General features: G+C 34.9%; 9 protein-coding genes and 1 non-coding gene across 15 annotated transcripts in view; 1 reads left to right on the forward strand and 9 right to left on the reverse strand.

The window, feature by feature from the left end:
* LOC147274064 (uncharacterized) overlaps positions 1–557 on the reverse strand; it is a 3,233-nt gene extending 2,676 nt beyond the window's left edge. The window contains exon 1 of the mRNA XM_086228113.1: positions 191–557. Within this exon, the coding sequence (XP_086084239.1) occupies positions 191–322 (132 nt within the window). The 5' untranslated portion in view covers positions 323–557. The remainder of the gene's footprint in view (positions 1–190) is intronic.
* A 2,769-nt stretch (positions 558–3,326) lies between these two features.
* On the reverse strand, positions 3,327–12,465 carry LOC147274065 (Peptidase M1 family protein). Its single transcript, XM_086256449.1, has 32 exons — positions 12,086–12,465; positions 11,419–11,499; positions 11,221–11,265; positions 10,882–11,022; positions 10,706–10,781; positions 10,385–10,461; positions 9,965–10,078; positions 9,808–9,882; positions 9,607–9,714; positions 9,312–9,524; positions 9,137–9,198; positions 8,938–8,965; positions 8,765–8,851; positions 8,621–8,646; positions 8,273–8,336; positions 8,068–8,148; positions 7,802–7,849; positions 7,673–7,691; positions 7,513–7,517; positions 7,402–7,413; positions 7,135–7,191; positions 6,921–7,030; positions 6,765–6,845; positions 6,491–6,674; positions 5,894–6,042; positions 5,668–5,806; positions 5,429–5,575; positions 5,234–5,315; positions 4,965–5,140; positions 4,352–4,579; positions 4,174–4,245; positions 3,327–4,036 (listed from the first exon to the last, which is right to left on the reverse strand). The coding sequence occupies exons 1-32, from the start codon at positions 12,161–12,163 to the stop codon at positions 3,956–3,958; spliced, it is 2,946 nt and encodes a 981-aa protein (XP_086112575.1). The 5' UTR covers positions 12,164–12,465; the 3' UTR covers positions 3,327–3,955.
* A 9,085-nt stretch (positions 12,466–21,550) lies between these two features.
* LOC147274066 (Disease resistance protein (TIR-NBS class)) lies at positions 21,551–25,672 on the forward strand. Its single transcript, XM_086257615.1, has 2 exons — positions 21,551–21,895; positions 22,514–25,672. The coding sequence occupies exon 2, from the start codon at positions 22,574–22,576 to the stop codon at positions 25,580–25,582; it is 3,009 nt and encodes a 1,002-aa protein (XP_086113741.1). The 5' UTR covers positions 21,551–21,895; positions 22,514–22,573; the 3' UTR covers positions 25,583–25,672.
* Positions 25,673–26,550: 878 nt separating this feature from the next.
* TRNAT-UGU (transfer RNA threonine (anticodon UGU)) lies at positions 26,551–26,622 on the reverse strand. The gene has a single exon. It is a non-coding gene; the product is annotated as a tRNA-Thr (tRNA).
* A 589-nt stretch (positions 26,623–27,211) lies between these two features.
* UBC5 (ubiquitin-conjugating enzyme 5) lies at positions 27,212–30,510 on the reverse strand. 2 transcript variants are annotated; one of them, XM_086256137.1, is made up of 6 exons: positions 30,354–30,510; positions 30,159–30,238; positions 29,465–29,579; positions 29,262–29,314; positions 28,972–29,100; positions 27,212–27,652 (listed from the first exon to the last, which is right to left on the reverse strand). In XM_086256137.1, exons 1-6 carry the CDS (start codon positions 30,395–30,397, stop codon positions 27,522–27,524), a joined length of 552 nt encoding a protein of 183 aa, XP_086112263.1. In that variant the 5' UTR covers positions 30,398–30,510; the 3' UTR covers positions 27,212–27,521. The 2 variants fall into 2 exon arrangements, with proteins under 2 accessions (XP_086112263.1, XP_086112264.1); XM_086256138.1 differs by lacking the exon at positions 30,354–30,510 and having other exon boundaries at positions 29,465–29,689.
* Positions 30,511–34,757: 4,247 nt separating this feature from the next.
* On the reverse strand, positions 34,758–38,536 carry LOC147274069 (ARID/BRIGHT DNA-binding, ELM2 domain and myb-like DNA-binding domain-containing protein). The gene is made up of 2 exons (XM_086257481.1): positions 37,141–38,536; positions 34,758–36,146 (listed from the first exon to the last, which is right to left on the reverse strand). Exons 1-2 carry the CDS (start codon positions 38,107–38,109, stop codon positions 35,268–35,270), a joined length of 1,848 nt encoding a protein of 615 aa, XP_086113607.1. The 5' UTR covers positions 38,110–38,536; the 3' UTR covers positions 34,758–35,267.
* A 6,817-nt stretch (positions 38,537–45,353) lies between these two features.
* Positions 45,354–48,457, reverse strand: LOC147274070 (RING/U-box superfamily protein). Of its 2 annotated transcripts, none has more exons than XM_086257320.1 (5): positions 48,308–48,457; positions 47,193–47,318; positions 46,491–46,926; positions 46,174–46,283; positions 45,354–46,073 (listed from the first exon to the last, which is right to left on the reverse strand). In XM_086257320.1, the coding sequence occupies exons 2-5, from the start codon at positions 47,256–47,258 to the stop codon at positions 46,044–46,046; spliced, it is 642 nt and encodes a 213-aa protein (XP_086113446.1). In that variant the 5' UTR covers positions 47,259–47,318; positions 48,308–48,457; the 3' UTR covers positions 45,354–46,043. The 2 variants fall into 2 exon arrangements, with proteins under 2 accessions (XP_086113446.1, XP_086113445.1); XM_086257319.1 differs by having other exon boundaries at positions 47,193–47,321.
* Positions 48,458–52,339: 3,882 nt separating this feature from the next.
* On the reverse strand, positions 52,340–56,823 carry LOC147274071 (uncharacterized). 3 transcript variants are annotated; one of them, XR_015124242.1, is made up of 8 exons: positions 56,625–56,823; positions 55,825–55,994; positions 55,203–55,726; positions 53,844–53,982; positions 53,422–53,555; positions 52,870–52,936; positions 52,705–52,776; positions 52,340–52,608 (listed from the first exon to the last, which is right to left on the reverse strand). XR_015124242.1 is itself a non-coding variant. In XM_086257246.1 (8 exons), exons 3-8 carry the CDS (start codon positions 55,392–55,394, stop codon positions 52,525–52,527), a joined length of 684 nt encoding a protein of 227 aa, XP_086113372.1. In that variant the 5' UTR covers positions 55,395–55,726; positions 55,825–55,994; positions 56,625–56,823; the 3' UTR covers positions 52,340–52,524. The 3 variants fall into 3 exon arrangements, 1 of the variants encoding a protein (XP_086113372.1); XM_086257246.1 differs by having other exon boundaries at positions 52,874–52,936; XR_015124243.1 differs by having other exon boundaries at positions 52,546–52,608; positions 52,896–52,936.
* Positions 56,824–59,963: 3,140 nt separating this feature from the next.
* Positions 59,964–63,684, reverse strand: LOC147274072 (serine/arginine-rich splicing factor SR45a-like). 2 transcript variants are annotated; one of them, XM_086256856.1, is made up of 7 exons: positions 63,559–63,684; positions 62,804–62,826; positions 62,611–62,694; positions 62,291–62,402; positions 61,781–61,930; positions 60,952–61,015; positions 59,964–60,380 (listed from the first exon to the last, which is right to left on the reverse strand). In XM_086256856.1, the coding sequence occupies exons 2-7, from the start codon at positions 62,824–62,826 to the stop codon at positions 60,184–60,186; spliced, it is 630 nt and encodes a 209-aa protein (XP_086112982.1). In that variant the 5' UTR covers positions 63,559–63,684; the 3' UTR covers positions 59,964–60,183. The 2 variants fall into 2 exon arrangements, with proteins under 2 accessions (XP_086112982.1, XP_086112983.1); XM_086256857.1 differs by having other exon boundaries at positions 59,964–60,386; positions 63,559–63,639.
* Positions 63,685–65,249: 1,565 nt separating this feature from the next.
* Positions 65,250–69,687, reverse strand: part of LOC147274073 (Adaptin family protein) — a 6,965-nt gene continuing 2,527 nt past the window's right edge. The window contains exons 6-15 of the mRNA XM_086257297.1: positions 69,527–69,687; positions 69,294–69,386; positions 68,983–69,194; positions 68,813–68,876; positions 68,465–68,644; positions 68,063–68,155; positions 67,067–67,470; positions 66,600–66,789; positions 66,316–66,519; positions 65,250–65,803 (exon numbers count right to left, since the gene is read on the reverse strand). The exon at positions 69,527–69,687 is cut by the window's right edge and continues 19 nt beyond it. Coding sequence (XP_086113423.1) covers positions 65,504–65,803; positions 66,316–66,519; positions 66,600–66,789; positions 67,067–67,470; positions 68,063–68,155; positions 68,465–68,644; positions 68,813–68,876; positions 68,983–69,194; positions 69,294–69,386; positions 69,527–69,687 — 1,901 coding nt within the window. The 3' untranslated portion in view covers positions 65,250–65,503. The remainder of the gene's footprint in view (positions 65,804–66,315; positions 66,520–66,599; positions 66,790–67,066; positions 67,471–68,062; positions 68,156–68,464; positions 68,645–68,812; positions 68,877–68,982; positions 69,195–69,293; positions 69,387–69,526) is intronic.

Raw genomic sequence — 69,687 nt, forward strand, 5'->3', positions numbered from 1 at the left:
ACAAAGACTTTCAGGAATCAGAACACAAATAAATCTTAAAAATCTCTCAGACTCTCACAAAAACAGAGAAAAAAAAATCAACCTTGCAATAAGACTTAAAGTTCAATACTTGAACTATTAACAAACACAGTCAAATGAACATAATTCGAATCAATAACAACAAAAAAGATCACATTTTTTAAAAGTTTACCTGGATGGTGGCTTGGGGTACACGGCTCTCAGCCGCTGCGATCGCAGTAGCAGCTGCGTTTATAGTCTCCAAAGCGTTGTTCCCAGTTCTCGAGTCTCCTCCATTCACTCGCCTCATCTCCGTTCTTCTCATTCACGGAAAATCGTCGCTTTCATCGGACTTCCGAATCTGACCGAGAAAATGTCCAATTTTCTCGAGAAAATCGAACAGGACAAACCGAAAAACTCGAACAGAAAAACGAAAGAAGAAGAAAATAAAAATTTGAAGATTTTGGGGATTTGGAGATGAAATCGAAATGGAATATGAATCGAAATCCGAGTCTTTTGAGCTGCTGAGATTTAATTTCTCCAACTCTGTCTGCGTGTATTATGTACAAAAATAAAAGATTTACCTTTTATATATTTGGCAACTGCTTTTGAGGTCAAACACGGCAATGACTTTGTTTTTGTATGTCATTTTTGAATACCCAAACTTTAGCTTAAAGGTTATAAAATTCAATTATATGATACTTGGGACTAGTCAATTTACTAGAATACCCCTGTGCTCTAGTGTTCTTTGATAATATTAGGAATTTTGTCTTTTTTTTTTTTTTTTTTTTATATAAATACTTGTTAGACTTTGGTTGTTACGTAATCGACAACAGAGAATCTAAATTCGTTACACAACGACAATAGAGAATTTAAATCTGTTACACAATAATACTAGAAAATCTAAATCTGTTACACAACGACATTAAAGAATCTAAATTCGTTACACAATGATAATAGACAATCTAAATCCATTACACAACAACATTAGAAAATCTAAATTCATTACACAACAACACTAGAAAATCTAATATGTTATACAACGATACTAAAAAACATAAATATATTACACAAAATAACATAGTACAAAGAGGCCAACGAAATCTCTTTTTCATCATTATAATCATTGCAAGAATGTTTGTATGGGCCACACGTACATAACTTCTTCTTACGTCATTGAAGTAAGATCACTACATAACAATACGGAGTTCATCAACGGTATAAGTATATCTATGTCATATAAATATACATACACATTAGGTGAAAAATTAATACTCTAGCATTAGAAAAATGAACTTGACAACATCTATTACCTCATAAACCAATATTGTATGGTAGAAGTTTTCAATAATGAGTTCAAACATTTTTCGGTGTTACAGTCACACAAAAAACAAATTATCCATAAAATGTTCTAATTCGAACATATTCTTGATATCATTGATGGGGGCATGGGGTAGTTTGGTCAATTGCCGTACTAGAAGGACAATTAGTGATAGCGTTAGTTGGAGATTAATTATTGTTTTTAGGGACAGAAAAGGAGAATAGGAGGATTTTTTTTTTTTTGTGTGTGTGAAAGGTGAGTAGTGTGCACGTGTGGCCATCCAGTTCTCGATGGCTTTCGTGCGCAACATCAAAAATACCAACGGCCCCCACTGAGCAGAAACCACTGCCTAAAGAAAGAGGTCGGGGGTGGGACCCACATCCGAAAATTCTCCCCCTTTACCCGCCACTTTAAACTAACTTGCACGGTTGGTGCATCTCTCTCTCTTTCTCTCTCACTGACCCAATTTTTTAAGAATCTTTTTATGAATTTGATGCCACAAAAGCCCAAAAGCCACCCCCATTTCCTCCCTTGGGAAAAGGTTAAACGCCCTTTGCTTTTTCTAATGTAACTCCCTTCTCCTTTTTCTTTTTTTGACCTTTTGACCCTTTTGGGTGTAATCATTATCCACCTCACATGATAAACGAATTTAATGACTCACTTTCTTATGGATACAAAATTTTACCATAAATTCTAACTATGTGCAATCATCCACAAAATATAAATATGAACTTAGATATTTTGTTGTGTGTATGGATTTGAGAAGAGTATATGACCCAACAAATGATTTGAGATGAGTATCTTTATTATTGGACTATGAGACTATCCATACTCGCCCATTTACCACTAAACCATCCTAAGAATCTTTGTAATGCCCTCCCTAAGAATCTTTTTATGAATTTGATGCCCCAAATGCCCAAAAGCCACCCCCATTTCCTCACTTGGGAAAAGGTTAAACACCCTTTGTCTTTTCTATGTAACTCCCTTTTTGGCCAAAAAAATTGTAACTCCCTTCTCCTCTTTTGATCTTTTGACCCTTTTTGTGTGTAATTGCCCGTTATTCACCACACATGATAAACAAATTTGATGACTCACTTTCTTATTGGTACAAAGTTTTAAGATAACCCTAAATATATGTAATTTTTCGCAAAACATAAGTATGAGCTTAAATATTTTATTGTTTGTCTGAATTTGAGATGAGTACATAACTAAAAAAAAAAAAAATTTCAGATGAGTATCTTTATTATTGGACTATCCATACTTGCCCATTTACCACTAAACCATCCTTCCACATTTTTTTACGGTAAATGAAATTACACTGAATTACAATCTAGAGTTCTACAAATTCAAGTTTTGTTGTTCAATTCATCCCCATGTGTGGTTGTGTAAAAAGCAAAAGAACCTCGGAGGCTTGGACCCAAGTATGCATAATAAGATGCCTTGCACTATTTTTAGTAGCCATATCGTCCACAACCACATGTTTTAGAGGGCAAGAAAAATGTTTCAAGTAATCAAGTGTGTATCTAAAAAGTTAACATAATGGGTATCCATTATGCTTTTGGGATATGTCATTAATCATTAGTATGTTTTAAAGTGGAGATGGAGCTAGACATGTAAAAGAAGCATGATTTAATATACACGAGTTACCAAAGTTTAGTACAAGAGGAAAAGGTTTTGGGATACCTCAAAGGCAAAAATTTACTTTCAAAAAGTTGAAGCAATAGGCTACATTTGTCTCTTAAGATTTAAGAACACTAATTATGGTGATTTGATTGGCATTTCACAATAATTGCATCATGAGTTAAACCCTTGAACAAACCAAAGAAGAAACCTCGTTGGACGTTTGGAACCTGTAAACCCTTATGATATCAAAGCTTGATAACTCTTCTCCTTATTTATATATTACTATGGTAAGTTTTTATTTTTCTTGTTTGGCAGCATCTCACGTGCTGTGCGCATGACCCTTTTAAGTTTTTTTACTCAAATATTAAGTAAAGAAACAAGTGGGTCAACAATAATTTATACCTATTTTTTTCTTTATTCAAAGAGATAAGAGACTGGAGAATCAAACTCATATTCTGAGCTTATAGTAGAATAATAAGGGCCAAAGTAAAGGCTCAAGTCAGCCTATACATTTGCTGATTAAGAAAAGGACTCCTGCCTAACTTCGGTAAGGGGCTGACTCTTTTTTCTATTACGACAATGAAAACTAATACTGAAATTACATTGGGATTAGGCATAAGCTAACAACAGTCGTCATGCTGCGGATGCATGTAGACTCCACTGTAGAACCCATATGCATCTCCAGCTCAGTCACAATCGCCTACATGTGAGCCTGTCCTAAGCAAACCTCACAAGACGAATGTGTTAGCCTACACATTTTCGGAGTCGAGCCACGTAATTACCGTTAGAAAGAACACATGTTTTTGGCAGAGTAAAAGGAACACGCACTTCATTACCTGTAACATGTTTTTGAACCCACAAGCATTTTCTATAGTAGACTTGCAGAGAGCAAAACTTTATTATTATGAGGATCCTTTTCATCCTGGATAACAAGTCAGGAGGTGATTATTTCTCTATATTACAACTAGAGAATGATACACATGTATGCAGTTTCTCATTCAAATTAAACCAAATTTAAGCAGCCAAGCTCTTGGAGGCGATCTCAAACACATTTTCTGACAGTCCATTGGCCGACAAAATCTTCTCCAGCTGTGCCTGCAAATTCACCACACCATGTTTCTATTACCATGCTGCTCCAACATGTAAATATTGCATACTCAAGATCAATGTTTATATTTGGACTTTACAGAACATTGTGACTTGCAATAAATTAGCAAAGACAACTTTGTTACCTTGGCAAGGCTTTGCCTAGCTTCATCATAGCGCCTCCACCTTGAGAAGGCTGACACCATGCGGGAGGCCACCTGCAATCCATGGCCAAGGCCGTTAATTAGGAAAGAAATGACATAAATTAATGAACAAGCAATTAATGATAAGCAAGTGTGACTCAAGAGATTAATCTGAAAGGACCTGAGGATTTAATTTATCTAATTGCATCACGATTTCTCCCAAAAATTTGTAGCCCGAACCATCCTTCGCATGGAAATTCACAGGAGAACCACAGAAACCTCCAATGAGTGAGTACACCTTGTTTGGATTACGCAAGTCGAATGCTGGGTGGTTCAAGAGGTTCCGCACATTCTCAACGTTACCGGGAATGTCAGACATGGCTTGAAGTGCAAACCATTTATTCACAACCTGACAAAAGGAATACAAAATTAAAATAAAGAAATGGGGAAGCTTTCCTTGCATAAGAGAGAAGTAGGAAATTATGAGAAGGGTCAAAAGTACAGACATACTAAACGATAAAACATTTAAGTAGAAGTATAGACATACTGAACAATAAAACTGAAGTATCAGAGAAGTTACAGGTTAGCCTCTATTTTCTTACTTCAATATTCCTTAAATTTAGTGAGCTAACCCAAAACGTGGCCATAGGATACATTAGTTACAAAGGCTTATCACAGAGACAGATATATATATATATATATATATATCGAGAGAGAGAGAGAGAGACCAACGAACTACAGATAGAGCTCATTCTAGCAATTTAGGGACTATTGAGTTGGAAATGGAATTTTACCAAAAAGTCATGCTGCCACTTGCTATAGAAGTCGGCCAGAACATCATCGCAATTTTTACCAGGGTTTTGGGCTATAGCTGCCAATGCAGCAAACTGCTCAGTCATATTTGTGGCAGTCCTATACTCATGCAGCACAAGCTCGGTACACTTTGAATCTTCAAGTGATGCCAGATATGCTATAGATGAAACAAAACATAAACAAAATCAGTTCATAAAAAGTTAACTTCATCAATATTGAAAACATTATGTTTCCAAAGAACAAAACAGACCAAGAGAAACATTCTTCAAAGCACGCCTGGCCATATTGTGGTGGTCAAACACATACTCGTCTGAGCTCCTGTTGTTTTCAACCTGTGAAACATATAAAGTTCAAGTTCACTTCTCTGTAGATTAAAAAAGTAAATGAAGCAGATGATTGTCACTGCTCTATAAAATTCTAGGTAAATCCACAAAATATGACATACTGTGCTAAGAAGTTCTGCTTTCAGTTCAAGGGCAAGCTGCTTCCTGATTAAACTACGAACAGCATGCACAGCATCAGGATCTGCAACTTCCATCATGTCCATTATTTCTCCTTCACCAGGCAGAGTTATTGCCTTCGCAACAAATTCCTAGTCAACCAAAAGAAAATATTGTTCACTATGCATTAATTCTCACCCACAACCCAAAAATAATCTGAAAGGAAATAAAGGCCCCATCATACTTTATCCAAGCTTAAATCAGAAAGTATGCTTTTGAGCCCCTGCACAAACTTAGGATTCAAAACCAAAGGTTTGTTTTGTTGAAAGTCAGCAACCAAATCGAGCATCAGCTTACGTGCCAGTACTTGTCCAGCCTCCCAACTACAACACAAATGTAAACAAGTGAAAAATCTCAATCAGGGGTTCAACAAGTGATACGAGAACTTTGATGCTTTGCAAAAGACAAACCGGTTAAATCCATCTGAATCATGAGCAAGGAGTAAAAAGAGATCATCATCCGTGAGATCAGTTTCCAGACGAATAGGAGCACTATAGCCCCGGAGCAGAGAAGGAATTGGCCGCTCAGATACATCAGAGAAGATGAACTCTTCTTCTTTCTGCATAAGACAGTAAAAGTATAAATATTAATATGGGGAAAACTGATCAACAACTCACATTGACTATTCCTCAAAGAGGTACCCAAGCCATTTCTCAATATAACCACTTAGCTAGTTAAAAACCCAGTTGTACCCTCCAACGCCTCACCTCCATGTTTCCTCACATATGCCATAAGGAAAAGTGGTGTTTTGATAGACAACAAATTTTGTAGTCTTGTATTTAACATGTTTGAAAGAGATTTTCTTTTTACTTCCAGTTAAGGTTACAGATAACATGGTCATGCTAAATTTAAGTAACGGTCCAGCTACTAATAATCATTAATTGCATATCAAAAAAACAAGCCACCCCTCATCCCTGCCTGGCATAGGTAATGAGCACTATTGGTATCAGCCCATTTTAAGTTGTAGATGAAGCAAGCATAGCTTCACAGGAAAATTTGGAACTGACCTTCGTTACTCTAAGAACCATTGTGTAGACTGGCTGACCATTGCTAGATATAGACTGCAATGCCCCATCATGATACACAGAGGAGAGAGGCATCTCCTTGCCAGTCGAATTGAGCAAACCCACTGCCACAGGAATGAACATGGGTTCTTTAATTGGCTGCCCTGGAGTTGGTGGTACCTCTTGACTGAAAATGTCCCCATCAAACAGAGCTAGTTAGCAAAGCCACTAAACAAAGAAGAAGATCAACAAAGAATATTATACCGCATTTACATACCTAAACTTCAAAGAAAAAGTATGGGCTTCAGCATTGTAAGACGATGTAACTTTGACACGAGGGGTCCCAGCTTGGGAGTACCTGTAGTTATACTCTAAAATGTAAGCATTAAAACTATCAGAAGGAAACTCAAAGAAGTACCAGACAGAGGCACACCATAGTAAGAAATTAGCAAAATCTGCATTGTTCGCATCTCGCATGGCCGCAAAAAAGTCTTCACAGGTTACAGCTTGTCCATCATGTCTCTTGAAATAAAGATCCATGCCCTGAAATGGGGAAACTCATATCAACTGACTTTGCAAAATGAGTAACTTCACAATATGAATCATTCAAGCATCAGTTTACGAAATAGGCATATTCTCAATCTTACACTTCGGAACCCTTGACTCCCCAGTAAGGTTTTGTACATCCTGACAACTTCAGCTCCCTAATAAAGTTCAATTATAAGAATAAACCAATGACACATTAACAATAGCTTTTTCTCTTACCAAAAAAAAAAAAACAATAGCTTTGTGTATGCACACACGCATGCACATGCACTAGAGAGAGAGAGAGAGAGGGAGAGGGAGGGAGGGGGAGAGAGAGAGAGAGAGAGAGAGAGAGAGAGAGAGAGAGAGAGAGAGAGAGAGATTCAAACCTTTTCATACACCTGAAAGAAGAACATTGAAAAAAGGGATAATTAGATATCATTTCCCAGGATTACAGAAAAAGGAAAGAAAGGCTAAAAAGAGCAGTTTCTAATCCTTACCGTCACTGCAAGTAGAAGTTGGTGAAGGCCCAAAATTAGAATCATATCCAGCGTGATTGCACAAGAAAGCCAAATATCTCAAATTGAGAGCACAAACTCCTATGACAGCCAAAAAATGTAGAGACGTTTACTGTAAACAAATTGGAGGATGTAAACTTGCCTGTATAGAAGTTATCCATCTGCAATGTAGGAAAACAACATGAATAAGATTTGAAGTCAATAGTTAAAAAAGTATTAGAACATGCTAACAACTTTAGAATGAGCTACCAAATAGAAGATGATATCTGACCTTGATGTATGAATGTGGACGCACAGGATGAGCCATGGGACCAGCATCCTAAAAGACCAGAAAGCATATATTAGCACTCAAATGTGGCACATTATACCAGATCCTTAGAACATCAAATGCACAACCATACCAAATGGGTCCACAACTAAACTCATAAACTCCCTAAAATAGTGTGCATTAAAAGATAATTACTGTGGCATAAGATAGGAAGTGTCAATTAGAAATTGTACTTACATAACCAAAAAATAATAAAAAGTAAAAAAAACCTGTGGAAACTGATAATTTCTAAGTCTGGAAACATCAGCAATCCGCTTTACAGTGCGACTCCCCATATCAGATGAAAATTCCTACATATGGTAAAATATCATAAATGAGCAATATTCCCCATGTCATACGATCAATTTATAAATATGCTGCTATAAGGGTATAAATGCTACCAAGTGCCTTGGGGGAAAAGAAAAAAAGTTATACCTGATCACGGAAAACAGTCAGACCTTCCTTTAGGCTGAGCTGAAACCAGTCACGACATGTCACTCTGCACATATATTAGCCAAATTCAATATTTCAAGGTTAAGCGTGTGCTTTCTTGTATTCGCAAAGATTGAAGACACCTATTGTGTAAACACTGAACCCACTTTCAACAAATGGCAGTGAATTCCAGATTACAGAATTCAATATAAATGTTAAATCTGATATTGAGAAATATAACTAGAGAAGATGGACAGGTGTAAGGATGTAAATAGAAAAAGGGAAAGAGGCACATAGGACAGGATGCATATTCTCCAAAACAATAATTTGTACTTCTGTATAGAAACCAACCTGTTGCCAGTCCAGTTGTGGAAATACTGCAAAACAGAAAAGGATAAAAACAAAAATCAACATCAATTTATTCTATGCCAACCAAATTAAAACTGGCATAGGATGTGGCTTTGAAGGCTTATTTGAAAGAAGTGAAAAACAAACCTCATGGCCAATAACTCCCAAAATGGCAGCATAATCTGCATCAGAAGCAGTTTCTGGAGATGCCAAGACAAGTTTGGAGTTGAAGATCTGTAGAAATTCAATTCAATCATAATAATTTAAAAAGATAATATGAACTGATTCATCACAAAATTGATTATAAAAAGAAAACATACATTCAAACTCTTGTTTTCCATAGCTCCCCTGATAATCAAATAAGAACCGAAAGTATAAGTGATTAAACTATAGTAACAACTAAACTGATAAAAAATGAAACATTCATCCTTTTCTGCCATAAAGAATCCAAAACAAAAATGCATGCCTAAATCATAATTAGAGAATTAAAATTTATCCGGAAAGAAAACTAAAACATACATGTTAAAGTCTGGAACAGCCACAATGTTGAAGAGATCCAGGTCATACTCAAGACCAAAAACCTATTAGAATAGTCAATGTGAGCAGAGCAGTTGACAATAAGCTTTACCATCAATATCAATAAGAAAACTTTGAAATCAAAACCAATAATCTTCTTAAATATGAAGAAACCCACATCCTCATCCCATTTCATAGCTGCCTTAAGCGAATACATGGCATGTGCAGTCTTCGGTACGTCTTGAGATGGGGTCCAAATCCTCAAAGCCACCTTTCGACCCGAACGAGTAATAAATGTGTCATCTCTGCTCTCAAGCTGTCCAGCAACCAAAGCAAACAAGTAGCAGGGTTTCTTGAAGGGATCCTCCCAAAGAACATAATGTTTGCCACCCTGAACCAAAAGCACAACATTACAATAAATAACAGTACAGTGAAGATTTATGTAATTGCTTTGTTTAGTAGGTAATGTTCACCTCCAGGTCACCCTGCTCTATGAGATTTCCATTAGACAACAAAACTGGGTATAACGATTTATCAGCTTCTATGCGGCATGTATATTTTGCCATTATATCAGGACGGTCCTGTTCCAAATGAAATGCATTCAATACAGCAGAAACTGAATAAAATTTCACAAGTGAAGTGACTGGAATATATAATCAATTGAATTTAGCAACCTGATAGAATGTAATTTTACGAAAACCCTCAGCTTCACACTGTGTACAGAAATTCCCAGATGACTTGTACAGCCCCTACAGTAAAATTAATCTACGGTCAGGACAGAAAAAGGACCACATATCAGGTAAAAGAAATTGTAGATATGAAGACATGCACCTCTAACGATGTGTTCTTCTGAGGACACATCTCTGTTACAATTTCCAAAGTAAATGTACCACTAGGTAGTGATGTGAGTGTCAGATGGCGTGAATCCAAGCGGTAATCCTCCTCCTATCAGGGGGGAGAAAACAATAAGCATGCAATAAATCATACCCATTCTAGGAAAGAAAAAAGGGCCCTAGAAAATAGAAATCAGCATATGGCATGTCTATAAAATAGAAAAGTATACTCATGTCTCTCAAACTTCAGGTAAAATATCAACTAAACGATGGCAACTTAAACTACAACTATTAAGAAGTAGGAAACAACCTTTCTATGAACCGCCTTAAGGAATAAGCTTGATCTAAAGAAAATATTTCCATAAAACAATCATGAAACTAAGCCGGAAATAAGAATGGCACAATAGAAATTACATGCCTTTAGTTCCTTGCTGTTGATATGAATCGAGAGTAACTTAAGATCTTGCCCATCCAAGACCAATGGGGAAGAAGACCCTGTCATACACAATAATAAAATATTAATGATTATGAAAAGACTAGAAATTCTTCTTCAAGTTATATGTGACATCAGTCCCAAAAATATGTATATGTAACATCATGGAAAAGGCTAAGATTTAGAACATTGCTCCAGACAAATCCTAGATTTTCTGACGAGCACAATAAATTTGATCAAATGATCAGGAGAAAGAGATACTTCTACCAATGAAATACTAAATGAGAAGAGTGGTCACGAGACTACCTTCAACTCTGGGGAACACAATAATTTTGGAACTAACAATTGTTTTCTCCTCACCAAGTGAAAAATTCAAATCCACCTGAAGAAGTAGCTCCATAAGTACACAGAAACTGCTCATACCAAAAGATCAGAAACCTAACCAGTATATAGTAATTTGATTTGGTAAAAGTGTATTATACCGATTCAAAGTAGTAATCAGGCATTTTGTAATCCTTCAAGAAGATTTCTTTTGGTGTACCCATTTTGGATTCTTCGACTTGGTCTGGCACAGTCTCTGTTGCAACTGAACAGATTAGTCTCCTACTCCCTTGTTTATCCCTCTGAAATGGGTCCACAAGTAACACATGATTAACAAAATCATACAAAAGAAACAACTACATGATCTATGTGGAGCATGAAAAAATTTATACAGGTACAACACAAGATACAAGGAGACAAAATTCATACAAATATGCGTAAGTATGTGCAAAGAATATCAGAACACGCAAACAGTTTCCAGTAAAAGCATTGCAACTCACAGGTAATGAAGTATATGGAAAGCGATAACTCCTTCGACACGTGGCCTGAAAACATAAATGGATTAAGAGAGTTCAGAAACCTTCTGTTCAGATTTTAAAGTTGATGTAATAAAATCAGCACTGAAAAACAATACTTCAGAAAAAGAAATTACAACTTAGAACTAAGCAAACTAAAATAGGGGGAAAAAATGCACAAACCTCCGAAGTAAGAAAGCGCCTATATCTGGAAAGTTTTTTTGCTGAATTCCCCAAAAGACTAACACGGCTAGTGCACTGAAACTGGGGAAGAAAGAAAAAACATTTACACAAGTGGACCAAAGAAAAACAAGAACAATGATACTCAAGCAATTTCTTTTCACATACACAAATCATACACAAGATTGCATCCACACCATTACAACATGCCGTCACATATGTAATTCTTTAATACAAAATTCAAACAACACATGACATTCTATATCCTTAAAGAATAACTAGCTGGCAAGACATCACCAGAACAAAGAACAAAAGCTAGCAAGCATAAAATAGTGACACGACTTACAAACTTTAACAGATTCCTTAGTTGCAAATATGTTACCATGTTTATTTGAAAATTCAATGGAGCATCTCACACATGAACACACATCAGCCACAGTGCTTACAACACCAGAACAAGGAATAAAAGTTAGCAAGCATAAAATAGTGACACGACTTACAAACTTTAATTCCTTAGTTGCAAATATGTTACCATGTTTATTTGAAAATTCAATGGAGCATCTCACACATGAACACACACATCAGCCACAGTGCTTACAACCTTCTAATAGATTCCAAAACAAACACACACACTCTATCAATGAAAGAAATGGGATATGGGTAATCTCACAGGAGCAGATGAGATCAAACCCAGCAGACTCATCCTCACATAAGCCGAACTCTTGCATGGCAGAACCAACCGAGCCATTCAATCCAAAATCCTAAACAAGCTTACTATAACACTATTCTCGTAAATCCCAACAAGGGGTCGAAGTTCAAAATGAATAACCAGATGCCCAAAACCCAATATAATCCTCTACAAGTGGGCTAAAGAGAAGCCCTTAAAACCCTAGACCAAAAAGACCCAGATAAACAAAAAGACCCCATTGCTTCTTATAAGGATATATGGATAACGCAAATTATGGACGCCAAAATTCAATAAAAAAATAAACAGAACTTAAATAGGCCTGAGTTCAATGAAATCTTCACAAGATTTTACAAAGCGAGAAACAAAATTTGAGAGAGAAACTGGATCATCTCTTCTGCATTACCTTCTTGGATTTGATGATCAAAATGCAGAGATAACACGGGTTTTAAAACAACCTGGGATAGAACCAATAATAGGTGCCCGGCCCCCACACAAGTGATTTATTATATGAGAAAAATATATAATATTATATTATTATTATACGATAAATAATTTTGATCTTTGTAAGCAAAATTTAATGATACTCCGCTTTTTTAGCAAAATAGATACGATGTTCTCATTGGCCAATGCTGGGATGGGCCTGGGATGGGCCGGGCTAGTAATTAATTTTATACATTTTCTGCCACTAAATGGGTTTTTGTATTGGAAAATTTTAAACAATTAGTCAAAATGTGTGTCAATTAAAGACTTTCTAATCTCCCCTCAACCGAGTTCGAATATTACTCGAAGACTGTCAGCCATTACTCGAAGACTGTTTGAAGTTTGAACACTTATCTAGAGGAGCTCAAGCATTAGCTTTAAATTTTTAAAACTTCAAAAAAACATTGTCAAACCAAGAATGGATAGGTTTAAAAAAAAGATGGTCAAATGATATTTTTGATACATATACTTTTATAAAATTTTCACTTTGATTATGTTATTTTAATTTTGGTAATTTCAATCCAATACTTTTAATATGATAGCAATAAAGTCTAACTCATTAATCTCGTTTAAATTAAATACTACATGCTTCATATGTGAGTGGTATTTCGAACATTTTGTTCACCTGAACATTTTGAGCCTGAATGCTGTTTGTTATTCAGCTGTGTTTGACTTCTTGTTGTTGACTGCATAAGTTCCTTTTTTCTTTTCTGTAATAATAATTGGGTTTCAAATTGATAGAAATTGAGAGATTTGGGTCTTGTTGCAAGATTAGACCATGTTTTTCATCTCAACCTATGAAAAGCATACATTTCGTTGCCAAGGTTCTCCATACATTTCGTTGCATTGCTCAGGTGATCCATCTTCATATATCCCTACTTCAAATCCCAATTTTAATGTGTAGACACGTCGATTTCGAATCCGATTTTGTTTTCTCAAGAGAAAGCTTTTCTTTTTGTCTAGTGCTGTAACCTTTTGCCACTCCATGTTATATTACTTTGGCCTTTATATTCTATGTTTGAAGTATATATGCATTTGGTTGAAAAAATTTTGGCAATTGCAATATAAGGTGGGAGTGTCATATTTTGTGGAGATCAAAGTCCTCCATAAGCATAACTTATTAGTTGCCTTCAAGGCCTCTGTCATTGCCCCTCAACCCCATTCTGTTTACCAATTTTCTTGTCAAATTATGAATGATTGATATAATGTAGTTTATGAATGTTTTTTTCTTGTTCCTTCTGATTTACTGTATGATTATCGGATATTTAGGGAAAACAAACATTTTTGGTAGGTGATTAGGTTATACTATTAATTTTTTTTATATTGTCGGATACTATTTTTGTATTGGTATTAAGGCACTTCTTGTTGCTGCCCGTGACTGTGAACGACTATATTTGATCCATTTTCTTGAGGTTGCAATTTGGTCATACGCTAGTACATTTCATTTTAGTGTTTAGATCATTTTACCCTATTGTAAGTTTCAACTTGTTTTGTGTTGTAGGCACATTTGCAAATTGGACTCTTTTATCGGCACTGGTACGAGCTCAAGTGTATATAACCGAAAACATTCTACACCACCTCCTCATAGTCTCTTTATAAGTATGAACTACAACTGTCCACAATACTATTTTGATAGCCATTCTTCAGCTCTGAAATGCTAATGGATTAGCATTTTTGTTTCTGGAAAGCAGTTGGGCCCAAGTCCAAAATTGATTATTGCAAATGAGCTTCTGTGAAAAGCCCAAACGTAGTGTTAGAATCAAATTCCACAATTATTTCTCTCTTATTTACATTTCTACTTGGAGGGTGATATGGGCAAAAGTCCTAGGCAATATTATTGCATCAAAACGTGTGCTGCGAAAACTCCTTTTGACAGTCTGAAGTATCTCCCTCCCTGCCTTCCAATGCTAGCCAAATCTATGCATAGATATTCTTGTTTGCATTATGTATTATATGCTGTGAACCCTTTATGAGAAAATATAGATTGTCAATTTATTATTAGCAGAAAACACACTCATTTCTGAGTGCTGGTCCGTACCTCTCTGGTTCCTGTCTAAATTTGAACTCAACTCACACTCAAACAATCTTTGGTGACAATCAAACTTCATATCCATAGGGTCCAATCCAATAGGATTGAAATAACAAGGAATTTATAGGGACATGGATAGACAAGTTTAAATGAGAGAAATCGTGCATATATAAAATAGTCTAAATCTTGAAAAATTAAACAATCCAGTTTTATTTTAAGTAATACAGGAATTTCATTAAGCATTCGAACGCCCTTTTTTTTTAAGTATTTGAATACTTTATGTCACTATTGATCAATGATATTTGATGATTACATCATAATAATTGTAGCTCCAAGTCACTGATTAATACTTACATAGCATTCGAATGGAAAAAAATGTTCAGCTTAAAACTATACTATAATAAAAGAAAGAAATTAAAACATGAGTGTTTTTATCAATGTAAAATCTGAGAGGGGATTTATTTTACATATACTAAAACATATATATTTTATGTCTCCCTCTTTATATGTCAAAGACTCAAAGTGCATGATGCTTAAATTTAGAACATTATTAAATACTTGTTTGGCTGCTTGCCATATAATATATACACATTGCAGCGCCACTTTTGTGCAGATGATGTACTCCAAGTTGAATAATTTTGACCCAAAAGCAAGCTCCTAGGTGTTCCTTTTGAGGGATCCTTTTGTTCCTACTTCTTGTACAAAGCTTGAGCCTATACAGGTTTTTTTTTTCATCTTCATTACTGTCCCAGTTCCTCATATTTAATGTCTATTACAGGGTTTGTTGAATTAATTAATGTTGAAAGAGATAAGATCATGAGACCATTGCTTTAGCCAATTTAATACAGAATTCAAAGTGAACTGTCCAGTTCATTTTTTAATTTGAATTGAAGTCCCACCTGTCAATTTCTTTCAAACAATAGAAACCAAAAAGATTGAAAGAGAAGTCTTTGGAAACGTACAGTCATCTTGTATAAGAGTTGGCCTCTTGCAATTGGGTTTTCATCAAATATGCTTAATACAACTCTCAGGCCATTGTTCCTCAGAAGCACACACACCAAAAATTATAGAGTTATTTGCCTTCACAACAAAATTATGCAAATCAGTGTAGCAGTTTTTCATTAATTTCTTTAGCAAACAAAACACTGTTATGTAATCTGTCACATTAATTAATGTTGAAGTATTATACAATAAAATACGAGTGCAAGTAAACCAAAGCCACTATCTTTTTTTTTTCTTTTTTTTTGGGTTATAGAAAACCACTAGTCCTTATAATTAATAAATGCTCATGTCTCAATGAATTTGTTTAGTAAGCTATGAAAAAGGGCTATATAGCCACATAGACCAAAGGTCCAATGCTATGTTTATTTTAACAAATAAAGGAGCTAGCTTAGGCAGGCAGCTTCCTGATTATGGGATTCATTATTAGTGAAAGCTGTGCATTAGTGCCACCCTTTTTTTTTTGGGACTTAATAGGCTAATATTAGTGTGATACATACACTTTCCACCTATGATCCAGTGCACGCTTGCCTTACAAATAACATTTTGCAATAATAACTTATTCTTGTTGAACATTTTTTTTTGTTGTTGATGTGGACGTGATAAATTCTCTTCCTAATAGTGTGGCATATATATATATATACAGACTTCTTCTATTGAGGTATACTTCAACTTAATTATGTTGAGGTATACCCTTGTTGGAGCCCACACGAGTCGTTTTGTGTCGATCCGAACTGTTTGCAAGGATTATCTTTATTAATAAATCATCCTTGCAAAAAATTAGCCAAATCGAAAATCATTTGCCTATCTAATTTTGATCAAACAAATGAACGGTTTTATCGAAAATATTTTGTTCGTCCATTTATTTGATCAAAGTTAGATATACAAATGATTTCTGATTTGGCTAATTTTTTGCAAAGATGATCTTTCTATGGAAATGTAAAAATTGAACGGTTCGGATCGACACAAAACGACTCGTGTGGGCCCCAATAGGGTATACCTCAACATAAATAAGTTGAAGTATACCTCAATAGAAAGAGCTTGTATATATATATATATATTAGATTGCTAAACTGCTCATTTAAGCTATTAACATAATTTAATGCATATATGGTAAAAGAATATTATATTTTTGAACTATCTATTTTATTTGAATGCATGATTTAGATGAATAATATAACAAGATATATGACAAATGAACATTACTTGTGTAGATATATATTTAACAAAAAATTAATTGACTTGATCAATAATTTTATATTGATAATTCATCAACATTAAAAAAAGTCAAATCATTTAGCAAATAAACATATCCCTATATAAAGTTATTAAGTTTAATTGAAAAAAAAAAAAGTTAGAATTAAGATAAGTAGGAAGTTTGATTTTTTTAAATGTAATTAGGAAAAATTTGTCAATGTCACATCCAATATAAGAATATATCATTACTTTTACACTCATAATTTTATCATACAAAATTAACTATTCACATTAGTGGTTTTGGTCAGTTTGCACAAAGATTAATTATCCACCAGGCTGTATTCTAGCTACACCTACTTCGGTTACTTTGAACCCGACATGAGCATGGATATAATTTGAATAGATTTTGACATTGATTTTTTCTAGTTGCCGTCCAATTAGTTGGCTATATATATATATATATATGTTGCTCAAAAGTGGACAAGTGTTTATTGCCTGGATTTGATTGGACATAACTTAGGATGGTGATGGGTGGCCATTGATTACAGTTGTACCATGACCCCACTTTACATGCAATTTGCAAATAGACATGAATGAGCATTTCAAGATTTTTCTTTTGCCCATTATAAATTGAAAATGGTTAAAATGAAAATTAAAAAAAATATTGTTCTTATCAAATATTTAACATGTTCTATTATCAAATTGTCAATTTAAACAAAAGTTTGTTGATTTTAAGTACCAAATTACAATATTTTTTCATTTGAACTACCAAAATATTTATGTTATTTTATTTTAGATACTAAATTTCAGTTTATATACCAACTTTAAAACACATGGTTATACCGAACTATGTGACTTTCTAACAATCATAGTTTTTTTATTGATTTGTTATTTTTTTAATATTTGCAAGGCTTAAACTTTAATATTTAGTTTCTAAGTTATAAGACTTCATCTCCCAAACCTAAATAAAAAACATTAAACCCTTATAAACCAAAAACAAATTGTGTTCAATTTGTGACTTAATTCAAAATGTCTTGCTCTAGGTTAGTACATAAATTAAAAAAAATTAGTGTCTTGCTGGTTTGTTAAAAAACTATTGATATTTAGTTTTTAATCATAATTTTCTATTTGAACAATACATTGAACAAAATTATTTAATTGATTATTCAGTGATAACATAATATATTAATAGTTTAACATATTATGATATTATAATAAGCTTTTGTCCGTTGAGTAGCTACCAAACATTAGAATTGTTTATATATATCCATTTCATATACTTTGAATACTTGTGTTGTGTTCACAAGCTGTCTACAATATTTATGTGGGGACAATGTGATGGGGTAGTTGTGGATTTGTGTTCAACCCCATTTCAAACATAAAAGCTCTCTCTCTCTCTCTCTCTCTCTCTCTCTCTCTCTCTCATTTTTGCAGGTGTTGCAATCTAAGCCTTTGATAGCATTAAGAATAATGAGGTGAGCAGATCACAGCTCTACATTCGTGTGTGGTATCACATGGAAGCATGTGCTCACAAGAAGTACCAAAAGAGTGTTTTGGACTGATGTTGAAAGAGCCAAATCCACTATGATTTTAAGTCAACTAGAAGAGTCTTTGGTGCTGGATAGTGGATAGACATATATGTTACCTTATGTACTACATTAAATGATTCATGGAGCAGAGATAATATAACGTGTGAGCTACATACATAAAAATATTGGTGTGCTTCGTTTGGAGTAAATTAATAAAAATTCTCCATTACTTGCCAAAAAACAAACCCTATATTTTTGCTTGAAAACGATTTGTAAAAAGTAGTTAATGTATAGTTCGAATGGAATGGAAAGGACATCAATGTGTCATCAAACAAGTACCATAGAGTTTAACTCTAGTTCTGGTCCCTGGAGGCTCATAACTCGAAACCAAAAGAAAAGTGAAGAAAAAATAGTTGATATTTTTAAGGTGAAATGGCATTTTTTGTCCACTCGGAGTAATATGTCCAAAATGCCACTCGATCACGTGGGAAACAAATCATATTTTCCAACAATAATTTAAACAAAGTTAATAATTTGGACTAGATTGATATCATATTGGAAGTACAAAATTAAAATTGTCAAAATTAAAATAACATGATCAAAGTGAAAATTTCATGAAAGTATATAGACCAAAAATATCATTTGGACTATTTTGAATTCAACCTAATACCAACTCACTATTAATTTAGTAATATTTATGTTATCAATGTTAGAGAAGAGGTACTAAGTTCAAATATTCCCTCCTCGCCTAAAATAGAAAACATACTTGACACGGTGCAAAAAACACTTGAGCTTTCACCTGTGATTCTAATGAGAATTAATTGTTTTCAAACTATATATAACAAAATGAAAAATGTATCATGTCATGTTTTGTATTTGTGTGGTTTAGATTAAGTGTCTAATAATATAACATATCAAATAGTTTTGAAAGTAAAAAATCCATTATTATTTATAATTAATATTTCAAAGTGTTTTCTATTGTAGGAACAATTAGCATAATTATGATCCAATTAAAGAAAACACTTAGCCAAAAGAAATCACTCTAATAAGCTAGAAGGGATGATGTGCACCATTAATTGCTTGCAGAGTTTTCCCAGAAAGTAGCTAGATAGCCTGCAAGTTTATGTTTATGCAAATGCATTGGGGTAAAAGGAAATGTAGTATATATATAATATATATATATATATAGTACAAAACAAATTAACCAAGCCATAATTGCCCTTTGTTTGTTTTTTTCTTTTGAACAGAAACAATAATTACCATATTGAATCAAGAAGATAGATTTGGTATATCATGAATATCCACAAGAATGCTGGTCATATCATATGACACACTTCTTCCCAATCAGGCATGCATACCAATTGCCAAACCTGGCAATATTTTCTACCACACCACACACCACATCAAAATTAAAGGACATGTTTTCAAAATTAAAGGACATGTTTTTGGAGCCATGTGTTTTGTGGTTGTACCATGTTCTGCCCCACATTGATGATGATGACGACGGTGGTGGTGGTATAGATTTTTATAAAATTAATGAATCTAACCCTTTTCACATCCCAGGGTCTTCTACATTGTTGCATTTACTGATTGTCAAAATCAAAACCTTGCTATTGTCAAAACAAAACAAAACAAAACTTTGCGCCCTTTGGCTTTACTTTCTAATTATGCTCCATGAGCTTTCCACCAAATTAACATCATTTGCACCTATATCCTATTACCACAATACTCTCATCCAATTTTCTCAAATACACCACAATTTCCCACATTGTATCTATATGACTATATTGGGTTCATTCTTCCTTCATTCATCTTTAGCAACAAATTAGAAGAACAAACAATAATTATTATATACATGTTAAACAATGATTTGGTGATAAGGAGAAATGACTCATTACATGTGAAGTGTCAAAAGTAGTTGCGTTAATTGGCAAAAGTAGTGGCTTAGAGCATGTGCAAGAAACTCTTCAAATTTTAGTCTTTAAAGTTCACTTTGTTGACCTATGTGTCAATTTGAAAAGTTAAAATTGAAAAGTTAAAATTATTCACTTTAAAAGGCGTTTCAAATTTAAACAATATTTGACTTTATCTCTTTTTAAAATTAATATTTTAATAATAAATTTGATTTAAAGAGCCTAATTCACTCTTCAAATTTGATTAGTTGATATTGGGTCCCTATTTTCAAGAGTTTGTTGGAGTAAATTACACAGCAAATGGATCTGTTTGAGATGTTCTTAGGTGCGAACAACTACTGATAATATGGTAATTAATATAACATATCAACTATTAAATAGATTATAGATATCCATAAAATTAACAAGAATGAATATAACTCATTTAATTTAACTCTTAAGACCCACTTTTATTACATATGTAGTACACAAAGTGACATTTCACAAGATCTCACAAGACCGTATGTTTAGTTTCACAACTAAAATTTCTTTTCAATCAAATTGGCTTTCAATCATGTCCATATGAGTCAAACAGAAAAGAAGTAACACTAGAGTCCCTATCTATTATTCTAAATTTTAATTATTAACTAATGCAAAATGACAATTTCTTACTGAGTTACTTCTAACAAAAAAAAAAATCTAGATTAAACTCATAAGCACAACTGCACAAGTTGAAGTTCTTAACTTCTAAGCAAGACTTTGTAGTTTGTAACTTTGTACTTTGTACAATACAATGTTGTCTAAATAAAAAGTTTAAAAACCTCCCCTTTTCACACACCCACTCACTGTCCCACAGGCCACAGCTAGCAACGGTGTGAGTGACCAAAACCGAATCCAAAAAGTTGAAAAATGTGAATCCAAAACCCCAAAACTGAGTGTATTTTTCTGAAAAAAATTTCACAGCAGCAATAAAAGGGGAAGGAACATGGAGCCTACCAGGCATTACCTCGTCAGATCTCTTCTTTGGGCCCCATCTCTTTTGCTCACTCCAACGGTGTTCCTTTCCCTTCAGACCACTTCCTCAGTCTCTCAGACACACCCACACTGACTGACTTTTAGAGAGAGAGAGAGAGAGGTATACAGAGAGAGAAACAAGGTAACCCAGTTTCGTTTCGTTTAGTTAGGCATTGAAAAGAGTGTGTGTATTGAACTGTCTCAGAGTCAGAGACCCTCTCCGATTTTTTATTTTTCTTTTTCTTTTTCTTTTTGCTCTTTAAAAGCTAACCCAGTTCGAGCATTCACTTACTTTCACCCAAAATCATCTGTCTGAAAATGGTATAAACCCAAATGTCAAATTTCAATTGCACACTGAGTGCATTGTCAAAACTTTCTCTTTTCTGAATGCAAAATCTTGGGGAGGACTTTGGCTTAAAGATACTTTCCTTTTCATGTTTTTACCTTTATGGTAATTACATATTTCTATGCTTCAGCTTGTTTCTCTCTCTCTCTACAGGTTTGGTTTTAACTTCATTATAATCGTTCCAGTGATTTGAGTTGCCCAAATTTGAACTTTCTGGGGCCTTATCATTCATTGCAAGGAACTGGGTTGTTTGATTTGGACCCAAAAGATGGATTCTTTGACACTATTCTTTAGATTTGAATCCTGGTAAGTATTCAGATCTGAATTATCAAAAAAATCTTTTTCTATCCCATTCTGTATTATTCTAATTTGATTATTCGAGCAGTGGTCCTTCGTTTCCGAGCTTATATATATATATATATATATATATGTATTAAAGAGTTGCATTTGGATCTATAATGCCTCAAAAACCATCCTTTATCAATGTTCTTATACTTTGTTTCTTCGATTTTAGGAAGTGGGTCTCTGTTCTAGTCTGTATAGAGATAAATAATACGTTTCAATTAGGTTACATAGACCCCAGAAGCTTAAGTTTGGGGAAGTTTTGGCTTCCAGTATTTTTTTCTGCCTATTTTAGGTATTGACTTTTTAGTTTTGATATATCGTTTGCTTCTATAGTAGATATCTTTTAGTTTTACATTGTGTGTAGTGTGAACTTTTGGGGTTCCATTGTCTTTTCCTGTAGAATATATAAACCGTTCTTCCACTGTTATAGTGCAATTTGTCACTGGAATGCTTTTCTTCGTTTCTTGACTACTAAAAACGATTAATATGGAAAGGGCATTCAATTTTACGGGTATTTAAAAGTTCTTTATATGATATATGCAATTTTGCAACTGATTAAAGCCATGTCTTCTATTTCAGAGTGGCTCCATGTGGATGCACTGGATTTGATTTATTTGGGAAGTGGGAAATTTTGTAGATATGGATATTGGAGAAGATAGCTCCAGGTTCAGTTCCTTACGGGCTACGACATCAAGGAATATGTCGTCAGCATCTTCAACATTCCTTTCAGCAAATCAGTCGCCCTTCTTCTCCCCAAGATCACCATCTTGTCAACTGTCTGAATCAACAAGGTCTGAGGCTCCATGTGACAGCATTCGTTTAAGTACAGATCCCCTTAGTTCCAGCTCTGGAATTCCAGACCTTGAATCTCTAGTAAATGTCAGATATGCCTTGTCAAACATGTCACCAGCCCCAGCTGCTTCTGTTTCAAGCGATTTTCAAAAGTTTGACCATGTATCTTCCTCAATGGGCATTTCTAGCATCCCATCCAGTCACAGCCATGCTCGTGGCCATGATTATTTTGGGCAAAGAGAGAGACAGAAAAAGCACGGGAGAAGCAATGGAATCTCATATACACCAGGTGCAGTTTCACTGACCTCTAACAGACTGAGGAGCTGTGATGTCTTCATAGGTTTGCATGGCCGTAAACCTTCTTTGATGAGATTTGCTAATTGGCTTCGAGTTGAGTTAGAAGTTCAAGGGATGAGTTGTTTTGTATCTGACAGAGCTCGGTGTAGGAACTCTCGCAAACATGGAATTGTTGAGAGGGCCATGGATGTTTCTTCTTTTGGGATTGTCATCCTAACAAGGAAGTCATTCAGAAATCCATATACCATTGAGGAACTACGATTTTTCTCAAGCAAGAAGAACTTAGTTCCAATATTCTTTGATTTGAGTCCAGGTGATTGCCTTGTGAGGGATATAGTTGAGAGGAGAGGAGAGCTGTGGGAAAAACATGGGGGAGAGTTATGGGTTTTGTATGGAGGGCTGGAGAAGGAGTGGAAAGAAGCTGTTCATAGCCTCTCTCGGGTCGATGAATGGAAATTGGAAGCTCAGGATGGTAACTGGAGAGATTGTATATTAAGGGCTGTGACATTATTAGCAATTAGACTAGGGAGGAGAAGTGTTGTAGAGCGGTTGACCAAATGGAGAGAGAAGGTGGAGAAAGAGGAGTTCCCTTTCCCTCGAAATGAAAATTTCGTTGGTAGGAAGAAAGAACTGACTGAGCTAGAGTTCATACTTTTCGGCGATGTCACTGGAGATGCAGAAAGAGATTATTTTGAGCTTAAGGCTAGGCCTAGGCGAAAGAATTTGACGATTGGGTGGGGTAAGAGCAATTCATTTGACGAAAGGCGGAGGGAACGGAAATTGGAGATGAGTAGCAGAAAAGGAAAAGAACCAGTTGTGTGGAAGGAGTCAGAAAAAGAGATTGAGATGCAAAGCACTGAGCTTGCTGAAAGACAGCGCCAATCAAAAGATTCAAAACCAAAAAGTGGTGGAAGATATGGAAGGAGGAAAAGATCAACGAAGATTTTGTATGGGAAGGGGATTGCTTGTGTTTCTGGGGACTCTGGAATTGGCAAGACAGAGCTTCTTCTTGAATTTGCTTACAGATATCACCAGAGGTACAAGATGGTTTTATGGGTAGGAGGGGAAAGCAGGTATATTAGGCAGAACTATCTGAATCTCTGGTCATTTCTAGAAGTTGATGTAGGGGTTGAAAATTGCTCAGAGAAAAATAGGATTAAAAGCTTTGAAGAGCAGGAAGAGGCAGCCATATCTAGAGTACGCAGAGAGCTCATGAGAAACATACCATTTTTGGTGGTGATTGATAACTTAGAATGTGAAAAGGATTGGTGGGATCACAAACTTGTGATGGATCTTCTTCCCCGTTTTGGTGGAGAAACACACATAATAATATCCACACACCTTCCTTGTGTGATGAATTTGGAGCCCTTGAAACTCTCATACTTATCTGGGGCAGAGGCAATGTCACTAATGCAGGGTAGTGTAAAAGAATACACAGAAAATGAAGAATTAGATGCTTTACGGGCCATTGAGGAGAAACTGGGTCGGTCAACTTTGGGACTTGCAATTGTTGGTGCAATATTGTCTGAACTGCCCATACTTCCAAGTAAGCTGTTGGAGACCACTAATAGAATGCCCTTAAAAGATTTTTCATGGAGTGGCAGGGAGGCTCATTCATTGAGGCAAAACACTTACCTTCTGCAACTCTTCGAGGTGTGTTTCTCAATTTTTGATCATGCAGGTGGGCCAAGGAGCTTGGCAACCAGAATGATCCAGGCAAGTAGTTGGTTTGCACCAGCTGCAATTCCAGTTTCTTTACTGGCTCTAGCTGCTCACAAGATACCACAAAAGCATCAAGGGACCTGGTTATGGAGAAAGTTATTGCATTCTTTCACTTGTGGTTTTACTTCATCATACACCAAAAGATCAGAAGCCGAAGCAACTTCCATGTTGTTAAGGTTTAATCTTGCTAGAAGCAGTACCAAGCAAGACCATATCCATTTTCACGAACTCATCAAGCTTTATGCTGGCAAGAGAGGAGTGACTGGAGTTGCACAAGCTGTGGTTCAAGCTGTCATCAGTCGTGGATCAATATCTCAACACTCACAACATATCTGGGCAGCATGTTTCTTGATATTTGGATTTAGTCATGACCCTGTAGTTGTTGAGCTTAAGGTGTCAGATCTATTATACCTTGTAAAGGAAGTGGTTTTGCCTCTTGCAATACGGGCATTCATTACGTTCTCTCGTTGCAATGCTGCTCTAGAACTCCTGCGCCTATGCACCAATGCCCTGGAAGCAGCAGACCAAGCATTTGTTACCCCAGTTGAGAAGTGGTTGGATAAATCACTCTGTTGGAGGCCCATCCAGACTAATGCTCAGTTAAATCCTTGCCTTTGGCAGGAACTTGCACTGTCAAGAGCCACAGTGCTAGAAACTCGGGCAAAGCTAATGCTAAGAGGAGCGCAATTCGACATAGGTGATGATCTAATTAGGAAAGCTGTTTTTATTAGAACTTCAATTTGTGGTGAAGATCACCCGGACACCATATCTGCTCGTGAAACGCTTAGTAAAATCACCAGGCTTCTTGCAAATGTTCAAATTCATACTTCACCATAGGTTCTATATTTTTTTTGTAAGCAAATTTACTCTAGAATTTATACAGAGTCTGAAATAAAACAGTTGTATACCATCCAGAGAGATTTTCTATACCAATTTTAAGTCTGAAAGAGATCCATTGTTCTTGTTATTCTTGTGTGAATAACATATGTCTGCCTCATCTTGACTTGGTTTAATTGGTGATTATAACTTTGCAACTGGGACTCAACAGTTGACAAAGTCTATCTTAATTTGAACTGCATGCAGCAATCTTGAGGCTTTGAGATACTCTCAAGTCTCAAGTGGTGGTTTCAAGATTCATCCAGTTTAAGATTACCTTGCAACTATCTTATATCTAAATCTACGTTTGAGTTCTCAAGACCATGTTATACAACTTATACTGATGCAAGGATCTTGTCAACTTCAGTACATATTTATGATTACCTTAAACTACGTCAATGCATGTGCAGGGTGATCTTGCCATTTAAGTTAATTGGTTATATTAACTGGTAATATAGAACCAACTTATGGATTAGTGATAACTGTGATATAAGCTGGTGTACCATGAATCATAGTTTTTGTTTAAAAAAAATGATAAGTTAACAATTTATTTATTTTCTTTATATTAGCTTAGTATTTAGTAGCCAAAGTATTTTTTATTCTTATTTCTTTAATCTAATGAGCTAATGGGGGATTCTGGACCTCGTGGTCAGTATTGAACGATGCACTAAATAGAAATTTGGGAAATGAACAATTGGTCCATCACTGATATTATTCCAGTAGTGTCTCAGGTGTCAGTTTTTCACCAATTGTCACCAATCCATCCCCTTTTGTATGATTGATTGCTTGTAAAAGTGTACTTCTCAGTTTAACTGTGTGATGTGATGTTATTTTGGTCTGTCAAGGACGCAAGGCTGTCATCAAAGTTGAAACTTTTAAAATTAATAGAGAAAGAAAAAAAAACTAAAGAAAAGACGCAGAAAACATATTGCCCTCACGCAGGATCGAACTACGGACCTTCAGTTTACAAGACTGACGCTCTACCACTGAGCTATAAGGGCTTGCTTATTTAAGGTGAAACCAATTATGGTTTTAACGTAATTTTATCCTTATCCATCTCACACTGTTTAAGCCATCCATTAAATTCTGGAATACCCTTAAATCTCAAATATAATTTTTTTTTGGCTTTCTTTGTTAGCTAAGGATGGTGATGATTAAATTGTAACTAAAATTTTTATTAAAGAGAAATGGTATAAAACAAAATGGAAGTTATTATAGAAGCATTTTATTTTGGAGTTTTCTTTTTATCCGTATATTATAGAAAATGGATTGGTTTTCGCGTTAAATCAAAATTTTCAATTCTAATATGGCTGTGCACCTTTTCACATTTAATTGATGCAAATTGGAGAATATGTAGATTTTATAAAAATGCACTTTAAAGGTGCGTTGTTGATTAATTAGGATTACCTCCCGCTCAGCCTTAAATCTGCAGGCATATTAGTAACAAACTTTTTAAGGTTCCCATTGTAGAAAAGGTTGGATTGTTCTGTAACTTCTGTTCCCTTATGTAATCCAAGTTCAAAGTAACTTGCCAAAAAATGGTCAAAGTGGTGTAACCATATGTACTCTCCAATAGTTTGCTAAATATGCTGACATCACAAAGGTATTTTCATATCATTCAACCATTAGGGACCAGAATGTTCAACTTCTTGCATGTGTGTGATGCATATGCAAAGCATAACATGACCAGTTTCAGACCCAACAACAGTAAATGAATATTTAAAACAATAAATCATAGTTGATTAATTTACACAACCACCATGCACAATAATGACTTAAAGGGCAGGAATTTTTCCATAAGCCCTCATTTTTGTTTGGCTTAGTTTTCCATGCATGAGCAGAATAGAAGAACATCATGTACAAGTACAACAGACAATCAATGGGGCCAGCGTTTATGCACTTAAGGATCAGCTTGCCCTGCAATTCCCTCGTCGCTGGAGTCATAATCATCTTCACTCAGCTCCTCATCACTAGAATTCTCCTCTGGGGCAGCCCCTATATCTTCTGGCTTTGCATATTTCTCACAGAACTCTGTAAATAATAAGAACAATCAGCAAAATATCCACAAGAAAAAAGGACATAAAGCAGAATGATATACAGTGAAATACGGCATCAGGCTAATGAGAAAATTTAAGTATGGATGTCTAGAGCAGTGATATTATGACCTATTATTTGCTGCTGCAAACTCATTAACCTATAAATGGCTACTTATTTATTACAGACGAATTTGTATGCATGACACAGGGCTACTTAAGACTCATGTTTTTAGTACTCATATTTGATCAAATGCTGATTCTATAGATCTCTAATTTGCTGCAACTTCAACATTGAAGACCCAAAAAACATGAAATTTTAAGCTCTCTAATTCCAAAAACCACATTTGTGACATCCAAGACATCAACCACTTGGGCTTCAGGCAATACATTCTCTTCGGGGCCCACCAACTTCAATTTCTTGAATGGCAATTTCCATCAAGTGGGAAAGCAATATTCTCATCACCTGTTCAGCATCATCATCCCATGGCTAGATTCAAACAAAATAAAATTACATTGCCACCTCTCTGTTATTTTAGGCATTAACAAATTTCTCCAAAGAATACGTTAAATTGTGCTGAAAACAGCCACCAACTTTGATCCTCAGTGAACTAATTATTTCAGGACAGACAAAATTGGATTACATCTCCCAAAACCTTTGCAACTGCAACCATTTTCCCATTAGATACAGTAACTGATTGTATCTTTTGAGCAAATCCCTCTAATCCAATTAACTGTAACATTAGAATGGACAGTAATATCTGACCCTCAAAGTAGAAGATATCTTCAATATTATTATTTTACATTTTCAAATTTTAAAATGTATGCAAGGTATAGAAATTTCAAAAGCATACACATAACAACTAATATTTACAATATATTTGCACATGACTTAATTTGCTAAGGAGTTCAAAGCTTCAAAGAGAATACATGGTGTTATTTTACAACTGGAGTCCTTTTAAAGTCATATTAAAAACGCCTGAAACACAGCTATTGATTAAAACTCAACTAAACCTTGACATCTCAAATATTTTCAATAGTAAAGACTTCCACTTAATTTGACTAGCATACAGTATTTCTTAACAGTTTAAACCAAAATTAATGTTTAAACATCACAGATTCATGACCTTCAAGTGCTTTCTTAAACAGATTTCCAGTTAAGAATTCAACATCTTATGATTCCTGCAACTAAGGCTGTATATGTGGACAACAAGGAAAAGAAAAAGGAACTAAAAGAAACTGTCAAGCATGTCAGATGGACCATGTAAGAGAGAAACAATATATACTTGAATTACAAGAGTAGTAAATGATTACTACCTTTTACTCTTTGATCATAAGCAGTACGATCACGCATCATTAAAGCAGCAGCCTCTCCATTCAATGGATCTGATGGGTTGGGATATAAAAGAAGTTGGGGAAGAAACACTTCAAACACATTAACCAGGTCTGATACAGAGTTAAAACAGAAAAGAAGTGAATCATTGTCTCCTCAAGGTAATAGCACTAGTCATAAAGTAAGAAAACTACAAAGTACAAATGGAAGTATCTTAGGTCTACACATAAACCATATCAATTATACATGTACAAGAAAATGTGCATAGACCTACCAAACATGGGGCTCCAAGTCTGGTTGATAACATCTAAACAAACTGATCCAGACCTGGAACTCAAAAAAGCACCACCATTAGCCAGACTTAAGTACAAGTACAAACTTTGCACTATGCTCGCATTTTACAAACTATTCCTTAAGAAAGCAAAATACAACTAGAACAAAACCAAAGTAGCGAATTTTCAGCATCTGTCAACTCACATTTCATCAACATTTGGGTGGTAGATTTTGTTGACAAAGCCAATAGATGGAGATTTGTAAGGATAAGCATCTGGTAGCTCCACCCTTATCCTCCACACACCTCCTTGATAAGGACCTGCCACATTCCATCCAGAAAAAAAGGAAAAAAAAAAAAAGAAAAGAAAAAACCCACCTTTCATTCAATATCCAAATTACCCAGAAGCAAAAGTACCTATAAACTTCGCCCTGTTGAAGAAAACAGTAAACAAAACACTTGCAGCCCATTTATGCACAAGTAGGAGAGAAAAATCTACGCTAAATTCTAAAAAATCACATCCTAATCTAAATTGATAGAATTCACAAATTTGAACAAACATCAGTAGCCCAATTACTTAATTCAGAAAACTTGAGTAAACTCCCAGAACAACAATTACATACTTAGGGTTCAATCCAAAACCATAGTTACATGAAATAATTCAGAGAATAGATATGTGGTCACTGGTCAGCAGTAGCTTAAGTATATTCTATCCAAAACAAAGGCAAATCAAAAACACAAAACAGCTTTCACATGGTCAACATAAAAGAACAGAGCTTCAAGGCAGAAAAATGATAGAACCCACCAAAGAGAACACCAAAATTAGCTCAAAATTAAACAAGGAACACACACAGATCACAACAAAATGGGAAAAATCAAACATGGGTACAGATGATTTACTCTCTTTGGGTCCATGAAAATCCACATAAAACTCTTGCATGCCGTCATTGATCATCTCCACCTTGTAATCACTCATCATCCTAGTCCATCCATACCAACCAAAACCAGACAGAACAAAAACAAAAGTAAATAATTGAAATTAAAAGAAAACCAAAAACTAATTTATAAAATGTTTATATATTTGAGAAAATATACAGTTTCATCAAATCCATCTCGCGGCGTTTGCTTGGCGAAGACATTTTTTTCTTTTTCAGCTTTTGGGTAATGGAAATGGTGAGAGGCTGAGAAATGTACAGAGCTTTGTTCACAAAAAGAATTCGGACGTATATATTATGAGAGAAATACGATGATGGAGTATTATGGACTATATATACGTGCAAACAAAAGTCGGCTACTCTGCAGTAAATAATAGTCCAGTAAATTTCTCAACTTACTGTTAGTGAATTTCTCGACTCGTCGCGTGGTGTATGACCAAAAATTCAAATGGACTCCATACGAACACGAATAGGTACGAAAAATTTGAGTATTTGGATCGAGTAGGGCTCGTACCAAATTGAAACAATAATAATATGATATTTAACAAGTTGGGTTACGTTCGACATGTTTTTGTTGTTAATAATATGATATCTTACAAGTAGGTCACCAGTTATTCGACAAATAGGGCTCATATCAAATTTTGTCGGCGTAGACTAGTACATAGTTTTTTTAGATTTCGAGTCATTCTCTTGATCGTTGGTTAGTTTTAGTTTTGTTTTGTCAAGTCCACTTTCTTATCATCTGAGAAGGTTTGTCTAGGGGTTTTTTTTTTTTTTTTACTTTTTGTTAATAGAGATAAACTTTAGCCAGTTTTTTGTTGGTGTTTTTTTAGTTATTTTTTAGGTTCGATGATATTTTCGATCCCTTTTTAAGGGTGGGTGGTATGGGTACGATTGTTTATGATTGCACAAAAAGGTGGTGGTGGTTATGGCCCTCCCTCTTGGTCGTATTGCTTCCTCCCAACCAGTAGAGATTGATGTTTTTGCATAGGATCCAGTTGTCTTGGGTATGAGTTTTTCTGCTATTCTCTTGGAGTTAGTTCGATTTCAGAAGATGAAAGAGGATTTAGTCCATGACATGGCACCTTTTGGAGGAGGCTACGAGAGTTTTGAATTCAATTGTTCGAGATTTGTTGTAGTTATATGTCTTGAATTATAATTAGATGACACATTGACACATGATCTTATCTGCTTTGTTTTACATTTTGTAGATCTTACTAATTGGGTGAGAGAAGCTTTGTATGGCTTCAACAATAGTTTCAATTGAATTGTAACTTTTGTTTAGTTTTCTTCAATAAAATATATCTTTCAAATAAATAAAAAAAAGATAGGTGGATATTTTCAACATTAAACACAATTAAGAATTATTTTATCAAGTCAAACTTCAAAGTGAATTAATCAATCATTTACTAAATTTTTTTTGATATATACTACTTTGTATTTATGTTCCATGCTTTATGATTTTTGTAATCTATAATGTTGTAGAATTGGTGAATTGCAATTATTGAAAGAGTGGATGAAAGAATGAGAAGATCCAAATTATATAGTAATTGTGCACAAATTTATATTCAATTCTTAATTTGATCTATAAACTAAATATTATATTAAAATGATCTACAAAATATAAGTTATTTTTCACTTAAGTCTAAACTGTCAACTCATGTTTGGTTTTACATGGTCAAATAAACGAAAAATCAAACAAAATTAATGGTTTGAACCAAATTGAGATACAATTAATATTTCATAGGTGAATTTAGTAAAAATTTAATTCGTAGATCAATTGAGAATAACGTGAAAATTTGTAGACCATTACTCCACCTAAAGTTTTTAATTTACTTTTGCTCAATCATCTTCCATTCCATCTTGTCGTATATCTGCAGCTGATTTTGCACCACACGTCAAGCATTAGACAGAAGAGAGGACTGTACACGGCATTGTGCTTTTACTGTTTACATAATCTATCCAATCAAATTCTACAATCATCCTTACCTACTTATATAATATATATATATATATATATATATTATGCATAACTCATGCACGCATCATTGTAAAATTACATCAACTGCATTATTTTATGTCGTAAGTGCATTACTTAATCAAGTGTTGTCATTAATCATTTATCATAAAAAATAATAAAAGTGTTAGTCATTTTTTAATTTATTTTACTGTATATAATATTATGGAGTATTTTTTCTTTTATCCGGATGTTAATTTCAAATTTTTGCTACAAATACAAACCCTAATCACTCCACAGCGACTACACGAACATTAAATAATAACATAAATAGTGTTTATTTAATTTCTGAGTTATTAAAAATTGTTATTTAAGAGTTTACTTTTTCACATTTTCAGTTGTAAAATATGTTAGTGGCTGTTAATGAGATTGACCAAATGGTAAGGGTGGTTTGCATTTATAGATACTAGTCTTTTGGCATGTGCTCTACGTATGTTAATTGACATGTTTATTATAATTTTTCCCCACTCTCTCTGCGTTTTGGCGAGGTGTACTTTTTTATTTTTTAAATTTTATTTTAATAATTGTATTTTACAACTATACCCTCATTTATTAGGATGTTTTATGTAATTATTTTATTGAATGAATGATATTTTAGGCAATTTCATTTTTTGTGAAGGACCAAACTCTTTTTCTAGCTTTATAATAGAATATATATTGTATACACATATAGTTAATAATGTTTAAATATAATTGCCTAAGTTATCACGTCATTTTAATCACAAATCACAAAAAAATTGTGTGCTACACATTGGCTTCCAAGTTCCAACTAAAATATTACAGCCAGCTCTTGAGGCTTTTCATTATGAAAAATTGCCCATTTGAGACACCATGTGTGATAGTAAAGATTGTTCTTTTTAGAGCACGTTTACTTATCCGTAATTGGAATGAACATAAATTGAAATCAGAGTGAGGATGAATCGGAGCGAGGAGTAATTAGAATGAGCATGAATTAGAGTCAAACATTCTCATTAGTGTGTTTACTAACTGTCAGAAATCGGAATAAGAAACAACATGATTTTTATACACGTGTTTACTTATTTGCATGGATCATAATCAAAACCAGTTTGATTACTAAAATGCCCTTATACAAAAATTAAATATGTTTTATAATACTCACAATTTTAAAATGCCTAAAAATAAAGTTTACCTTAACTATTTTGCCATAATTTAGAATACTTTGGAAATATTGATGTAGTGTTAAATGGACAACAATCATTTTCTTACACAATTTTTTTAAAATAATTAATAAATCATTTGATACACAATATATCTCATGTGAGAGAGGATGCATTCACCAAGACCAAGATATCAGGAATAGTAGACACAAGATCAAAATTGGAAGATAGATCAAGGGTAGACAACTTGGATAGCTTTGAAATCTCTTATGGAATTTGGCCTAAAGAGGTGAGCATGTGATGTTGGGCAGATAGGGTTTTGGGGTTTTATTTGGTTGAAGACAATTTCGGATTTTTAAAAAAAGGGTGAGGGTAGTTTTGGCATGAAAAAATCTATTCATATAATCGGGACCTCCCTCTGGAATTCAATTGCTTCAAGATAAGGAATTCAATTCCTTATTTTATGTGGGCCCCACACTCTTTCTCATTCCAATATATGTGTAAGTAAACAAGAGAATTATAATGAGAATGACTCCCAATATAAATAAACACATGAATGAGAATCACTCTCATTCTTCCAATTTTAATTACGGATAAATAAACATATCCTTATCTTAGTCATTTAGCAACCCAAGCATGCATTTCACTTTGTTTTAGAAATTCGTTTATAATAGAAATTTGTATGTAATTGGAACATATTCAACAGTGATTTACAAATCCAAACGGACCAAACCCTTACCATTAAAAAGTATACCTAACGAATCTAAAAGTCTAAAAAAGTGTGTATAGTATATGAATTCATACTATAAAATTTTCTCAGTTTTAGGAGATATTCTTTGGTGCGGCTACAACATATTATGCACTTGCCATCTAACGGTGGTAAACTACACCAACGTCTCAATGGCGTACCTTTAAAGTTTAAACTCGTCCAAGAGTCACAACTGTGTAGTGTGTGAGTATAATATGGGGGTAAGCACCACAGGACCATCCAAGTTTTTGTCTGGTTTGTTGAAACTGCCTCATATATAATCACCTTACTGACGCAAAACCAGAAGCCCAAGCTGACCACAGCCAGTGGCCCAAGCCAGCTTGGGCACTTCCATGGACATGGTACACTTTGCTGACTACTAAATTTGGTGACAAAGAAGCAAAAGTACAATTAGGTTTGTATTCTTGCAGCAGAAGGCTGACTCAATGTACTTGCAGTTAATGGTGAATTTCCATTCTTGGGTCCTCTTGGAAAATAGCCAAACAAGTCTTCCATTTCTATTTCCAGTCTAGTTTCAAGACTGGGATATTTGTCAAAACAAGTAAAATTTAACAGGCGCATGCAGATCACACGCACACTGGAACAAAGTGAGAACCAAAATGAGAATGGGAAAGACAACAATCACATGGTTGACATATGAAAAGCAAAGGAGTCGCGATATTTGAAAGAAAAATAAACCAACCGCAACTTGAACCACTGTGTCCCCTAACTACTTAAATTGTTGTATGTGAAGTTACAAAACCTGGTATTGAATAAGGCAAAAATTCTCTGATGCGCGATGAAAAATGCAGAGGCGTTTGAATGCTAGACATGGGTATCAGCATTCGAACGCAATATGGTCAGCATTTGAATGCTCTCTTACATCCCACATTAATTCTGCATCTTCCATCCCGCATTAGAGAAACCCTTTAGATACAGTATTCACGATGCAGCCATCCAAAACAGTAGCATGGTTTCCTAAAATGAGAACTGAAGACACTTGACAAGCACCAACAGCATTTTTCGGCGCATTCCACAAATTCTACCTTCTGGCCTCATCATGAACCCCCCAGGTCTGCTTCCACCACCATGGGCACTCCTCAAAATTGCACCACCCTTGCAAAGTTGTATAAATCTTGCAGTGGTTCAAACCCCTGGCCCGATTGTCAACTCCTATACAGCATTTTGTATCTAATCCCAATCGGTGCACTGCTTATTCCGGGAACATGCCAGAACAGTGGAGCCTGAAACGTTGACTGCCTCAAGCCTAAAACCATCACTTAACGATCCTAACTCTGTTTCGTCATCATCACTATCTATATTTTTTGGAGTTACACGATTTTGATAACTTCTGCGCTGGACAAGAAACACATTAAAGTAATAACTTACCAGGTTTTCCCTTGTTTTTTTAGGAAACCACTTGGACGCTTTATCCCAAAAGGAAGGCAAATTTGACCTTACCAAACCCTTGAATCTTTTTTCCTCTCCAACTGTCCACTGAAGAGAAACTTCCTCACCCATACGATCAAATCGCCAATGATAGAACAAGGAACCAAGTTCTATCCTCAATTTCATCCTAGCCTCAGCAATGTGAAATCTGACGCATGCAACAGAACCTGGAAGTCGACAGCCACACAAATCTGGTCTTCCTCGGCCAATGAGATCTGTTTCAATAAGGGAACTGTCTTCTTCATAGTGCAAGGACCATGCCCGTGTGCCTAGAAATTTAGCATCACTTTCAGAAGCCACACCAGTCCATTCGGGGACATCAGCTTGAAAGAGAGCACCTACTGAAACATGCTTTTCGTGGGGAACATCCTCAGATGGGCTAACCATTGTATCTGTGGCCGGTAAATCAACTTCCACAGGTGTTTCCTCCTTAAAATCGTTATCCAGCTCTATTTTACGAGGAATCAAATTACTCTGAGTGGCTGAACATGAATTGCAACAAGGGCAAAAGCGAGATTTCACTGAATTAGGAAGCCTTTCACTGCATCTTAACCTCTCCGTGGACCGGTGACCAGCAGCAATATTATCTTCATACATCGATGGATGCGTCTTTAGCTTCTTCTGCAAGTTTAGACCATGATCTGTTTATAAAATTGGAAACTAATTTAATGTCATATATGAACATTTACAGTTCCAGAAAAATCTACACCATAGAGATCTCTCTTGATAACTGAAAAATGTTCATAGAATTAATACTCCAACTCACACTCTTTGTATCATCTATCACCAGCATCTGTTGTTGTCCAGAGGCCATGCAACAACCATATAGTAATGTTCTTGTAAAACTAATAACCAAGGTAAGGCGAGAAAGAAAATCACTTGCATCTCCATTAAATTTAAAAGTTAAGAGAGAACAAGCCAAACCAAATGTCTCATACCTAACATTCAAATATATCTACACATGCAATAGTCTAAAAAGACAAAAGGAAAAATTGTAATAATGTACCAGGTACAAGATGAACCATAATAAGCAGCAGAAAGGAAAAGGGAGAGTTACAAACTCATAATAATTTAAAAAAAAAAAAAAACATAAATAACAGATTATTGACCTTGAAGAACAAGGGAAATAAAATTGTATAGCTAGACATATTTGATGAACCTGAAGCACTGGACCGAAGAGCTGGGATATGGCTGAATCAAGTTGGGTTGACCTCTGACTAAAATCTGGAAACCTGTTTAGCTTTGTATCTATGCTAACATCATGCAGTTCAGGATAAATTATCTTAGCAGACACCAAATCACAAGCAAATAAATGCCCACTTAATAATTCAACCAAGTGATCTAGCTGCATTGAGGTGGACGATGATACCATACAGTGGAGGTTAACTTCACCAAGGTATATAACATGGCAGGAACAATGGCATCTTATCAAAGGGATTGATTTTCATCATCACATCAATAACTTAAAGAAAAAAAGAAAATCAACAATTCTTCAACTTTATATGATAAAAGTTACAGAGAAAAGAGAGTACATGCTTAAAAGCGTAGCTATGCTATGCATAAGCCATTTGACAATTGACTGAGGTCCAGAAGCACAAAACATATACAAATGTACCTGCAGGAGAGATTCTTCAGTCTTTGGATTAATATTCCTCTTTATCAGCAATGCCTCCCTTACTCTAATTGCCTGGACCCAGAACTCATTGCCCCTATGCTCCTTCCACTTAGTTGACCCTGGTATCACTCCAATTGAAGGATCATCTGGTTGCTTTGCAATCTGGATTACCCACTTCAGCATTCCTGATAAGGATTCTCGCTTTCTCTTACGATCATTTTCCTTTTTATTTACACTAGGGCGTAATATTGAATGATCATTGTGATCGTCATTACAAGCTTTTTCAACATCATCACCATTGCATTTTTCAGTATCTGCATGCATTCTATATACATCTTTGGTATCAGCCAAATTAAATTCAGTCTTCCCATTTGTGTCAGATTCCAACTGAACCAGTCCATCACCTTTGCCTTTCTGCTCTGGTCCATCCAACAACAAACCTTTAAATTCTCCCTCCAACTCCAAAGAAAGCAAATGAAAATCCCCATACAATCCAGACTGCCCATTTCCCAAGCTCCTGCTTTTACAACTCTCCCTAAACCATTTCTCCAACTCATTCAAATACTTGAAGTAAATCAATTTCACAGAGGCCGTTGCTCCACGATCCAAACCCAATTCTTTGGCCACGAAAGGCCACAACCTTTTCTTCGAAACCGAATCATATCCACCCATATCTCTCACCAAGCAGAACAATTTGAACAAATCCACAGGCTGGCTATCACCAAGCACTGCAGGGACAGGCCTAACCACACCTCTACCACCAATTTCCTTAAGAAAAACAGACAGAACCTGATCAAATGTACATCTTAGCCTAACCTCATAATCATCGTCATCACAATCTACACCATCTTTTATAGAATCAATATCAATATCATCAGTACTAAGGCAACCACCATTATTCTGATAAGCATCAACAGTTTCCACGCAATCTAAGACAGACCCAGTTGTCAAAGACGACCATCCTGCCATTAACTTCGATTTGACTCTTGAAAAACCAACACGCGGGTCTCTTATTCAAAGATCAAAGACAAAGCAAACAGAGGAAGGCCAAAAGAAAAGTATTTAGGGCATATGGGATGAGACCCTTTGCCCTGGTTTCTCTGTAGAGTGCTGAGGAATGTTGTTGTTACCTGAACATTTCTGGGTCTTCGAATTTCTTTCATGTATTGGTTTTTGCAAAGCCACCGATTGATGATTTACAGAGCTGCATAGGCGACAAAGGAGACAAGGGTGTGAGCAAGAACAGCCAAGACTAAGGTTGGAGCTGAGGAATCCATGAAAATGATTAGTTGGTGCCAGGCCAGTTCAAGGTGGACTCAATTTTTGTTTAGACAGCGATCAGAGATTGAGCAGAGAGAGAGGAAGCCAGTGTTTTTTTTTTTGGTCAAGAAGCCAGTGTTTGTGAAATAGTGGAGAAAATGAAGACCTGCTTGGGAGAAAACAAACAATTCAATGAATCTGATTATGATTTTATTTAATTAATTTTACTGGAGGGTTAATTTTTTTTTCCTTTTCTGAATTGTTTTAGATTTCATATTTGAGAAATATATTTTTTGATTGGTGGATTTATTCCATAAAAAGGAAAATTATCTTCATCCTTATATTTGTTTCAGATTAACCAAAAATTGGTTAAAGTTTGTTCCAGATTAACTAACAATTGATCTAAAATTTATTTTTAAAAGTCATTTTACGGTTCGCGGGAGATTATAACTTTATGGGTTTGTAAGAGATCATAACTCTAAGGCTTCGTGGCAAATTATAACTCAGAGAGTTCATGAGAGATACTTCATATGTTCACGGGAGATTATAACTTCACGGGTTCGCAAGAGATTATAAATTTATAACTCCACAGGTTCGTGGGAGATTATAACTACATAGGTTCGCGAGAGATTATAACTCTATGGGTTCGCGGGAGATTATAACTTCACGGATTTGCAGGAGATTATAACTTTACGGGTTCGCGGTATCATAATTCTAAGAGTTCGCAAAAAAATATAATTCCGAGGGTTCATAAAAGATTATAACTCCACGAATTTGCGGGAGATTATAACTTCACATGTTCGTGAGAGATTATAACTCCATATGTTCGCAATAGATTATAACTCTACGGTTTAAGAGCATTTACCTCATATTCCAAGTCCAAATATCATTTCCTAATATCGTCACACTAGAGTGCATGAAGACTTTGAATAACACTCTCTAATTTTATTTAATTTTAGTGAAAAACGTTGATGTTTTTTCCTTTTTCTAAATAATTTGAGGACAACATTCAAATTTGATAAATATTTCATTTATTAAAAATTCTAGATTTATGACCTGCAAGGGTGTCATCTAGAGGAGGCTATTCGTGTTAGTGTGTAGGGTTTGTGTTGTATTATTTCGTGTTCGTGTTAAATACTAGTCAATCATAATTCAATTTGTTTAATTAATCGTATCGAATGACTCAACCATAATCTAACCATAATTGTAAATATTCGCAGGAGATTATAAATGTATGGGTTCGATAAAGATTATAAGTGTACAAGTTTGCAGGAGATTATAGTTGTACAAGTTTGCGGTGTTGAAATGAGTGTTTGCCATTAATGGCGTAAAGTCAACGTTTGTCATTAATTGAGGTTAATTGCCTAATGTGCTGCATAATTGGATGCTTAAAATCATGCATTTGCAATTAAGTTAGATTTGTAATTAAGACAGATTAGTTGACTTTTTGTAAGAGCTTTTAGTTTCTCCTATATAAACCTCCCATGAGGAGAAGAATAATAACAAGAAATTACCCCAAAACATTAGTTTTGACATGGTATCAGAGCCAACTTCAATTTCCTTCTGAAATTTCTTAAGAAATTGGGGCTTGGTTGTTTTGGGGTTTATGGGTTCAAAAAATAAAGGAAAAAAAATGTCAGATTTAGTTCCTGCCAATTCCTCTGGTTCTAGTACATCACCAGTTCAAGCCCAGAGCTCAACTTCATTCGCCAATACAACCTGTTATGGGAATGAAGATTGGTCTTGGTAGAAGAAAAAAAATGATGGTGATTATGTTATGTCGGCAAAGAAGGAGGAGGAGAAAAAACAAAAAAATAAAAGGAAAGAAAAAAGAGAGATGAAAAGAGTTATTGGGTTTGGAGTTTTTCCATAAAATTTCCATACTTGGGTTTCAGAATTTTTTCATAAAATTTCAATATTTGGGTTTAGGAATTTTCTCCATAAAATTTCCATACTTGGGTTTCGGAATTTTTCCATAAAATTTCAATATTTGGGTTTAAGAATTTTTTTCCATAATTTCCATACTTGGGTTTCGAAATTTTCTACAAAATTTCCATTATTTTGACAGTTTGTATGTGAGACACAGGTTGTCATGAAAAAAAAGTAAGAAGGAAAAGTCTTTTCTGAAACAAGGAGAAGCAAGAGGAAGGAGAAGTCTTTTCCAAGACAATGAGAAGCAAGAGAGTAGATCGTGACTGATTGATCGAGACAAGATCAATGTTGCTGGGTCTAGATGAAAAGATACTCTTCAAGCTAGACATTTGAGATATCTATGTCCAGCTTGAGGGGGGGTGTTGAAATGAGTGTTTGCCATTAATGGCGTAGAGTCAACGTTTGTCATTAATTGAGGTTAATTGCCTAATGTGCTGCATAATTGGATGCTTAAAATCATGCATTTGCAATTAAGTTAGATTTGTAATTAAGACAGATTAGTTGACTTTTTGTAAGAGCTTTTAGTTTCTCCTATATAAACCTCCCATGAGGAGAAGAATAATAACAAGAAATTACCCCAAAACATTAGTTTTGACATGATATCAGAGCCAACCTCAATTTCCTTCTGAAATTTCTTAAGAAATTGGGGCTTGGTTGTTTTGGGGTTTATGGGTTCAAAAAATAAAGGAAAAAAAATGTCAGATTTAGTTCCTGCCAATTCCTCTGGTTCTAGTACATCACCAGTTCAAGCCCAGAGCTCAACTTCATTCGCCAATACAACCTGTTATGGAAATGAAGATTGGTCTTGGTAGAAAAAAAAAAATGATGGTGATTATGTTATGTCGGCAAAGAAGAAGGAGGAGGAGAAAAAACAAAAAAATAAAAGGAAAGAAAAAAGAGAGATGAAAAGAGTTATTGGGTTTGGAGTTTTTCCATAAAATTTCCATACTTGGGTTTCGGAATTTTTTCATAAAATTTCAATATTTGGGTTTAGGAATTTTCTCCATAAAATTTCCATACTTGGGTTTCGGAATTTTTCGATAAAATTTCAATATTTGGGTTTAGGAATTTTTTTCCATAATTTCCATACTTGGGTTTCGGAATTTTCCACAAAATTTCCATTATTTTGACAGTTTGTATGTGAGACACAGGTTGTCATGAAAAAAAAGTAAGAAGGAAAAGTCTTTTCTGAAACAAGGAGAAGCAAGAAGAAGGAGAAGTCTTTTCCAAGACAAGGAGAAGCAAGAGAGTAGATCGTGACTGATTGATCGAGACAAGATCAATGTTGTTGGGTCTAGATGAAAAGATACTCTTCAAGCTAGACATTTGAGATATCTATGTCCAGCTTGAGGGGGGGTGTTGAAATGAGTGTTTGCCATTAATGGCGTAGAGTCAACGTTTGTCATTAATTGAGGTTAATTGCCTAATGTGCTGCATAATTGGATGCTTAAAATCATGCATTTGCAATTAAGTTAGATTTGTAATTAAGACAGATTAGTTGACTTTTTGTAAGAGCTTTTAGTTTCTCCTATATAAACCTCCCATGAGGAGAAGAATAATAACAAGAAATTACCCCAAAACATTAGTTTTGACACGCGGGAGATTATAATTGTAAGGGTTCGCGGGAGATTATAACTGTACAAGTTCGCGAAAAATTATAACTCTACGAGTGAAGAGCATTTATTCTTATAGTAAAGATTCCGAGTTCATATCTCATTTTCCAATATTGTCGCATTTTACATTATGGTCACATTAGATAGGGGGTAGATTAAAGTTTGTTATAGATTAACTGAAATTTGTTTTTCAAAGTCAAATGCGGTTTGCAGGAGATTATATGGCTTGTTTGGCCGTGTTTTTAGAAGAGGCTTAAAAGCGCTTTCAAATAGTCAAAAGCGTTTTTGCTTATATTTGACAAAAAAAAAAATAGCGTTTTTGAGTTCTAAAAGCCCTTGGAAGCGCTTTCGGGTGAAACACCTACCAGGTGCTTCCTTACGAAGCGCTTGAATTTTTTTAAAAAAAATCTATGAATTTTTAACAAAAGCGCTTATAGTGAAAGCGCTACTGAGTGAAATCGCTTCTTACAGAAGCACTCCCAAACAAGCCCTATAACTAAGAATTCGCAGTAGATTATTTCATTGGAGATTATAACTCTACGAATTAATAAAATTTATTCTTATATTCAAGATTCCACGTTCAAATCTCATTTTCTAATATGGTCGTATTATAACACATGAGGAGTTTGAATAATACTCACTCATTTTATTTAATTTTAGTGAAAAACCTAATTCTTTTCCTTTTCTAAACAATTTTGAAGATTAAAATTTTAGAAGAGTAGTAAACCAATTTGTTTACTGGAGATTATTTTAGAAGGAAATAGAACAAAAATCAACCATTCAACTAAATTCAAAATATATAAATTACATAAAGATTCATTGAATTATTTCTCTGCACGTTTGGGATTTTAATTGAAAAGTCACTAATCTATACTTTATTTATTCAAAAATCATCCTATAGAGGATTTTAAGGTTTAAGGACAAAAAAATGTATTGAATACTCAGTATTGCACAATAATAGCACTTTTTTTTGTATATTTTTGCAATGCCGTTACACTTATATATCTTTATAAAAAAACTCAAAATTTTAAATCTTAATCTCATAAATCCACTAAAACATAATAAATCATGCCTAAACACACTCAACTTGTAAAAAATAAGGAAAAAAATAATTTTTGCAGTGCATTAACACTTGAAATTGTTACTACATATCGAGCTCTCTCGACACTATTTCAATAAAGTGTGGATGAAAGAATGTTAAAGTACTTTTAAGGACTTTTGAGTTAAAAAAAAGAAAAAAAATATATATATATATGCTACTTTCGAGTCTTCCTAGAAGTTTTTAGGAACTTTTCAATAGTTTTTTTTATTTTATATGGTATCAATATTTACTTTACATTATTAGAATTAGATTATATAAACCCTTTTGCATCATATGTTAGCAATCAATTCACCAAATTTTAAAAAAACACAACTCTCGAATTATCTTGTACAAAAGATTAAAAAATGGACATTTCACAAAGAAAATAAATTATAAAAATTACATCGAATTATTTTTCTCATAACAATTAGCATTTCTTGAACTTAATCTTTAATCTCATGTTTTCTCTCTTTTTGTAATGTAATAAATTTGTTTGCTTCAATATTTACTTCTTAGTTTAGATGAATCGCTGATTAACCTAAAACAAATACAAGGATGGCACCCCTTACCTGTAATAAATACACAAATTTTAATAAATAAAATGCCAAAAAAAAATTAATATTGGAGATTAACCAATCAAAACTATGCCAAAAGTGAAAAACGTGCAGAGAAATAATTCAATCAATCTTTTTGTGATTTAGTTGAATGGTTGATTTTTGTTCTATTTCCTTCTAAAATAAAAACAATATTGTGCAAATTCGAGAGATGCACACTTGAAAATTAGTAAATTTATTACTATCATGTGATGAGGATTGAGGGAGGGTTCAACTAAATCCTTAACTAAAAAGGTAAAACAATATTTACACAAAACATAACATATATATAAGATTGGAATGGGGACAACGCTTAATCTCTGAATTAAACTTAACTATATTTTTTCAACTTTTATTTTTCAAGTTAGGTGGCATCAATTTATTTGACAGGATTTATCTTTGTCATTTTAATTTCTTATATTTTTTTGTAGTGACTAATGTATGAGTGTCATATAAATTGAGAAAAAATAGTTGTGAGAAAAAATTAGGAAAAATTGCATTTTCCTCAAGATAATTCCAAACTGAGAATTGCTTGGGAGAAAACAATTTGAAATTTATACTCGATTGTAATTGAACTTTCTGGTAAATTTTCAATTAATTTTTTTAGGAAGACAAAATTAAATTGTTTATTTAATAAAAAACCTCATTTACACAAGTGTATTAGAAAACTGTTTTTTTTTTTTTTTTAATAGAGAATCTAGAAAGATCCGTCCCAAAAGAGAAAGTGTAAAATTGATTTAAATTATGTCAAGATTAGCATGGTAGCATTTTTGTTTTTGGTTTCTATTTTAGTTAAAGAGATAAAGGACAGATATGAAGGAAATGAGAAACGTAGATGAAAAATGAGAGAGAACACATAAAACTATAACTAAAAAACTCTTTGAAATTGCTTTTTGTTTGTTTGTTTTAGTTTTATAGATACTATCATGTTTCCTTCACATCTATCATTTTTCTTCTCCTCTTTTTGTTTTTCCCTTGTTCATTGTTAATCTAGACAATGTTGCTTTGGGCCTATGGGTCCCATTCTCATAAAAAATAAAGATAAATCATCTAGCCAAAAGAAAAGAATAGATTGGATTCTTAAGGAATCTTTTCTCAAACTGAGTTTTGATGATTCTATGACTAGGAAGCTTCCTCTACTTTTATTATTCGAGATACCAATACGGGCAGATGTCAATAAACACATGGAATCTAAGGCCATTCTACAACCTTTATCGACAAGATGTAAAGAACTGAATTATGGGATAGAACATTTCAAATAGAGGGTGATATTCAAAGCTAGTTGTGGATAATGTACTTGATGACTTAAGGATATGCCTTAACGATTATAGATAATTGTTTGAAATATTATTTTCCCATTAAATGAGATGTTTCCATTGAAACATGTTTCTTGTGAGATAAAACTTTTCAGCACGAGTTCCAAATTATTATATGTAATCGTAATACCAAGTGAACGTCTCACTTACCTTTCTAAGACATGAACCAGTTGCATCCGCTTTTCTTTACCAGGAAAATATAGAAAACTTCGAGTTCAAATTTACCAGAAAAATATATAAAACTTAAGCTAAGCACCCTATGTACGCTTTTCTATTTCTTTTTCTTCGGCGAAATATTAACTATGTATGCTTTTCAAAAGAAGCAATCATATATATTTAAGCATAGGAAACTACTTGGCCAAAAAAAAAAGCATAGGAAACACTAAACAGAACCTTGAACATGTAAAACATGAATCTACGTGTCAATCAACTCAATCAAACTTATCGCCAAAATCAGAGTTATATACATGAATCATCTGAAAAATCCAACTTTCACATTCACCTTCCATCTTCCATTACACTAACCAACTCCACCACCAGCAACGAATATGTAATTTTATGCCATTTACATGACCAATTCAAACGAGAAAGCAAAAGCCAAATCCTCACATTTTGACAGGCTCACCCGAAAAAAAAAAAAAAAAAAAGAAGAAAAAAAACTATACTCAGAAAAAGAGATAGAGAGAACAATATAGGCTCACCTTTTCTGTTCGGTAACTAACCTCCAACTTTGGACAATGAATCTGACTACTACTATCCCAATGACTTCAATATCTATTTAACCTATGTCATTATATCATTCATAATTTGATGCTCTAAGATCCAAGGATGAATGCATTACAAATGGAAAATCAACCTCAATACTACTTTCATGCCAGTGTCAATTCCCCCCTCTTCCTTTTCATTATGATTGAGTTGAAAGGAAACAAATGCAGCAAGATAGTGCATTAGAATAAGCACAACTCCAAAAAACAGCCATATTTGTGACCGTCACTGAACAGTGAACACAGGAAAAGGAAGAAAGTAAAAACCTTGTGCATTTGTAACCTCTGCTTCTCAAACCGTATTTCAAAGAAGGAGAGAACTTGACTTCAATTGATGATTTCTACTAATCAATAGGAGGATCAAATATCATTTCCTGCATCATAAGCCAATAAGCACCCTCAGAATATTATGTGTGATTATGGATATCTCTTCTCATTAAATCACAACACAAAGAAATAATAAACAAGGCAAACCTGATCACACACGGGACATGTGTCACTTCTTTCCATCCATTCAAGAATGCATGCAAGGTGAAAATGGTGCTCACATTTTGTGGTAAGTTTTGGGTTCTCTGCGTCATACTCTGCCAAGAAGAAAAGAAATGGTCTATTGAGTGAATGTCACTTACAAAAGGAAAACAAAGAATACGGCTAGAATAGCCAACTTGCAATAACAATGTCATTCATCAGAGGAAGTCAAATGAAGGGGATTATTCTTAAAGAGCAGAGCAATGATAAAATAAAATTGTCTGCACTTGTACAAATCTAAAACAGTTGACTAAGAACTTTACCTTCCAAACAGGTGGGGCAAACATCCTCCTCCTCTGTTTCTAAAACTATAGATTCCACTGATTTTGAAAGTTCAACTTCTGAATTCTTCTCCGGATCAAGTTCAAAATTAGTTTGGCCTTTGTACTCTGAATCCTTCAGGTCTTCACACTTATCTGAAGCTTCTCGAGCATTGCCACCAACAGCTTCTTGAACAGAATCAGAATTTGTTGTAGTCTGCAATGCTGCATCACTCTTGTTGCCACAAATCTCTTGAGCCACTGGTGGAGTATGAGGATGCCCTATAGCCACATCATATGGAATAGGGGCAGGAGGTGGTCTATAAGTGTCAGGTATTGATGTATCCAAATTCGTATCAACAAGGAGGCCCGTAGAGAGCACAGAGGCAACACCTGGGCGAGACGATAGGGGCACGTGCTCTTCCAATGACCTTGGATACTGCAGGAAGAGTCAAGTTCGCACATACAAGAACAACAAATGTGATAAATGAAAAAAAATAAAACAACACAATTCACTGCTAGCATACTCTTATCCAAATATTAAATTCATAATCAAGTCAACTATCAAGGACCAAATCTAGTTCCCAATCATCTACAAGAAACAAATAATGCCATGTAATAAAAGAAAATAAAGATCAACACTAAGAAAGAGAAAAACAAAGAAAATCATCTAAGGTGAGGTCTGAGGGAAAGCATTATACATACATAATAGTATGTTGGTGCAGCCCTTAGTTCAGTTCCTTTGGAAGAACAACAACAGCAACCTCCCATCGTCTTTTACTTATCTTTTCTGCGGACCTAAAACAATTGGCACTTGGTGCCGCATATCCCCTTCTTCAACATTAAAAAAAAAAAACAAAAAGACCCTGTTAGACAGAACATGTGGACACTAAGCAATAAACAATAACGGCAATTAGGCAATATGTTGAACATTTATCACAAGACCAAAAAAATAAAATTAAGGTTTCAAACCTAATACACAATTCTCATATACAACTAACATGTTTTGACACCTCCAGCTCAAACCAGCCGTTCCAAAATAAACCTTCTTAAACTTTGATCAAACTAGCTCAAAGCAATCATCTATATAACAACCGTATCATATATTACAAGATTTTTGGAAGTTAAACAAATGGCCCAATTCATATAAAATTCGACGTTGCCATTACCGCAATACCCAATAAACCTAACATGCTCCTAGTGATATTAGCTGCATAACATAATTCAATAATTCATGTAGCTTAAAATTCGACTTCTAATACTGCCACCCAAGTCGATACACTAAGAACTACAATCTCTCCTACGCTTATCATAAACAAAGCCAAAACTAATGAAACTGAGTTTTCTTTTATTAAAAAATAAATCCCAATTTTTTTTACAACTCTTTCGGAAAAGTTTGTGCATACATGTATCTCCACACACACACATGTAAGTATGTGAGTGAGTGAGTGAGTGAGCATGCATGTAAGAAACGATCAGTTTAAGGAAAGAAGGAAGAAACCCTACAAGAATCACGAAGCAAATAAAGCAAAAGAGTAATCAAATACACATAAAAATGAAAAATCGAAAAAAAACAAAAAAAACAGAATCAAGTTATTGATGAACGCATAAGCTAAAAGTAAAAGCCAAAGCAGTAGATACCCAATACTCAGAAACAATATATAATTAAATATCAATCAGCTACAAAAGCTCTAAGCTAATGAAAAAAACAAAATCGAATAGGTTTACACAAAAATTCTTTAAAAACACAATAAAAGAAGTAAATGATCAGTTGGATTTTAGCGACGGCGTTTGAATTAGAGAGTTGGAGTATTTAGTACCTGGTGATTGAAAAAGTATTCGATCGGAATTGGGGAATTGGAAATCAGGAATTTGAAGGTGAGAGAAGGGTGGACTTGTTGGAGCGCGTTTTAGAAGAGATGGCTTTTGCTTTGGCTTCTTTTTGTCTCTGTGTTTGTGTTTATGTGACAAACAACTTTCAGTTGGAAAATTACTAAATTACTAGTTCTGAATTCTGATAATTAGGAAATTTATATTTTTCTAAATTTTTTTATTTTATATATTTATTTGTTGAATTTTTGGTTTGGGTTTGGTCATTGTTGTTGTACGGTTGTACCTGAATCAGGTAGCTGCTTCCTGCTTGGGTCAACTTATTTGAATGGGCCAGCTATGCTGAAGCCCACTAAGTACTTAAGGCTTGGGCTTAATCTCTGCACCTTTTTGCTCATAGCCCATTCACTTTTGTAAGGGACATGTCTGAGCTTGGGGCCTTGGGCTTAATCTAGGTTTTTACATAATTAAGTACCCGTTTGACAATACTTATATAATAATTGTTCTTGCTCACATACAAAGATTCATTAACCTAAGTTCTGCTTACATAGCGACCTCAAATTGCTTCATGATGAAGCAAATGATTGGTGTTTCTCGAAGCACTTGAAGTGCTTTTGTAATCCCAAAAAACACTTTTTTCTATATCTACAAACACTATAAAAAACTCTAGTTATCGCATACCCTAAATGAATAAGATAGAATTAAGCGGTTAACCAATCTGGTTTATGAGAACATCATCCACAAAAATGACATTCATGTTATAAAGCACTATGTCAACAACATCTATTTTAAGGATTCTACAAGAATATAAAATTCCTATATGTCATACTGTCAAGTCAATCAGGATTACATGTTGATATAATACTTCACCAAACATACTTAATGATGTTTTTTGATGGTTTGAAAATAAAATATATCAAACTATCTAATAAAAGAAAATCATTTAACAAAAATTATCTCAAAGGTCAAACCATCAATTAGCAATCGAAATCTAGACTTGATTAAAGCTATGACATTAGGATACAAGGTCATTGACAATTCCGAGCCATGTCAACAGGGAGAAATTATCGTCAAGAGGATACGGTTTTGATTATTCATACACAAACTATTCTTCTTTATTTGAATAAAGGGGAGAATATTATTCTCACAATTTATTATCTTATTACAGAAAAATGTTAACATGCGGACACTATATATATGATGTGAACATGTTTTTGATCCTTGGATTTGACAAGTTCACAATTTCATCTCTAGAGGATAGATTTTGGACCACCATTAAATCTGACTTCATACAATGCATGCAATATTTGAAGGTAAATTCTCAATTCCTACAAGGTTAAATATAAAAATGATTCATGAATTTTACAGTGAATTTTAATTTGGTCTACTAACTATAAAAAGTGTCAATTTGGTCCACTAATTTTTCAAGTTGTATCAAAACAGTACAAACGTTAACTTCCATAGAAAAATTTAATGGAAATTGGTCATGTGCACATTAAATGACCACATTTTTAAGGACATTTCAGTTCGTTCATCATATTTTTATATGACCAATTTTATTAATTTTCGGATAAAAAGTAACATTTATACTGTTTTGATACAATTTAAAAAATTTGTGTACTAAATTAATATTTATTAGAATTAATAAATTAAAGTAAGAATCAGTATAAAATTCGTTAACCATTTTTGTAGGTAGCCCTTTCTACAATTATTTGCTTTTGTTGTTAAAAAGCTAAAACTACACCTACCCTTTGGGTACTCTACAAAGCTGGACTCAATGGTAGTGTAGGGCCTAAGACCTATCTATCATATACAAAGGTAAAAACGGCTGGTTTACGAAATCTAAAAGGAGGATGGCAACCAAAGTACTCCTACAACGTCTTTGGAGGGCCAAAACAGCTAATTGACACTGGAGAAGGACAACTCATAAATTTGACCAATATGGGTCGACTTTACCAATATTCAACCAAATAAATAGCAACCACCAAATATGTACAAAATGTACACAAAATCTGCATAATCACAATTGATATTAACTATAAATTGGGGTTAATGATAGATAAATTCAAATTAGAAGAACTGTGCACAAAATAGTTCAATGCTCTAAACAAAGAATTAATAACTCGATTTACTTTTCAAGTGTCCAAATAAATTTGCGTGAAGTAATTGTAATTGTTAGCTAGATACATCATACATCCTATAATTATATCAAATTAATAATTATGAATAAAAGAATTATATGTTATTTATAGAATATTCATACAACGAGTGCTCTAAACTAAGGGCCAGTTTGGTATTGCTATGAAGAAAAACAGCTGTGAAGTAAAGTCAGCTGTAAAGTAAAGCAGTTGAGTGTTTGGTAAACTATGTTTTCAAAAGTGTTGTGAGTGCAAAAAACAGTATTAAAGTGTTTGGTAAATGTTAATATAAAAGTGCTGTGACTGTATATAATTACTAAAATAAACATGATGCTGAAAGTGCATTTCACTTATTTGTTTGGTAAAACCAAAATTTTTTTTTTACTTATTTTTTAAATTTGTGGCTACAAATTTTTATTAGCATTAATTTTTTTAAAAACAACATTATTAAATAAGTATGCCTATTATTTTTTTAAGTATATTATAATTTTAATCGTACAAATAAAATATCATAATTAATTATCACAATATAAAATATAATTAACAATGAACATATTTTTTAATTTAAAATAAACAAATAAAAATTATAGAAATCAATAAGGGTATTATGAGTAAAATAAAATATTTATTGTTGTTGTGATTCACTGCAGCTTTCAAAAGTACCTAGAAACCTGCTTTTTGTTTTTGCTGTGGAGAGTTGAGAATTGTGGGGAAAACAGTTTTTTATTTTTTTATCAAACACCAAAACTGCTGTAGGTGATTGAGAATTGTCATTCACATCAGCTTTTGGGTCCTCCATTGCAATCTCAAACGGGGCCTAACTAGTTAGCAAGTTAATACGAAGCTAATCATGCTTTTGGGACCACCACATAACGAATCTCATAATCTGAACCGTCAATTATTTAGGTCATACTTCAAAAATTATCATTACAAAAAATTAACTAAATCAGAAATCATTTAGTCATCTAATTGAAATCAAATAAATAAACGATATGATATTTGAAGTAAGGCCTAAAAAATAGACGGTTCAAATTTTGAGATTACATTGTGCAGTGGGTCCAACATGGTGGTTAACTTTGTATTAACTTACTAACTAGTTGATTTTAGAGCATTATTGTTCATATAAGAATTTAAAAACTCTAAAAATATTATTGTAGTTGTAAATTACACATGCCTTTTTTTAAATCATTATTGTAGCAATGGACTTTCTTAACATTTTTTTTGGCAGCTGACTTTTTAACATTGACTATAAATTATGTTGTCATATATTTTTTATGCAATTAATATATAAATTATGTTGTAAATTTGTCATTAACTATTAGGTCGTGGAAAAGATGGGTAACATTTCTCTAAATAAAATTCATATAGCATTTATGATTTAAATAATTAGTAAAAAATAATGACAATGAAAATTGTCATACGTACAACATGCATGGAGGAAGAGATGTCTATAGACTATATCACCCACTATAGCACAGATCCCCATGACACCAAATGACAGCTTGGTGTCTACACCAAACACCACAATAATATAATTGAGGGGTTGGTTAGTTATTATTCCACCAATGCTTTCCACAATTATATAAAGGCACTCTAATCTTTATATCTCAGCATCTCAGCAGCACTCTTTTTCACCAGCAAATATGCCACTTTTGTCAAACCCAATCAGAAATTTTTAGCTTTGAGGCTCCACCAATTTTTCAATTCAATTTCCACCTTCACATTCAAGCAAAAGCCAGAAAGAAAACAAGATGAGCATCATCATTTTATTCACGCATTATCTATAGCTTCTCTGCACTCTGCAAATTGTACCAATACCATCTGCTTCTAAAACCAATCACATCCATAGCAGATATAATCATGATAATGAATTGATGAGATATCTGATGATTAATAATATATAGCATAACTAAGGTATGAGCTGAGCCCTGTATTACAAACTACAAAGTTAGCATTGGAGGGAGAGGGAATATAGCAAGCCAAATACTCTCCACATCAGTCTGTGATTAGATCTGATCTAAAGGTTAGGGTAGATCTGTATATATGATTATTATACAAGCATTCAGCATTCACATTTCTCGCAACCCAGCAGATTTCCGACTCCTAGCAGCATCGACGAATTCAGTGATCACTTTTTCCTCATCCAATGGCATCTGTAACCAAACAAAAAAGATGATGAAAATAATATTAGCACTATGCATGCAAGCATGTATGTACTTTTCTGTGTAGTGAATGAGTGAGAGAGAAACCTGCTGCGATGTAAAATGCCGTTGTGCAGCATTAATCATTTGGTCCCTTGTTGGATTAGAAATGCTGCTTACCTACAAATTGAAATTGCAAACTGCTGGATTTAGTTGAAAGAAATCACAACCAGGCAGGAGAACAAACAAAGAAGGTGCACGAATCAGCGATACCCACAAGGTTGAAGTGTCTGCAATACCTCCTCAATGTGCTTGTTCCTAGTTTTGCCAAGTTTACCCTCTGATCATCCATACAAAAGATTAGACAACACAAATGATATAGCATATAATGCACATGTCACTCAAATAAAAATTTGGACATTTATACATCATTAAATGATACAAGGGTACATGGCCAAAAAAAAAATGATACAAGGGTAACTAGATATCAGATTATGAAGATTTCACTTTGCCTGAAAAGTATGATTTTCTAGAACCATTGGATTGACCCAGACAAGCATATTCAAGAAAATCATGCCACATTAATCAGTTAAGTAATCTTAAGCAAAGGAAAACATCCAAGCAACTAATCGAAAGGTGTTAAACAGCAAACTCCCAATTTAAAATCATTTTTTATTCCTCAAAAAATTTATACCACTATTTTTGTAAGTGCAAAAACACATTGAGGGACTCATTTGCTTGATAGGACAAAGGCTACAGGCAAATAGTGCATTTACATTGACAGAATCACATGAATACCTAGATTTCTCCTTCCAAATTTCTTACCGGTTGAAATGTGTGGATGGATTGAACTTCTCTATAACTGCCACGATATATTGACTTGGTTGCTGTGGAGGGAACATAAGGCCTTGGGCACCGAACCCTTGGTTTACTATGTTTGTGGAAATCAAGACTCCTGGCTGCCCAAAGAAAACCAATAATGAACTTTAAAGAACTATGCGTTTGAAACTTTGAAGTTCTAAACAAACGCCAATTGAATATGATAAGAAAGTGCGATCAGTTACACAGAACTCCCACCAGTGAGATCTGAAGAGGGTCAGATGTACCTCCTCCTTGCAGAGAGGCTGTTTCCCATTTCAAATCCACAACCTCCAGGTTGCAATGGAACAACCTTACCAGTTTAATATGATACTCAAAGAAAATAGAATCGACGCTTCATCAGATATATATGGTATAATGCAACTTACAGAAATCATTCTCCCTGTCACCAAGTTCAGAGCTGCTGCTAGAGTAATCATGATCAGCATCTTCCTCATTCCCCGTAGGATGCTCCAGCACACTCAACGCATTCCTTTGCAACTTAACTTCAACCCCATTTTTTAGAACCTAGTATGGCAAAAATTAATGGTTTAAAATGAGCATTCCACAACATACAGGAGGGAATTGAACTGCATTGACCATACATCAAAGTTCCAACCCAAAAAATGAAAGCAAAAAGAATAAAGTTACAGCAACAACAATACCAGACCCTTTTTTTTTTTTTTCTAAAATTCAGAAACAAGCTTTAGTTCAAGTTGACAAGAAAAAGAAATGAATGGAAATATAATTTCTTTTTTTTGCTTACAATAAGAATTATAAGACCCAAGATCCACTCTTTTCTTCTCTAAGTTCAGAGAGTTGAACAAAACAAAGAGACCTTACCCCTGACCATATACAACCCCTAGATGCCAATGATGAGCAGGCTAACATGTAGTAAATTCTCTACTCAGAATTCAGATTAAAATCCAATTTACAAAATTACAATCAAATAAAAAGAATATAGAACAGAATTCTTGAAGGCATTCTAATTCAACCATATCTGAACCATACCCCATAATTTTACACTAATTTATGCATCAAAATACATTCAAGATTTTTCTTCACCCATAAAATATATTCAAGATTACATTAGAAAACCACGTACTTTGTCAGACATGAATGCTTGGATCCAAGAAGCTCAAAAAGGGGAAGCTCTGTCAAGATTGCCACCAATGGCAGCACATTAGAAACTACAATTTCAATTCTCCAGTCCAAGAAGCTAAAACCCCTTTAATTTGTTGGACATGCAAAACCCTATTAAAACCACCAGTCAATTAAAATGCTAAGTCTTGCTGGCGACTGATGTCCAATTTTTATGTGCCATTACTGATTCCCATTCAGATATTCCCATATTGCTCAGTACACCTAACAACCAAAAATGAATTCAAGGACTTACCAATTCTACCCCAGATAAAAAAGAAAATGTAATTCTTTTTTAAAAAAGAAAATCAGTCATGGCGCGGTGCCCTCTTCTGCGGGTCGGTCAGTGCACCCAAGGCCAAATCAAACATACCATGTTACAAATTATCTGTTCAAATTAACATTTTTGTTTGAATTTCTATATCGGACCCGTTAAGTTAAGACGTCATGGAAGGACACAAACACGTCATGAATATTTATATTAAAGTAAAACAACCCAAATCATTCAAAAGGAAAAAGCAAATTAGGAGTTAATGAATTAAAAAATAAGCAAATTAGGACAAAAGAGTTAAATAAAATAAAAATTTGAGAAAAGAAAAGGAAAATACCAGCCAGTGCCAACCCCCAAGCCCAACAGCTTTCTTGACCACGCCTTGCAGACCCACCAAGACAGATTTTGTTCTGTTGTTTCCAGTGACAATGACCTTGGTGTGCCTGGGAAGAACTGAAAGCTCCTCATCCCCACTTTCCTCACGAAAAGGCGATAACACCCGAGAAGAACAAAGCTCAGGCTCCAGCATTTCGCTGCCTAATAGTTCCCCCTTCCCAATTTTGATCACAAAGTAGGAGTTATATACTAAACCCAATTAAACAAACAAACAAAAGTACTATTTCAGCTCCACTAATCAATACCCAACCTCTAAATTGGACAGTATTCATAATGCAAACCCATTTTTCAATCTTTCAGAGCTCTTAATCAAATGGGTTTTGCTTATATTACTGAACTCTAAGTCTCAGGTGTTACTCTCCTACTAATTTGCACAGATGAAATAATTTTTCTACACCCATATGGCCAAAAAAGGCTTTTTTGATCCTATTAGGAGAAGAAAATCCCAGGCTCCAATTTTGATCCCTGTAGCAGAAGACAAATAGAGGCCTTGTCATAAAGAAACCCAGAGACATGCAGTGATTGGAATTAATTCTAGTGAGAGAGAGAGAGAAAAAAAAGACCCTTTTTTTCTGATGGGTGAGTAATTCTTGAGCTCTGACACAGAGAAATGTTCAATGCTATGAGCAACGAAGATAGAGCATCCAATCACTGATTCACGGGCTCGGATTGATCACATTAAATGAAGCACTGTTGATTCAGACCAACGATATGCTTGTCATCAAGCTTCTCTCTGCAGTGACATCATCCAATCCATGAAAAAAAATAACATAACAAATATATAGAAATATATAAAAAATTAGTTCTCTCAATTCTGCATTGAATTAAATTCAAAGGAAAAATAAAAATCTTCACTCTTAGCACTCAACCAAAGCAATCCCAAAACATTGTTTGGCTGCTAAGTGCTAAGAAAGTGTCAGAAATTCACAAATAAAAAATTCAAAATAATTATGAGCTATCCAGAAACTGAATAAATAAATTTAAGGAAACCCACTACCACTGACCTAATCAGGCACATGGTACAATAATGAACAGACTAAAATATAAAAGAAAAAAAGATAGACAGGCACAAAATTTTGTTTTGACTGTTCAGGCTCCACTTTTTGAATTTTCTTTACCAGGAAAAGCTCAGCTTTGCTCACAAGTCATTGACAACAATGAATTAGCATAGCTTCATAACATTATTATAACCAGTGAAAAGTAAAAACCAATCACACAACTAAACCCAATTAACAAGTTAACAACTTTTGGAGCTAAATTGAGCAAGACATGAGTTTGAAGCTACTACGAGATTGCAAATGATTGTGAAACCAAATGTGTCCAAAACCCAATTGAAAAATCAGATAAAAAAAAAGTGAAATACCTGTTTGAATGCCAACAATATAATAAGAAGCTCTTTTGAAAAAAACAAAAAAAAGTACCACCAAAATCAGAGTTTTGAATGGTTTAGAGGGATCTGGAAGATGAAAGAGAATGAATAATTTGAAGTGTGTGAAAAAATGCAGAGGCTTTTTGAGAGTCAGTGAAGGAAGGATTGGAATTTGCTGAGAGAGAGAGAGAGGGAGGGAGGGAGGGAGGGAGGAGCACACTAAATGCTTACCAACTGCCAAGGAAACGACCTGCCATTTGCCGTACGGTCACGCCTTTGGTGACCGGTGAAACCGGCTATTGCCTGTTGAAGTCTGGGGGTTTGGTTCGGCTCGGGTTTGTGAGCCGGGAAAATTTTCAGAAATTGTTGTTTTTGTCGTGTTGTGGGAGCCTGAGGACGGGGCATGCATGGCCCCATTCATATGTGCTCCGTGATATCGTGGGCTCCTTCTAAATATCTGACAATTGGAAGTGAGTGATTGGACAAAAGTAGAAAGAGTTTCGATTTTATTTTATAAAAAATTATTGTGTGAGAGGGTAATACATATTGCTCCTGTATGATATTATAAATTCAGTCAAATTATAATATACTATGTATAAATTATTAGAGGTAAGTGTAAGAGATTAAGATTTGCATATTAGATATTAATGACTATACACATGTTAAAATTTAGGTACATTCATAATCTTAAGTCTGTATGTTCACATATGGTGTTATTACCACATAAAATAATATTATTTATTATTTATTCATATGAAGGAAGCTTCGTTTTATACTAAAAGGTTTTAGTTAAATCGCATATACATATATACAATTATCTAGTGAATATCGACGATACGATCACACATATTAGATAAAATTATGTAAATATTCAAATTTATGACATTCATATTTACAAGTTTGACTTGTATAATTTAAGTAGATTGGCGACATTATGAAAAAAGCTCATTTAAGGGTATTATTTAGATTTTAGATCCTTGAAAAAAGCTCTTTTAAGGGTATTGTTTTTAACAAAAAAAAAAGGTATTGTTTATATTTTGATATTTAAATATTAATGATTGCATACATTTTATAATTTAAGTAGATTTGTGACATTATGTCAATATGTCATTGGACACAAATCTATAGCAAGGATTGCATAGGTTTTAGCCTAGGGTGAGAATGAGTTGGTCTTTACCCAACAACATACCTATTACCAAACCATTTCTTTGGCCAATAAGCAACCAACAACCAACCCACAAAGGTCGAGTTGGGTGTTACCAACTGACCCATTAAAGTTGGTTTGGATGATAGTTGCTACATTGGGAAAGTCGGTTACCCCGACCAGTTGATTATCAATCGACTTTGGGATGTATTTTATATTTGGCCTTTGGGCTATGTGGCAGTGTGTGTGTGTGTGTGTTTGACCCAAACCCAACTCATTCACATTTCACTCACTTTCTCATTCTCTCGATCTCTTAGTCTCAGCTCTTACTTAGCCACTATTTGTCTCTCTTCGCTCGACACCATTGTTCAACACCATTCACCACCGCGTCGTCACCACGCCCCCACCTATCACCATCGTCTTCTTCTCCTCCGCGCCACTACCACGCCTCTAAGACTCTTAGTCTCTCGGCTATCTATTCTCACTCTCTCTCATCTTTTCTCTGTTCTCGCCATCACGTCCGCCATGTTTTAGTCATCACTGCTTCCATCTGCTAGTTAGGCCTTGCACCATCACTCATCTTTTCTTTCACCGGTGACCACCTCTGCACCATATTCTCTCTAATTTGCCGATTTTGCCTTAAATCCCTAATTTTCTAATAATGTAAGTCCATCTCTGATCTATATCCTCAGTCTTTTAGTCTCTCTTATAAATAATTCATTCATTTCATTAGTTGTTGTTTGATTATTTGGTTCTACCTTATGATTACATTTAATCCATTATTTTCAATCAGCAAATTATTTTGTTTCTAAATTTTCTGTTCAACCTGTTCCTGCACCAATGACTATTATATATAAAGGGGATGAATTGACGAAATCATTAGAAAATTCATTGCATATCTCGGCAAATTTCGTTAGCCCATAAACCCAACTCATCCCTCGATCGAGTCAACCATCCAATTGACCCAATATCAACCGACAAAGTTGGTTGCCATCTAACAACCGACCCACCAAAGTCGGGTCGATAATGGTTTTAAGAATCCATCAATCTTGATTGGTCTGGTGGGTCAATTGTTTGGCCGATAATGGCTCGACCCGATCCATTCCCACCCCTACATTAGCCCATGTAATTTTTTTTTTATTTTTTTTTTTTTTTCTAAGTAATGACATAATATTAGCCCAAGTCCACCTAGCTTAGCCCGATCTTGCTTCTCCTAGGCCATTTCACGTTGAAAACTTAAATTTGTCCCTCTACTCATGTTGAAAACTTAAATTCGTCCTTCTATATCAGATAATGTTACGATAGCACAATAAACTAGTATTAAAAAAAAAAAAAAATAGTGGTGCTTCCAAATTCAGCCGCCATGAGCCAATAGCCTTTGCAAGAGTATGTGTACCCTGTTTGCCATTTGTCCGACAACCAAATTTGAACGGCTGCGGTTCACTCTCCCTCCTCATCCTTCTCAGCCAATGTGTAACATGCTAGGGGCAAGTTAGTCATTTGAGACAACGTTCTAGCTAGCTAGACCTCGAAGCCAGCCGAGCCGAGCCGAGCCAAAGGCGGAGACAAGAGGAAAAAAGACCGGGGCCGGTTACTTGAGGAAAAAGGGAGAGGAAATGACGTACACGTGTCAGGAGCACAGCTGTCGGATCTTATCCTAGCAAGCCTAAACAATACAGTGTATATTGTACCGTCGTTACTATGTGTGTGTAATTGTACGAAAAAAATTGCACAAATTTGAAATTTGATTTCAAGTCCGCCATTGTTTGGAGTAGCAATGCAGCTGGAGCGCACTCTACTCTCACTCTCACTCACTCAAAAGTCTCTCAATTCCGCTTTCTCATTTTTTGGAAAATTCAAAGCGTGGGCCCCCCTCCTCCCTTCCCCCCACATGCTCTCTCTCTCTCTCTCTCTCTCTCTCTCTCTCTCTCTCTCCTACCCCTTTTTTCTTTCTTTTCCTTTTTTAATTTTCCTTTTCCCTCGCTTTTTTCTTGGAGGGCTAGTATCTGGTGCACTTCCTCCGATGCTAGACCAGTGAACCTTCTATGCCACTATCTTAATGACAAAGGAAAATTTTCCTCATATACTTGCATGGATAAATGGGTGCCAATGGCATTCACATGTTGTAAAAAGATTCAAACACAGCATTTTTATAGCCCCACAACATAAACTTGCAAGCTTGGACAAAGTAATGAACAACAAATGTGGCATACAACTACAATACCTTTACGGTGAACAAGACAGGTGTCTGCTTTAGGATAAATTGTTAACATACACGGTACAACAAAATTATAGAAACACTCAGTAAAATAGAAGGGCAAATGTAATAAGATCCCAAACTCCCACATCATAGGCACAAAAGAAAATAAATGCAGGGAACATCAGATGTGTATTTTGCTTAGTTTTTCTCTATCTAGGGTAGCCGTTTCTGCCACCTGACAACGAGCGTTCCCTGCGCCCTCTATACGAGTCCGAGTGTTCATCCATCCTCCTAGCATATGGAGAGCGTGATCTTCCTCGGCGGTCCCTGGAATGAGGATCCTTGTCTTGCCACCGACGTGGTGAATAGCTGCGAGATCTTCGACGATCACGATCACGATCGCGCCCTGCATCTTTTTAACCATGCAAAACATAAAATATGAATACAGCAACAGTACATAAATTTAAAGTGAAGTTGGTGTCTCAATCCTCAAGTCAAAGTTCAGTACCTTCCCATCTTAGAAGGGAAAGAGCCACCATAAGATTATGATATCAAGGACAGTTTAAGAAGGGTGAACACCATAATTTTTAAATATTATCATGCATAAGACTCAGCTGCATTTTTTGAGCATGAAAGCTGAGATGAGGTCAAAGAGGCAAATTTTCCAATGAGAAACAAATCAAGGTGGGCTGGACAGGGCATGAAATTTCAAGAGTACAGCAACAAGGAGACCACAGGAATTCTAGCTACCATGCTCTACATCGAAAAATCGGGCATGCTGAAGCTAAGATTGCTCAGGCCTAAAGGGCCAGTCACAAAATGTGGCAGGGAGAGTTTTGTGATAGGGAGAGTCAAAGGTGACTGGTAGAGGAGTGGCAAAAGTTCTAAGAGAGAATGGGGTTAGTGACAAATGATGGTCCATGGTTAGTGACAAACTACAATTGCCAGAAAAATAAAATCCTGATCCTAGTATGTACCTCGTTTATCCCTCAAACCTTGATACCTTCCTGGAGTTGGTGTCCTCCCTCGCTTCCTTTTCGCCTGCATATATACACAAAATGCTAGATAACATCGGCAGATAAACAAGTGAACAGATTAATCAAAGCAAAAGAATGGCAGATAAGTAAGTCAACAATTTACTCAAAACAGTAAAAGTGCCTTCCACATGCTGCTGCTTGGAACTACTTCACATTACTCGAAGATAACTGGAAACTGCCCTCCATGGGGATGGTTATAATCTACACAATTGGATGGTCCAGAGAAGTGCAAATATTCTCTTATTTTTAAAGTCACCCTCCTAACTGTAACATCAAGGCAAAAGGCATGCCTTGCAAGAAGATTCTCTGTCCAGCTTCCAACTTCTTTTATTTTAACAAATAAGATAATATATAAATATATATATATATATGTTCGACGGATTAAGTAGGATAAGCCCAAAAGGCAAATGCAACAAGAAGAATTTACCATGTCTCTAGGGTATCTTAAATATTAAGGTTAATAAAACACCATAGAATGCTGTTGCCAACGAGGAAAGAGGAATAAAGGGCATACAACCCTTGGCAAAATGGTTGAATTTGAATTGATGAGTTTTGAATGTCGACGCAGAACTCATGTCGTGAATGGGATAATTTCAACTGTTTAGAGCTTAGATTGTGAATTCGATGAAGCTACACTGACCAGACCTGCTGCCAAAACTTATCAGGCAACACTTCTGAAGAAAGCAAATCTTCATAAGAAATAAAGTAAAAATAATTCAGCCGCATAACACACAGTAACTATCTTTCATCCTTTGAGAGAAACTGATACCTTTTCCACAGTGACTAATCGACCTTCAAGCACAGAACGATTCAAATACTTGACACAGCGCTCCGCATCCTCAACAGTTTCCATTGTGACAAACCCAAATCCACGAGATTCTCTGGTGCGCGGGTCTGTAACTAGATGACACTCCAATACCTGAAACCAAAGTTTATGTAATTTCCTCAACATCCGATCTCTGTTAAGTAATAAGTTACTCCAAGATTACTCCCTTTATTAGTACTTACAATTCTCCTTATCTCTAGGGAGATCCAAGTATAATAGCCAAATGAAATACAACGGACCTAGCTAATGATGGCCTGATAGAAGATATAGTGTTTCTAAAGTACACTTCACAAAAATTTTTGGTTTTTTCTTCTGTTTTTTAAGACATTGGTAATTAAAAGTTGCAGTCATTTGAAAGCACCACAGCACAATAAATTAAATCCACATGAAGTGGTCTCAGAGTAAGTTGTGTGCCATATATTATTTAAGAACTAAATTTGCAATAACCCATACCTTCCCTTCTTTGTTAAAGAATTTCTCAAGATCACTGGATGTAACCCTTGTGGATAGGCCTGTTACATACAAGTTGTTTCCAGGATTGGATGCATCAACAGATTCACGACTCCTGGAGCCAAAAAAACCAGATTTAATGTTCAAGTCAACTCAACAAAGCTTGAAACCAAATATTTACGTTTCAATAAAACCCGGTCTTATAAAACCATAAAATTTTCAAATGTAACCAGCCTCCAAAAAAAAATGTATGAAGTATATAGTAGCGCCTATAGCCCAGATTTAATTGATACAATACAGTTAAATTGAGATTTCCATTATACCTAGAACGACTTCTCCTAGACCTCGACAATGATCGTGACTGGCGACCTCTGCCAGGTGAAGGGGAGCTGTGTGGTGAAGCAGACCTATGGGAAGAATCAATAAAAGTCAAAGAGAAATATATCATACAAGATTCATATCATTATTAAGCGAACAAAATTGTAATTCCAAATATAACCTCAAATGGGAACTGACCTTCTTTCTCTTGGGTATGGCATCTACGAGTAACCCACAAAAAAGAAGAAGAGGAAAACAATATTAGATGCCCTTTAATATGAAATTTTCAGTATGACTAAAATGTGAATATAGCTGTCCGCAATGTTTGTTTACTTTCATACATACATACAAACCAAATATGGGAGAACACATACATGCATCATGCATGCATTAAGTACATACATACATATAAAATGGGTACCTGAAAAATCTGAAAGCCGCACTCAGATTACGGTTCAAATTTGGAGTCAGATTCGTATGTTAATTTTTAAGACAAAAAAAAAAAAAAACCGGCTTAGTTAAGTTAATATAGTTTTATTTTACTTCCTATGAGGTGATAAACACACAAGCACATGAATTACATAATTCATTTACAAATAGTTTAAATTACGCTCAATGAAATGCAGAATTAAGTTCCCTAAATACCCATATACAGTAAATATTTGAATTCTCATATACTTTTCCTGCATTTTTCTCAGCAACCAAACAAATAATATAAACCGAAATTTCAAACCTCTTTTGTTGTTAAATTTAACATAACAATTCGAAATAGTCAACATAAATCATACAGAGATCTATTTAAGCAATTCAAATTCAATCATTCAAAATACCAAGAGATTCCAGAAAAAATTGACAGGCGTAAAAGTAAGAGCAGGTTAAGAAGCTTCAAAGCCCTAGATTATGTTTCAACGAGGAGGTACTGAAATGAAGGGAAGGATTGGAGGTAGCTTTACCTCTGGCTGGTTGAATCGCTGAGTCGACTCAGATGCCCTAACGCGGTGAGAGGAAAATAGTCTCAAACTGTGCCCCGAAAGAAGAAGAAAGTATATTAGTATATGACAAACGCAACTGGACGCTGCTTTCTCACGTGCAAATATAGAACCTTCAGCATTGGTTGGCTACGCCCCACTTGGCTTGATTCTTCATTTTTTTCTTTTTTACTCCCACCAATAAATTTTAGAGTTTTCTTCAAAATTATCAATTTTTAATTTTTTTTCTTCTCAAATTTGGAGATATGTTTGTGAGTGGAAAGTCAATTTGGGAACAACATTCAAATGGTATAGTTAATTTGGGAACCCAAACAGCCAATCTTATTTAGGAAAAAGCTTTGGGATTTCTAGATTTGAGAACGGTTTAGGGAATAATTGAGTTACGTTTTAAGTAATTTTTTCTTAAATTTAAATTTGGTGAAGAGTTTATTAGAGATGATTCAATTTTTAAATAAATTAGTTTTATTATTCAGTGACAGTGATAAGAACAAATCTATATAATTTTTGTCCTAATCTCACCCATCTTAATGAAGGTGAGACTTTTGCCCATTCTACTTTCTCTACAGCACTGCACATAAAAGCCCATAACACAATGATATGTGAACTCTTCTCTTGCTTTATCTGTGTAAATCATACAGCACAAATTGACAATTTTTTGAGGTAAATCATACAATTTCAACATAGAACTTTTGTTTCCATTGCCTATCTTGTTTCAGCAGCTACAGTCCCTCCAAAGATGGTAATCCACAAGATCTAGCATACTTGTTAATTTTCTGTCTGACAAAAGTTGAAATAAGTGGTGTGAATATTTTTTTCCTGCTGCTGCACCTTCTGGAGTTTCCATAAGATAATATTTCCAAGATATATCTGAATTTTCTCATATAAAGATTTACTTGCAGCTGGCAACTCAACTAAGACCAAAAAAAAAAAAAAAAATCAAAAATTGAAAAACCAGTAAATATTGCCTTACTTCCATTTGATTTATGAGTTATTTTAAAAATCAATCAATTTTTCTGTTTATAAAAAGTTCCATCGATCAATTCAATAGTAAATTAATGGAACTCTGACATTGATTGATGAGACATTGTGATTGTTATGGGTCAAAAGCAAGAGTAACCATAAAAGGTCACTTAATTTATTAGTCACAAAGGTTATAGAAACTCACCAAGAGTCATAGAACAATTAACACAACCGCTACATGTATGCAAACCTTAAAATATAGCTAGTGCATGGCCCATCAAACTGAACACCCATGCTCTTCTTTTCATTAAACCCACTAAAAGTCTAAAACCAAATGATTAACATGTTCAAAAAGTTCTTGGCCAAAAAAAAAAAAACGTGTTCAAAAAGTAGAGTTAAAGAGTCGGTACATTCACATATTTTATGGTTATTAAATCTGAGTCTGTAACCAAGAGCCGTTGGATTGAAAATTGATGAAGGCAAAAATGGATATCATACCCATAAACAATTAATCGAAAGTTTGCAATTGAAAATAGCATATAGGTCCTGCTGCAATGTGAGGCTGTGCCAAAGTTTGAACCTCCAGTACACATTATCGCTGGTGCAGGGAGCAGGAGATGTTTCAGTGCACAAGACTTGGAGCAAAAGTACAACACCACTAATCCCACAGAATTGTGCGGGAAATATACGACGTATCGACTAAAGAATAGTATGTACGGTAGAAGAATAAAGCGAGTTTACAATCAAGCCATGACAACTTTTGAAACTATTGGAGCATATCAAACCTCAAGTCTGAACAATTCAAGGTCAATGTAAGTGGCAATGAAGGTAAGTACAAAGAATAGCAGAAAGATCAGAAAAAGATCGACCAAAACCTCAATAGCCAATGCCGAGTTTACAAATACTACCCAAAAATAAGAGACAAAAATTATAAACATATAAAACAGAATCAATCCTTGAGGAGAGTCTCAACGGCTTCAAAGAAAAGGGGGGCCGTCTCTGGGCTTGGGGTCTTGATTGCACACTTGACCCCAGGGCTATTGACGACTGTGGTGAGTTCAATTAAGAAGGGTACTCCTCGAGGGATTTTTGCAGAGAAATAGAAGACATCTTGGTTGGCATTTTTACGCTTCGCAATAAAGAACATGTTTGAAGCAGCCAGGCGGTCAAGAGTCGCTTCAACATTAGTCACCACAATTCCAGGGAACTCCTTTGAAATCTCATTAGAATCAGGAAGGGACCTCCATGTCTGCAATAAGGATAGGCATCAGGTTTTGATTGCTACAATCAAGACTCCTAGTCCAATCGATTTATATTCAATAGCAGCATAGGATCAGAATCTCTGTATTAAGAAGTTCCAGACTTAAACGGCTTTTCCAATTATTTTCGACGCACTTTTAAACTTCTCTACCAGAAAACTTGTATTACAAAATTTCCACTTTTAAATAGACAACCCACTTTTCAACCACTTCATCCTCATTCCTTCCTAATACTTTTGACCTTTTAACTAAAAGGAAACATAACAAGATGCTCAAAGATGACCCTAATGGGATACTAGGTGTTCATTGTTGTAGTATTCTATATCTCCCAAATGCTTAAATATATTGGAATAATATAGTCAACAATCTTCAAAAAACAACAGCAATTATCAGCTTGATGTGGGGTTTTATTGTCTAAGTAGAGCGCTAAGTTCCAACATTGAAGATGCAAATGGCCCCACATTAAAAGCTGAAAGAAACAGAGGGAGCAAGATAATTTTACCTCAAGAAAGTTTGCACGCTCCATTCTACCATCCTCGGTAAAGAAGACATGCAATGACATTTTATCATTGAAGTACCAGACTGGTTGTTGACTGTTTTTCACGGCAACCTGCAACAGTGAGCTTGGAGGACCTTGAGACATATTCTGGAATGTAACCATAGGCAAAAGAGTCCTTGCTGATGTACCAGGTTGAATTTGTGGAACCTATTACACAGTAAGGTATTGAGTTAAAATTTTATTTGGGGAGAAATCCCACTCAAAATCATATGTTTAATGATAACTACCTGAAGGGGTCCAGCAGCTGCAAGGCCAAAAGTATTTTTGTTGAATTGAATCATGAACCCATCTAATGGAACCTGTGTGTTGTTCTCAAACAATAAACTGTAAAATATTTGACCATCCTTGCGTGTCAACTGAGCACTGATTTGTAAACCTTGACCAGTTGATGCTGGTAGTAAGATAGGCATTGGAGGTCTGCAAGCAAGGTCGGAAAATCCAGTAAGTGTCGTCTATAGCATGCTTTATACCAAACATCGGAGAATGATTCTTTTGCAGCATAGTAAACCAATGAAAACTTACCTTTTGAAAACTCTGTAATTCACTCTATCAAACAAACACTCATTTATAATCTTTTTAAAAAACAAACTAAACCGTTACACACATTGAAAGCTTATTAGCGCAACTAGTCCACTCCACATTAGAAAGTACCTATGACACAAATAAGACACTACATACAATCCATCATATTTACCCAGTAGGAGCAGCAGGTTGATCCACAGGGACAATGGCACTATTATCTAGGCCCATCAGATCACCAAGTAAATCTGGCACTGGAGCAGCTGGTGCAGGTGCAGGTGCAGGGGCTGGTTGTCTTGCTGCACCATATGGAACAGTACCTGAACTAGTTGGTGGGGATGCAGCACTATCAGCAAGATGAGCAGGTGATTCGGAATTTCCTGTTTCGCTACCATAGTCTTCATCTTCAGGTCTCTGGTTTGTGGTCTTCACACGGGTAACAAATGCTTCTGGGGGCTTGTGATACACAGAGGATAAAGTAGCAATGTTTGCAAGAAGCTCATCAAGGAGAGTTGGATCAAGCAGGTTTGAATCGTCACTGATCACTGGCTTCTCAGCTAACACAACATCCTTGGCTGCCTGAGATAAAAAGTATACCCATGAGAGATACAAATCAATAGTACACTCCCAACAGGGTCCGTTATTCCAAGTTGTCAAATCAATCGTACACTCCCAACAAGGTTTGTCTAAGGGGTTCAAATGTAAACCATCTATTTCTATGTACCCTTCCCCCCCCCCCCCCCCCCCCTCTTTTCTACAAAAAAGAAAAAAGAAAAACGGAAAGCACTCTCTCCAGAGGAGTTGGAAAAGGCTGGGTTCACAGAAAGAAACCATAAAATGGCACAGTCCAAATGATCAGGTGAGATTTTGGCATTCTGTCAAATACAATACAGAAAACCTTGTACTACTTTATTCAATCTTATGTGGTCAACCTAGAAATTGCCCCCTCCTCCCAAAAATGAAAAAGGAACACTTGTATAAGTTCAAAAAAAAAAAAGGACAGGTATTGTGGTGGTCAACCTAGGAATTGCCCCCTCCCCCGGAAAAAGTGAAAAAGGAAAAAATAGTTTTGTACTTATACAAGAAAAAAGACCATGTATTGACTATAAGATTGACAAAGAAACAAAAATTATATGCATAAGAAATTGAAATTCATTTTGGCAAAACCCACCTCAGGATCAGTTGATAGAAGGCGCCAATATATGTATGCACGATCTCGCAGATCAGGATTGTCTGTCTCCACAGTAGCATTATTCAAAACAACCTGCAAATATGGATCTACAAAGTGAGAATTTACTTAGATCATATCTAAGACAGTACGATTGTGACCCAAGTAAGGAAGGAAATACTTTTAGAAATAAATAAATAAGCCATAGAAATTATTACTCATAATAATAAGACAGCGTTCTTGCCTTTTAGATATTAGGTTATATTACAACAATCTAATTGAAACAATAATCGCTTCCATGATGGTACTACACATTCTAATAAGTCATTCAAGGCAAATGAAGAAGAAGAAGAGAAGCCAAATCCAAAGAGGATCAATATGTGTGAATAATACAAAAATCAAAACCTGTATCATCTGCTGGGGTCCTTCAGTTGGCTTTTTAAGAAAGAGTTTGACAGTTGCAGTCAGCAACTGTAACTGAACATGTGCAGGCTCTTCAGGGAAGCTTTCCAGAAAGCTTTCAAGGAGTTCATCAGCATTGTCAATTCTTTCCGCATATTCACCAATTATCCAGATCATTGATGCCTTAGGAGAGGGAGGGAGGGAAGGAGAGAGAGAGAGAGAGAGAGAGAGCAAACATGAGCATGGAAACAAGAAGCAAAGCAGTGAAACTTCTTTTAAAAAGAACAGGAAACAAAAATAGAAGGCTTAAGCTGTAAAACTACTTTTTAACAGCAAGAGGAATATAAGTACCTTGGCTTCTGGTTCATCTAAAGTGTCAAGGCTTTCGCATAGAGTTGCAATGATGGATTCATAACTGTAATCAAGATAGAGATTCATGACAAATTTCAGAAGGGCAGAAGCCTTCATTATCACAATAACTATAAGAAGAAAAAAAAAACACTAATAAACCCATAACTTACGTATTCGGATATCTTCTAAAGATATCTTTGATGACAATAATGGCCTCTTGAACTACATAATTTACTTTGATCTTAATCAGCTCAAGTAAAACAGTAATGCACCGCTCAGCTGCTCTTTCTAATTTGATGGCACAGCGACCAATGGCACGGACAGCCTTTCGGACAAAATCCACATCTACTTCTGTAGCATACTCTTTGAACTCCAATAGAACCTGCAGAAATGTTGGAGTAAGCATGATACTCTGATTGCAACATCATTTCAACCACTGAAGTCTAATATGAAATAGTAACTCCTGGTAAAATTTACATACCTGATCTATATTTCGGTCTGAAGCAAGCTTTATCATGATTTCTAACTTTTCCATCTTGACATAAATTGGATCATTGTACTTGCAGAAGAACACCTAAAAAAGAATTGAGAATCTTGTAAGTGCGCCTTCCTTACAACATGACCACATAGTCAAAAACAAGTATAAACTCTTTGTGTGCATATATGAGTGTGTGTTGGATCAAGCAGCTACAGTCCAGACTGATATTAATTTACCTTAATTTCGTGGGCCAAAATTGTGGGCCGTCTTTGTACTATAAGGTTGATGTTTCTCAACGCAACATATTGTATCTCAGGCTCAGCAGAGAGTAGTGTTACAAGTGGAGGAGCCATCTTTTTGCAAAGATTTCTGACAACATCAGGACTAGTGATAAGTT

Source organism: Dryas octopetala, chromosome 9 (assembly GCF_963921425.1).
Source record: "Dryas octopetala chromosome 9, drDryOcto1.1, whole genome shotgun sequence".
NCBI lineage: Eukaryota > Viridiplantae > Streptophyta > Magnoliopsida > Rosales > Rosaceae > Dryas > Dryas octopetala.

Bases quoted from the DNA above. Each gene is read 5' to 3' on its own strand.
- LOC147274065 (XM_086256449.1), bottom strand. From the start codon at position 12,163: ATGGCTCGGTTGGTTCTGCCATGCAAGAGTTCGGCTTATGTGAGGATG. The intron at 8,852-8,937 runs GTATGTTTTCTT...GAATTTCTACAG, and splicing joins TGGAAAACAAGAGTTTGAAT to ATCTTCAACTCCAAACTTGT. The intron at 8,337-8,620 runs GTTGGTTTCTAT...ATATATGTGCAG, and splicing joins CACAACTGGACTGGCAACAG to AGTGACATGTCGTGACTGGT.
- LOC147274066 (XM_086257615.1), top strand. From the start codon at position 22,574: ATGGATATTGGAGAAGATAGCTCCAGGTTCAGTTCCTTACGGGCTACG.
- UBC5 (XM_086256137.1), bottom strand. From the start codon at position 30,397: ATGTCTTCGCCAAGCAAACGCCGCGAGATGGATTTGATGAAACT. The intron at 29,101-29,261 runs GTAGGTCTATGC...ACTCTGTATCAG, and splicing joins GACTTGGAGCCCCATGTTTG to ACCTGGTTAATGTGTTTGAA. The intron at 27,653-28,971 runs GTAGTAATCATT...TATTATTTACAG, and splicing joins TTATGATCAAAGAGTAAAAG to AGTTCTGTGAGAAATATGCA.
- LOC147274069 (XM_086257481.1), bottom strand. From the start codon at position 38,109: ATGGCAGGATGGTCGTCTTTGACAACTGGGTCTGTCTTAGATTGCGTG. The intron at 36,147-37,140 runs GTACATTTGTAT...CTAAACTTGCAG, and splicing joins CTGAAGAATCTCTCCTGCAG to AAGAAGCTAAAGACGCATCC.
- LOC147274070 (XM_086257320.1), bottom strand. From the start codon at position 47,258: ATGGGAGGTTGCTGTTGTTGTTCTTCCAAAGGAACTGAACTAAGGGCT. The intron at 46,927-47,192 runs GTATGTATAATG...CTCTTCCTGCAG, and splicing joins CTGCACCAACATACTATTAT to TATCCAAGGTCATTGGAAGA. The intron at 46,284-46,490 runs GTAAAGTTCTTA...TCTTCTTGGCAG, and splicing joins TTGCCCCACCTGTTTGGAAG to AGTATGACGCAGAGAACCCA.
- LOC147274071 (XM_086257246.1), bottom strand. From the start codon at position 55,394: ATGCTGGAGCCTGAGCTTTGTTCTTCTCGGGTGTTATCGCCTTTTCGT. The intron at 52,937-53,421 runs GTAAGAAATTTG...ATGGATGATCAG, and splicing joins CCATCCACACATTTCAACCG to AGGGTAAACTTGGCAAAACT. The intron at 52,777-52,873 runs GTGGGTATCGCT...TTCAATTTGTAG, and splicing joins ATTGCAGACACTTCAACCTT to GTAAGCAGCATTTCTAATCC.
- LOC147274072 (XM_086256857.1), bottom strand. From the start codon at position 62,826: ATGCCATACCCAAGAGAAAGAAG. The intron at 62,695-62,803 runs GTCAGTTCCCAT...TTCTTCCCATAG, and splicing joins CCATACCCAAGAGAAAGAAG to GTCTGCTTCACCACACAGCT. The intron at 60,387-60,951 runs GTACATACTAGG...ATGGTTAAAAAG, and splicing joins AGGTTTGAGGGATAAACGAG to ATGCAGGGCGCGATCGTGAT.